Source organism: Pteropus medius, unplaced genomic scaffold (assembly GCF_902729225.1).
Source record: "Pteropus medius unplaced genomic scaffold, Ma_sr-lr_union100, whole genome shotgun sequence".
NCBI lineage: Eukaryota > Metazoa > Chordata > Mammalia > Chiroptera > Pteropodidae > Pteropus > Pteropus medius.
Genome location: NW_024352784.1, coordinates 2099260 through 2171348, shown reverse-complemented (window position 1 = coordinate 2171348; position 72089 = coordinate 2099260). Strand labels below are relative to the sequence as shown.

At 38.9% G+C, this 72089-nt stretch overlaps 4 protein-coding genes across 4 annotated transcripts in view; 3 read left to right on the top strand and 1 right to left on the bottom strand.

The window, feature by feature from the left end:
- LOC120590177 (olfactory receptor 52K1) overlaps positions 1-698 on the top strand; it is a 945-nt gene extending 247 nt beyond the window's left edge. Inside the window, exon 1 of the mRNA XM_039847807.1 lies at positions 1-698. This exon is cut by the window's left edge and continues 247 nt beyond it. Coding sequence (XP_039703741.1) covers positions 1-698 — 698 coding nt within the window.
- Positions 699-10969: 10271 nt separating this feature from the next.
- Positions 10970-11977, top strand: LOC120590176 (olfactory receptor 52K1). The gene has a single exon (XM_039847806.1). The coding sequence runs from the start codon at positions 10987-10989 to the stop codon at positions 11929-11931; it is 945 nt and encodes a 314-aa protein (XP_039703740.1). The 5' UTR covers positions 10970-10986; the 3' UTR covers positions 11932-11977.
- Positions 11978-26009: 14032 nt separating this feature from the next.
- LOC120590203 (olfactory receptor 52M1-like) lies at positions 26010-26963 on the bottom strand. Its single transcript, XM_039847829.1, has one exon. It carries the CDS (start codon positions 26961-26963, stop codon positions 26010-26012), a length of 954 nt encoding a protein of 317 aa, XP_039703763.1.
- An 18894-nt stretch (positions 26964-45857) lies between these two features.
- OR52M1 (olfactory receptor family 52 subfamily M member 1) lies at positions 45858-46811 on the top strand. The gene has a single exon (XM_039847817.1). It carries the CDS (start codon positions 45858-45860, stop codon positions 46809-46811), a length of 954 nt encoding a protein of 317 aa, XP_039703751.1.
- Positions 46812-72089: the final 25278 nt, after the last annotated feature.

Sequence of the window (72089 nt, the reverse complement as noted above, 5' to 3'; positions counted from 1 at the left end):
TGCTGGCTATTTTTTGGTTCAGAGATCAGGAGATCAACTTCTCTGCCTGTCTGGTCCAGATGTTCTTTCTTCACTCCTTCTCTATCATGGAGTCAGCAGTGCTGCTAGCCATGGCCTTTGACCGCTATGTGGCCATTTGCAAGCCACTGCACTACACCACGGTCCTTACCAGGCCCCTTATCACCAAGATTGGCATGGCTGCTGTGACTCGGGCTGTGGCATTAGTGACTCCACTCCCCTTTCTGCTCAGACGCTTCCACTACTGCCGAGGCCCCATCATTGTCCACTGCTACTGTGAGCACATGGCTGTGGTAAGGCTGGCCTGTGGGGACACTCGCTTCAACAATATCTATGGCATTGCCGTGGCTGTGTTTATTGTGGTGTTGGACCTGCTCTTTGTTATCCTGTCTTATATCTTCATCCTTCGGGCAGTTCTACAGCTTGCCTCTCAGGAGGCCCGCTACAAAGCCTTTGGAACATGTGTGTCTCACATAGGTGCCATCTTGTCCACCTACACACCTGTGGTCGTCTCCTCAGTCATGCACCGTGTGGCTAGCCGGGCTGCCCCACATGTGCACATTCTCCTTGCCAATTTTTATATGCTCTTCCCACCCATGGTCAATCCTATCATCTATGGGGTCAAGACCAAGCAGATTCGTGAGCGAGTCTTAGGACTATTCCTGAGAAAGGATGTGTAAATGGAGAATGAGGGGCAGATGGAAAAAGAGTGGTCCAGGTTGAATGTTGGAGTGGGGGTGTGTGGATATGATAGGACCTAAGAGCTGCCAGAATCTCTCTGTTTAGTTCTTTCCTGGTGTAATGAAAAATGTTATAAATGATATCCTGAAACTCATCAGTCTGATCAGGACTCAAGGGTTTCAGTCCTCTGGACTCAGACTGCTGACTTTACTGTCTCCTCAGAGTCCTCACTCCTATCATGAGCTTGACAAAGACTTTAACCCACTTTCCTTTTGGTGATATTACCTAAAAACACAAAGGCGCTTGCAAGTTCATTAAGAGAAGACAGAGTATTTGTTTTTATTCTGCATCACTGAGAATTTGGTTAATTGTTTACTCAGGACCTCAGTGAGTACCAACATTTCATCTGATGCAGGCAGGAATTGTTCTTTAGTCACTCTGACACATGTTGTCCAGCCACTGACTAAACACCTTCAGTTTTGGGGGTCTCATGACCTTCCAGGGCTATAGGTTCTAAGTCTAACAGGTACTGCCGTAACAAATATCTAAAAATGTAGAAATACATTTGGAACTGAAAAATGCATAGAGACTAGGAAATTTTTGAAATCCATGCTAGAAAAAGCCTAGACTGCCTGAAAGCAATTTTTGGTAAAAAAGTGACATTAAAGGCAATTCTTGTTTGTGATCTGAAGGAAAAGAGGAGAAGTATAGAGAAAGGTTCTATCATTTTGGAGAATACATACATCACCATGAACAGAATGTCGGTAGAATATGAACAATAAAGATCCTTCTGGTGAGCTCTTGAACAGAAAGGAGGAACATATATCAGAAACTGGAGGGAAGGTAATCCTTGTTATAAAGCAGCAAATGACCAATTTGAGTTCTAAAGTTTTGTGGAAAGTAGAACTTATAAGTGATAAACTATATATTTAGCTGAAGAGATTTCCAAAAGAAGTCTAAGAAGTGGCCTGATTTTACCTTGCCATGTATATAGTAAAATGAGAGAGGAGAAGATACATTGAAAAGAATTTGTTAAGCTAAAAAGAACTAGAACTTAAGATGTGCAAAAATTTTAAAAGCATATTTAGGAGAGAATATCTAAGGGTATAGCTGGACAACCATTTCCTAAAAAAGATCAGGTTTGCGACATTGATTCAAACAGCCATTTTAGCAGAAGCCAGGAATAGAGAGTTACACCTGAAAGACCTGTGAAAGGTCCTCATGTTTGATAGTGTGGACTCCCATAAGTTACATAGTAGGACAACAAAGTTTTTGAGAATTATATAGTAGAAGAAATGCTGCCAGCTTGGACAGAAGAGGATGGAGATGAGATGAAATGAATGAAGGCTGTAGGACTTCTGGAATTCTACATAATTGGCCAGTGGAGCTATTTGGCTGTGAACATGCTTCACTATTCAAGAAAAGCGAAGAATGTCAGTGAGATGGTTCTGAAATTTGCAGGATGCCACTGCTACCATGGGCTGAAAGTACACAGGCCCAGGGGATGGGGCTGTGTCTGCCTCAGTTTCATAGGGCAGTGGCACATCCTTGGTTTCAGGTCAGCCTCATCTAGCCAGGACCAGGGTTTGGAATTACCACCCATGGCTGAGTGGTCAGGGCCACTGACATGATTGAGGGGTCAGAGCCACCACACTGGTAGGCCTGGAGAACAGAGCATTGAACCAAAGATTATTCTGGAGCCTAAAACTCTAAAGTAATTGGCTCTGCTAGTTTTCAGATTTGCTTGTGACTCATGACACCTTTTTTACATTCATTCTGATTTCTTCCTTGTGGAATGGGTCCTGCCACCAGTGTACTCTGGAAGCAGAAAACTCATCTGGTTTCATAGGTTCACAGCTGAAGAGAATTTTGCCTCAGGATGGATCATACCTTGCGAGTCTCACTCATAAATGATAAAATGAGATTTAAGTGAAATTTTGGGTTCAGGGTTGAGGATAGAATAAGTTAAGGCTTTTGGGGCTGTTAGAAGAGGGTTAATATACGTGTGTGGGGGAAGGGCATGCATTTTAAGGAGAGGGCAGATTTTTATGTTGCTAAAAGAGCAGATCTGTTCTCCTGTATTTATATGTTCATAATACCCAGTACCTCAGAAGGTGACTATATTTAGAGGTAGCATCTTTAAAGAGGTAATTAAGTTAAAATAATGTTATTAGTGTGGTTAAGTCCTTACAAGAAGAGAAAATTTAGACACAGACACACACAGAGGGAAGACTCTGTGAGTAGAAGAATACCAAATACAAGCTAAGGAGAGACACCTCAGAAGAAACCAACCCTGCCGGCACCTTAACTTGGATTTTAGCCTGCAGCACTGGGGAAAAAATAAATGTCTCTTATTTAAGCCACCTGGTATGTTACTTTTTTATGACAGTCTAGCAAACTAGTACACCCTTATACATCATATGACAAAATTTCATTCCTGTACTTTTATCTTGCGACTCCTTTGTTTCTTCAGAGACTACTATTTAGGAATTATATATGTCTATCTCTATATCTATCTTAATCTCTCTCTCTATTTTTTAACCTTGAAAAAGAATCTCCAAGCCCATGTCAGATGAGGTGTGGAAGGTAGAAGTCATTGAAGAGGGATGGGTGTAGCGAGAACCTAGGGGCCTTCTTGTGCTTGATTCCCATCTCTGCTTCCATAATTCCCTCTGACACCAACCAACCAACCAACAAACAAAAAACAAAAAATCAAAACAAAAACAAAGCAAAAACCACCCTAGGGAAATGAAATGATGTTCTACCTTTAGATCCCATGTAATCAAAACCTCCTGCTTGTTTCTTCTGAGCATAGTTGGGACAGGGGGAAAGCTTAAAAATAATACTAACACATAAATGAATAGGTGATAGCATGCTTTAAAAGAAGCTGTCTCCTAAAATAGAGGTCCGCTTACCCTCTTGAGGACTTACACAAGGAATGTCAGCAGTCTTTGGGTCATATCCATCCCAAATGAAGAAGGAATGGCCTTGCTTCCAGTACAGGTCCAATATTATAAAGGATTCCACAACCAGGTAATATATTTAACATCAGAACAACCAGGAATAGTCACAAACAGTAAAAGGAAAGTTACCTTCTGTATTTGCTCATTTGAGTTTGGCACAGAAACAAAAACGAATAAGAAATATGAGCAACCTCACACAAGGAATATAAGATTAGAAAAAAGAAATTTGGTGCAATAGTCTGGGCTTATTTACAGTACTTCCAGTCTAATAACTAGGACTTCTCACATTCCAAATGAGGGTACATAGCTGCATACCATCCATGAAATAGCAAGAACAGTGCTTAAGTATAGGATCCTGTTCTGCTCAGTGATCCCACAGCCTGCCTGCCTTCTGCTCAGCCAAAGTCTTGGTGTTATCTTTGAATCTCTTTTCTCTCATGCCCTATGTTTACTCTTTTAAGAAATCCCAGTGGCACTTTTTTTTTTCACATATATACACAATCTACTTCTTACCACATACACTGCTTGGTTATGACACAGCATCTTCTCTGTGTTACTGCAGTACTTTTTAAATTATCTCTCTGCTCCTACTCTCACCCCCTTCTGCTGTTATCATCATAGAAGCAATCTTTAAAAAATATCAAATCATGTAAATTCTTAAAGAAAAATCATGTAAATTCTTAAAGAAAAAAATCATGTAAATTTTTAAAGAAGCAATCTTTAAAAAATATCAAATCATGTAAATTCTCTGCTTGGACTCTGGTTTTTATTCTGAGAAAAATTAAGAATCTTTGCAAAGTCTTTTTATGACCTATAGGTCCTATGTGATTGCAAAACTCAGCTAACAACAAAAAGCACCTGTGGGTATGGAAAGCATGTTAATTTATTAAATTCATGGGAAAAATAACACTGACAGTTTGCTTCAACAATAACAAGGGAAAGCAGAATACAATTGAGTAATAGCTTTAAATGGGAGAAAGAAGAGAATGGCCTTTAGAATTCTATTCCCGGTGAAAAGTATCTTTCATAATCGAAGAGAGTTTTATAAACAATATTGATAGAGTGTGACACTATTAGGTCTGCATTAAAAGCAAAACTAGAAGTAGTTCCTTTAGGCAGAAGGAAAATGATCCAAATAGAAACATGGACATGTAGGAGGGAAAGAAGAACACCAGAGAAGTTAAATATGTGGATATAAAGGAATATTGATGCACAAAAGACAGAAAGACGCCAATGGCGTTGAGCTGAGGTGTTCTCATATTCTAGCAGTATCTACAACAGTTATCTGAGATGGTCATACTCCACTACATGTGTTTTTTATCCCTGCTGCTGCGACATCAGGCTTTATTCTCTCAGAATGGAGTCAAACCTGCCTCCTTTATCTGGCTGTTGTCTCGATGCTATGATTTCAAGCAATTTGCTCAATTAAGCCTATTCCAGCTCAGCCTCCTTGGCCATGGCCTAGAGCCCTGTTTCCTATAAGCATGCGATTTTTAACTTAGTGTGTTCCATCATGACCTTTCTCTCAACCCTAAGCTGATTTGTCACTGTCTTGCTTGCTTTTGCCTATGACACCAATTTTGCCTCAAAGGTTTTGGTGAGGTGCTCTTTACATAGCCTGTATCTTCTTGGACTACCTCTGCTTTGTTAATTTAGGCTCCAATTTTAAAGGTATTATGTAGTAATTCGACTTTATCTTAACATCTCAGGAGATCATATATATCATTGGGGTGGAAGGAGGGGGTGGGGTAAATTTGTGTATGTTGGGGGGTGAGGGGGAAGTGTTGCTGAACCAACTACCCCTGAAGGCTAATAATAAGGGAAGATTAAGATTAGGTCCAGGATACTTTTGTGAAAAGGGAGTGAGTGTGACTGAGGTACATGGTTTTGAAATTACTTTATAAAGAATTATAGGGATTTAGGTCATGTAAAGTCCTTGTGGGACCCCGGCAAAATTAGGGCTTTGCAAAATAACAGACCTTAAAGTGAATAGTAGGTAGAAAGATGAACCTTTATTATTTATAAATGATTAGTAATTATTGATATAAGTAATTATATCAATTATATCAATTGTATATAATTTTCAGTTATATGTTTAGATCCTCTCTTCACCCTGTGAATTAGAAAAAATTGAGATCATCTCCACTTTCGATATAAGAAACAGAGCAGTATCAGTGAAGTGCCATTGCAAAGTTACAAGCAGGAAATCAATGCTTAGCTTAGGCCAATATGTAACATGTATGCAAAATAAATACCCAATAGATGATCTTGGCATGGTTAGGCTAGAACTCCTGCCCTTCCAGGTCATATCAGACAGGAGTTGGTTGCAGTTAATATGTTCTAATGAGGCTCTTTCTTGGGAGACATTGCAGGAAGGGGTAAGGATAAGGAGAGGCACATCGAAGACCAAGCAAGTTACAAGCAGGCTCTACCTGAAGTGCTCACAGTTTCTGGAGAATAAGGCAAGACTCTTGGGAGGCATGACTTAATGCAACTAAATATGGAGAGGATATGAACTTACAGGAACCCCAGGAGTAAAGCCCTGGGTCACGGGAGTCCCTTTTGTGTTAACTTCCAGAGAAGAGGCCAGAGCCTCTGAGGACCCTCTCAAGTGCAACAGTTTCTGCTTCCACATCCTTTTTGGGAGAAGAGCAGAAGTTTATGAAGATAAAGCCAGATGCTCCCTTCCCAGCTCCCTCCTTCCCAAGCTTCTCTCACTGGAAGAAGAAGGCTGCACTGGACTGTGGATGGAGCTGGACTAGGGGAAACAGGAACAAGGTGACATAGGTGTGGTGAGTGGGAGAGGATGGGGACACTCTCAATTACCACCCACAGCCAGTTCTGGTCTTAGGCATTGGCTCCCTGCCCGCTCTCTATTCCTTTATTGCCTCTATTTTGACTCTTCTTTGAGGCAGCGTAAGTCTTGACAGTCCAACCCAAATGCTTTATTTACAAACTCCAGAAACTTCCTCCACTACAGAGGATGCCTGCCTCTTTTCTATGTCAAACACTGTGGTTCACTTCCAAGAAGACTTAGCTGATTATTCCAGGTTGGGTCCTGTCACTTCTCACCTCCTGTCATTTATCCTCCCACCCCCACTAGTACCCTTGTCCAAATTAGAAGGCTTCTGCATTAGTCAGGAGAGAGGAAATTAGGCCTGAACTAGGTAGATGCAGGGAGAGGTAATAAATACATTTGTTATAGGTTCTTCTTTCACATTCTTGAGGGACCTTAGGTGACTATCTTCTTGTCTCTGGGTCTTAATTGTTCAAATTATCTTTCTGATATCTTTTTAAAATACAGGCGCAGATGCCAGTATTAACTGAGTACTTCTGAGAAAAAAAAACAAACAAAAAAAAAGAAGATAAATTGGGGTGTGGACATTTTGGTCTCGAAACAGTACAGGCAGGATAAAACATTCACTACAAAGGTTCCTGGGTTCCATTCACTCTCTGACTCTAAGATCATGATTCTGGGAGGGATATATTTATGAAGTTTAACAAAAATCAGGGTCATGTAGTGTAAGACACTTCTTGGGGGAAGAAATTAAGTAGAACAGATAACTTTTTCTTTGTATGAGGAAGGGTAGACAGGTCATAGGATGGTCAGTTATGTTCAGAAGATGAACAGATTAAGCCAGGGAGATGTAAAGATTCAGAGGTAGAGTGACATATGCTTGGTTTTATGGAAGATGCATATTTTCTGCAGATGAAGGTGCAACAGGTATGTGGGATCATTAACAGTCTGTTATGTACCTGGCACTGTTCTTGCCACTGAAGATATAACAGTGAAAATAAAAGATTCCTGCTGTCACGAGTTTGTTTCCTACAAAGCCAAAGTGCTTATTCCTGACAAAGATGTGCAAATATTAGTAAGACATGAAAAAATACTTTCCAATGAGAAGAGGATTTTATTCTGATGCATATAACCAAGACTGGTCAGGGTTTCTTAGAACTTCTGTCTTGATTGAATGTTAAATTGGAAGATAACCAACCCTTCTGGGCTTGGATCATATAGGGAGAGCTTCTGAACATAGTAAGAAGACATTTTCCAGCCTGGTTGTTTATGCTTTTATTTGGTGAAATATTCAATACTTAATGTGTATGCTAGACGCTGCACTTATAGAAGTGAATAAGGCACAGTTCCTTCACTCCAAGCCTCTTCACTTCACAGTATGGTGAGTATTTGCGGAAAGATAGATATTATAGCGCAAAGGAAGAAATCTGCACATTTTTGGAGTCTTTTGTCTTAGTAGTAAATAAGAAATGATGTCTCATATATGTTGTGGTGATTGAAATGGAGCTGGCAATTTTGAGATTTACTGTGGAAGGTCGACCCAACTGAACCTGCTGGTGAACTGAATATGGTGCAGGAAGTAAAAGGTGGAACCAAGGATGACTAGATTCTAGATTGAGCAACTGTTTGGAGAGGATGTTACATACTCAGATATGGAATGCACAAAGACGGAACAAGTCCGGATTTCTGCCTTCAGCATGATAGGTTGAGATATCTGTGAGACTACTAAAAAGAGTGAGCCTAGTTAAATGACTTCAATTTTTTTTTCTCATTTAACTCAGTTAAATCAGGCTTTGTCTCCCTCTATTCCAGGAAAAAAATTTTTTTTAACAAGGTAGCCAACCTACTGTATTTCTAAACACAAGGCCAATTCTGGTTGGGAATTATTTGTCTCATCAATAGCATTTATCACAGTAATAGTTTCTTCCTCCTTAATCTACTATATTCAACAGCCTATCAAGAAAGCACAGTATCATGGGAACTTTTCAAGTAAGTCGTCTCTTTTGCTGACTCTTCCTTCTTTCAATCCAAGCCTTTTTCCACCCCAGTTCTTAATGTTGGAATTTGGTTCTTGGTTCTGTTTTCTTTATGAACATTCACTATCTCGGTGATTTCAATCGGTTTCAAAGATATTATCTATGTCCAATGATCTATCACAAGTTTATATCAGCAACCAAAATGCTCTCTCAAACTACATGTTCATTTTTGATCGACATCTCAAATGCAACATATTCAAAATTAAAATCTTGATCCCCCCTCTAAACCTTCCACCATCCTAAGTTGAGAGCAACTTTTTTTTTTTTGTTACTTAAGCTGAAACTTCTGGTGTTATCTTTGACTGCCTTTTCTCTTATGATCTACATTTAATGTCAAAAAATCCCATAGAACTTCTCCAATATATCCAAAGTGTAATTGCTTCTGACCACATACATTGCTCCCTGATTCTTAACCAACATTCTCCCTTTCCTGATTACTGTAATAACCTCCATAATTTTTCTGCTTTTACTTTTACCCTTTCATGCTATTCTCATCATAGAAGCCAGAGAAACCTTTAAAACAAATTTGTCGAATGTCATTGTTTCCTCAAAAAGTGTTTGTGAGAGAAATAATGAGACTTTGCAAAGTTCCTACAAGGGCCAACAAAGCCCTATATGATCTAGCCCCATCTTTGTGACCTCTATAAATCTCTCATTCATTCATATCATCTAGCTACATTGGTCTCATAGCTGGTCTTTGGACATTAGTCATATTTGTTTTAGGGCATTTGTTTTGACTGTTCCCTTTGCTTAGAGTGTCTCACACAGGGGTAATTTCCTATATGTTCCATCTTTTATGCTCTTCTTATTTCTTCTCATTCACCTTTTGTTCTAGCCACTTGAGTGCAGATATAGCCTGATTGCGCCTAACTCAGACATGGAGGGGCTTGGACATAAGTGATTTGTGCAATGTCATGCAGCTAGTATAAGTGGCAGCTGTGATTTGATCCAAGACCTTCAGGTTCTAAAATTTTTCCATACTGCATGGAAAGTAATTCATTTGTTTTTGATTAGGATATGTGGAATGTGTGTTGATTCGCTATGGCTAAGGCATGGAAACAACCAAAGTGTCCTTCAACAGAGGATTGGATAAAGAGGTTGTGGTACATATATATACATACACACACACAATGGAATATTTCTCAGCCATAGGATGAAATACTGCTATTTGTGACAACATAGATGGCTCTCGAGATGATCATGCTAAGCAAAATAAGTCAGGTAGAAAAAGTTGAGAACTATATAAATTTCATTTGCATGTGAAATGTAAATCTGAAACCAACAAAGAAACAAGATAAACAAACAGACTTGTAGACCTGAACAAGAGTTTAGTGATTATCAGAGGGAAGGGAGGAAGGGAGAGATAGATAAGGGTAAAGGGTCAAAATACAGTGAGGGAAGGAAATTTAACGTTGGGTGGTAAACACACAATGTGATATACAAATACATTATAGAATTGTACATTTGAAACCTATATTTATTAACCAATGTCACTCCAATAAATTTAATTTAAAAATAAGGCATTTAGATGGAGCAATAAAGTCTAGTTATTTAGGACACTGGAATTGAAGAAAGGTAGGACTCAAACTCAGTTGCTTAGCACTATAAACTATATCTTAGATATTAGATTTCCAAAAACTTTCTTATGTTGAAGAGACCAAGTTTCTTTAGTACTTACTTTGTTCAGTGATATGGTACATGTTTTCAATACATTATCCTTTTTAATGCTCGGCGGAACCATGGGTCGCGTCTTCGTCGGATGGGATGCGCTGTTCATCGAACAGTCAGATGGGTCGGTCGGCGGGGATCTCGTCGAGCAAATATCACGGCACAAAATGATGGAAATATTCTGTATCTTAATGGTCCATATGGTAGCACTAGTTACATATGGCTATTGGGCACTTACGAAATGTTTTGTGTAACTGAGGTATTGAATTTTTTATTTTAATAAAAATTTAAATTGCCCCATGTGTCTAGTGGCAACAGTATCAGACAGTGTAAGGCTAGAGGAGCATTAGATTGTGTGTTTAATAGGAACATTAGAAATTACAGGTTTTATTCAACTTCTACAGGCACCAAAGCCAAAGATTTAAGGACAGAAACTTGGCTTTTGTGACTATGAGCTTAGTTTGATTATCATGTAGAATTGTACCAATATATGTTCTAAAGTAATGAATTGGTTTAAACATATTTTCACTTCTTTTAACAGGGTATTCCTGGCATCACCATGAACACAGAAAACACTATCTTCTCACTCTTCCTTTATGAAAATTGTCCTGTGATGTCAGTTTTAATAATTTTTAATATTCCAACTACTCGATGAGATTCAAAGTTCTTGAGGGAAAACATGGATTATGCTTCCCAATGTCTATGAGACCTACTAACTAGTTTTAAGGTCTAGTAATCAGAACAAGAGCTGATCTTCCCAAGAAAGCCTATATAGAAGGTGAAGGGGCCCCATAAAAACTGACAAAGAGAATATCCCGAAGCCATGTCAGCCTCCAATATCACCTCAACCCATCCAGCAGTCTTCTTGTTGATAGGAATTCCAGGTTTGGAACACTTACATGTCTGGATATCCATTCCCTTCTGCTTTGCCTATACTTTGGCCCTACTAGGCAACTGCACCCTCCTCTTCATCATCCAGGCTGATGCAGCCCTCCACGAGCCCATGTACCTCTTTCTGGCCATGTTGGCAACTACTGATCTGGTTCTCTCTTCTACCACACTTCCCAAAATGCTGGCTATTTTTTGGTTCAGAGATCAGGAGATCAACTTCTCTGCCTGTCTGGTCCAGATGTTCTTTCTTCACTCCTTCTCTATCATGGAGTCAGCAGTGCTGCTAGCCATGGCCTTTGACCGCTATGTGGCCATTTGCAAGCCACTGCACTACACCACGGTCCTTACCAGGCCCCTTATCACCAAGATTGGCATGGCTGCTGTGACTCGGGCTGTGGCATTAGTGACTCCACTCCCCTTTCTGCTCAGACGCTTCCACTACTGCCGAGGCCCCATCATTGCCCACTGCTACTGTGAGCACATGGCTGTGGTAAGGCTGGCCTGTGGGGACACTCGCTTCAACAATATCTATGGCATTGCCGTGGCCATGTTTATTGTGGTGTTGGACCTGCTCTTTGTTATCCTGTCTTATATCTTCATCCTTCGGGCAGTTCTACAGCTTGCCTCTCAGGAGGCCCGCTACAAAGCCTTTGGAACATGTGTGTCTCACATAGGTGCCATCTTGTCCACCTACACACCTGTGGTCATCTCCTCAGTCATGCACCGTGTGGCTCGCCGAGCTGCCCCTCATGTCCATATACTTCTTGCTATCTTCTATCTTCTTTTCCCACCCATGGTCAATCCTATCATCTATGGGGTCAAGACCAAGCAGATTCGTGATCATGTGCTCAGTCTATTCGGGAGAAAGGATGTGTAAATGGATACTTTTTTTCCTTAACTACCAGTTCAGTACTGAGTGGATGCTGGATAAAGGCAGAGAGGAAAGATCTCAAGTAGAAAAATTGCAGAGTTTCCATGTTTGGCAATTCTCTAGTATGACAAGGAAAATGAGGTCCCATTATCACAGATCCACCAATCAGCTCAAACCAGATGTGTCCCCATAGTCTGATAGTGTGGGTTTGACCTTCCTATTCTCATTGACTTACTACTACATGATTCAGGAAAACAAAACCTTTCAAAATGCTATTGTCATCTAGATGAAAGACAATGGACTAGTGGCTGAGATTGGCACAGGGGGCCGAGCTTTTGATGAACTTTTCATCCCGGTGATGAGTGAGGAATGGGACCACAAATTTTGTGACCCAAAGGCTAATACCACATCTAATACTATAATTGCCCTTATATCTCTTTTGTTAGGTGACCCCCAGTCTCTGCCACTCTTTACCCCCCTACCACCCAGTTATTGGCTTTAGAGTTGGATAGCTACTCCTTTAAGGAGACTTATTCCTTCAAGTTAGTTCCTTTCTGTCTAATAAATAAATGGCCAATTTATTTATTGAACAATTAGCAAAAGAGCCTGTTGACATCCTTTATAAGAATTTATATTGTGTAACTAATTTTTCACATGCATATGTTTTTTGTCTCCCCAAACAGTAATATTTATTGAATAAATGAATAGAAGAGCTGAGTACCACCTTTGTGCTATGAACTAAGGAAATACCTTTCCCTCTTAAAGTTGAGACTTCTGAAGCTAAAGAAAATAGTTATAATATGTAGTTGTAATAGACTATATTACTCAGTTATTTACTATCCTGTTTCTTTCCCATGGGAGGGGAATTTCCTCACTCTGGAAATGTTAAATCTTTCTATGTGACTTTTTTTTGGCCAATGGAATTTGAGTGGCATTGAAATGTGTCACAATAATTGGAAACTTTAAATCAGAAACTTTAAAATATGCTTATGTAGCTTAGCTCAGTCTCTTTTGCTTTTCACCTTTGCTACAAAAACGAGCATGTTGCCAATTGGAGTTTTTCCTTCAACCTAGACCCATGATGGAGAAGATAAATGGAAATGTGAATCTGACTCTCAGCCTGGATCATAGCCATAGCTGACCCACAATGTTCATACAATGTGAGCAAGGATGATTTTGTTGTTTTTGCAGTAAACCACTGAGATTTGGGAGGTATATCATAGCATAACCAAGAGAAAGCTGATTGTTCGAATTGTGAGCTTTTTCTTTCACTTCAACTCACAACAGATCAAGCCTCTGAGTATTTAAAGAAAAATAAAGAAAATCCACTATTTCTTCTTCTAGCATATCTTATCAATGAATTTACTGAATTTCACTTATCTTTCTGCTTACTTTGTCTCCTTACGTGAACTCTTGTAATTGAACACTCCTTCAGTTAGTTTTTAAAGACGCTCTCATACAGTTTTTCTCGAAGGCCTTTTTGTACAATGATGTTATTGTCTTTTTTATTATGTGACTTTTCTTTCCTTAGTAATAATTAATAGGAGTTTCTCCAATTCTAAGAACAAGAAAATCCAATAGGCTCTGAGAAAGCATCTCCAGGCCCTCCAGGACCATGTCACAGCTTGTCTCATTAGGTGCACCTGAAGGATATGGTTTCAAGAGGTCTCTGGACAATTCCCAAGTGTCCCAGTCCTCCAGACATTAAGGTGGGGCAAAGAAGAAAGTGGTATAAACCAAGAGCTTCTGACTCTGTTCCCTGAGCTATTTGTTCTTCCTCAGTAGAGATGGGGAATTCTGTGTGATAGATCTGTTAAAAAATGTTAACTCTTTGATGAAATACTGACATCTGCAACATCACGGATAGACTGCGAGATAATCATGCTAAGCGAGATAAGCCAGACAGAAAACATTGAAAATCACATGATATCACTTATATGTGGGATATAAACCTAAAAGCAACAAATGAATAGGACAAACAAACAGACTCGTGGACATGGACAATAGACTAGTGGTTACCAGAGGGTAAGGGGTGAAGGGGGAGGTAGACGGGGTCAAATATGTGGTAACAGAAAAGAAATCTAACTATGAGAGGTGAACACACAGTGTAAATATATATATGCCTTACTGTTAAAATGTACAGCTGAAACTTATTGGATTTCGTTAACCAATGTCACCATAAAAAAATAAATTAATTAAAAAAAATAAAGTTTACAGCTGAAACTTATTGGATTTTGTTAACCAATGTCACCATAAAAAAAAAATGTTCACTCTTCCAGAGTATACATCTCCACATATTGACTATGGGGTTGGCCATCTGCACAACTTTGGTCATTGGGGTATTAGCAGATGTGGTGCAAACAGAAGCTTGAAATTTGCTTGTGTAGTGGGACTTGTCTTCTGACTCTGCTGTGCCATGAGACTGTGTCCTGGTTAACTCACTGGTCTAAGAAGGATGTGAGAAAGTGGAGCCGAGCTGCCTCATCTTGGATCAACACGTGCCCAGCTGACCTGCAGGTGGACAAGCAATTCAACTGAGATCAGCAAAGGCGTCTCAGGCAATTTTCAGATATATGAGATACATTTCATTATTGTGTGCTGTAGATACTTTGTGGTGTTTTCCATAGTGCTTTCTTGGGATGAATTGTTTATTTGTCATTTTTAATTAATAAATTGAATATAGTATAATGGATTAAAAGTATTTCCAGGCTGCAAGATTTGTTTTTTCCCTATGTTTGGTATAGGAATGACCTTGACTTTCAGCTGAAAACTCATACCCTCTAGAGAGTGATTTCATCTCACATAGAAGTCAACAGTATATGAATTCAAGTACCATGTAAAACACTATGACTGTTAGCTTTATTTACAAATAGTCAAAGGAATTATTTCCTATATCTACACACTGTGCTTAGATGAAACGCAACATTCATGAGATAATATCTACATGCTATTTTTAGACTTGAAGTTTTGCCATTATATAACAAAGCAAAACAGTACCAAAATTGTATTTGCACAAATCCAAATTTAATTGCAACACTTGAACTATTCTCGCATCCTAGTTCTGGATTTTCAAGAGTCTGAGTAATTGTCAGTTAAGTTCCCCAAACAATGCCTCTGCACGAATCCTTGACTGACTCAGACATCAATTTTAGCCAGGACAGCCCTAGCCCATTGATGGCTTTGAAATGGCCAAATGCCTGAGTTAGAATACATATTAACAAAAGAAGGAAGGCAAGCTTCGGTCTACATTTTAGCAACCACATTAGAAATAACCAAAACTCCTTGCATGTCATTTCATGTGGTATTGTACGTAGGATGTATCTGTATCACCATTATGCCTGTTATTTCCCTCTATTGGATTTTTTATTTCAGATACCGTGATTTTTCATCCCTGAAAGTTTGATTTGGATACTTTTTATATTTTCTGATGCCTCTATTTAACATGCTCAATCTTTTCTTTATCCTCTTGAACATATAGTATATATAATAATTGCTTAATATCTTTATATGCTAATTTTATCTGTACATTTTTATTGGTTTTGATTTTTTAAATTATGTCTATTTTCCTGGCAATTTTTGATTGAATGCTCGATTTAAAAAAAAGTTTTATTTTATTAGTTTCAAGTATATAGTACATTGGTTAGATATTTATACAGTTAAAATAATCCCCTTAATTGCTCTTTCTTTCTTCCGGCTCTACACCTCACTATTACATTAATGTCACCTGCATTCCCTATGCCATGCTCCCTATCCTTGTGACCATCTATCAACTATTAATTTGTACTTCTTTAATCCTTCACACCATTCTCCCAGTCGATATGTTGAATTTTACTTTAGGGTAGTGGATACTTCTGTATCTTTATATGTTCTTGAGCTTTGTCCTAGGATATGATTAAGTTGCTAGAACAGTTTAATCCTTTTGGAGTTTGCTTTTAGGCTTTATTAGTCAGGACTAGAGCAGCTTTTAGTTTAGGCTTGATTTGTTACCACTACCAACTAAAAATATTTCTGATAAAAATCTATCTGATGACTCATGAGTTATGAAGCTTTCCAGTCTAGCTTGTGGGAATATAGACTATCCCCAGCTTTGTGTGAGTACTAGAGATTATTTTCTCTAAGCTTCTTTGGTGGTCTTGCCCTAGTTTCAGGTAATTTCCTCCCATGTAAGCACTGAACAATATTCAGATGGAAGACTGCAGATCTCCATTATAGTTTATGTCTCTCTGTGGCTCTATCTCCTGGTACTCTTCCCTATGAACTCTAGCTCCCTTGGACATTTGTTTGATATATTTTTTAGGAGGTGCTTCTTGCATGACATTGGAAGTAAGATTTTTCAAAAGTATATGTAATCACCTAAGCGGATAGTGTAGAACAAATCAAAGATCATGGCCTGATTCTGGAATTTATACCTCCATGGAATAAAACAACATTAAATTATTAGTCAGTAAGATTACTTTGTAAACTACATAAATGTCTAACTACTATGCTGTGTACCTGAAACTAGTATAAAATATTGAATGTTGTCTGTAATTAAAAAATCAAAAAGGGGGAAAAAGGTAAAGAGGAATAGAGGTTAAAACTTCCAGGTATAAAATGAGTCATGGGGATGTGGTGTACAGCATCAGGCATATAGTCAATAATATTGTGATAGCATTGCACAGTGTCAGACTTATCATGGTGATCACTTCTTTTAGTATATAAATGTTGAATAACTATGGTGTACACCTGAAACTTATAGAATATTGTGTATTAGCTATATTTTAATAAAACTCTTTTAAAAAAAAGAACACCAAAGCAGAAATGGCCAGCTGAACCTGAGGAAATGTGGAGTTGGATGAAGGGCTGAAGAAGTCATGAAATGATGGATAGACTGTCTATAAACTGTAGAAGCAGAAATCTGAATTCAAACTATTGAAGATATCAAAATTGTACATATATCATCTCATAGATTTCAGAGTACTCAATTATCTAAAAAGATTGGTCTGCAAAATAAGAGCACAAAATAGTCTACTCAGGTAGAGAAAGAATCTTAGAATTTCCATTTGTTGCCATTTTCCTTGATTTTTGCATATTTATATTATTGTATGTTTTATAATATAAAATATTAATAGTATGCGATAAGTATATAATTATTGCTTGATTATAAGTATATAAAGATATGTATATAAAGATAAGTATATAAAGATATGTATATATCTTTGTCTATTACGTAGAAATACAATAATCAATGTGTGTATACATCTATATGTACTATATATGTGTATATATATGTTATATGTACATACACACACACACGAATGATCAAATTTATAGTCAACTGACTTGGATTTCTTAGGTCTACTCCAGCCACTCTTACCTCCTTCTTGGGAAAGGATTTTCTGGTTTCTGCTCTAATCCCAGGGTTAAGTCTCCCATTCTTCTCAGGAATGGCATTTGGAATATGTTTCAAGTGGTTGTGACACCAAGTAGTGTTGAATCCTAAATATTTCTACAGCTACTCTTTGAAGAGGAGTTCCTTGCTTACCTGTTCTTGGGAAGCTTAGTGAATTAAGAAGAGAGATCAGCCTGAGTAGAACTAGATTGAAGAATGGTCTTCGCTGCTACCCTCAAGCACAGCATCACTTGAGAAAACTACGACTAGAGCCCTGGAGTCTGAGAGAAGCTCTTTCCTAGTGTGATCCCAGTTTGGGAGATGTCTAGTTTCATTTTCGGTAGGTGAGTTTCTGTAGTGCTGAGACCTGTCTATGAGAATGTGGTTTGTCCCGGCTTTGTGTCCCTTCCTTAGTTCTGAAGCTTTTCTTTTGTGATACTGGGGCTGTAAAACCACTTTTCCCCCTCCCAAGACAAATGCTACAATTTTAAAGAGAAAAAGGGGTGATATAAAATTTATGTTAAAGTAGAGCTTGTTCTTATTTAAAACAGATAATGGTGGATATAAAAGTATTTTCACAACATTGAATACATTTAAAATTTTAATGTAGCTGTTTTATTTTAAAATGCCAGTATTTAATATAATCCAGGAATTATATATTTGGAATTACTTAACTTGATAATTCTAGATGTAAACTTGATTTGGTAAAATTGCATCTCTCTCATGCATTTAAGGAGTTCACTTGCAAAAACTGGAGAATCTCTTCAGATTAGACCATGATATTTGATCTGAAACTTCCAGAAAGGGTAGGATTTGGATGGACCTATTTTCAGTCTGGAAATGCAGACTAAATATCCTAACTTTGTTTCTGGAACTTTAAAGTCATTTCACCTGAGTCCCTCATGAGATTAAACATTAACTGAGAAACTAATATTATATGCATGGCACAGTGTCAGCTTATAGGCAACTTTACCAAAAGTATTGTGGTCCACTGATTCTTATAGAAACTTCAATTTTTTTTTTAAAGATGAGATAAAAGACAACTATGTGAGGTAATTAATATGTTAATTAGCCTCATTATGGTGATTATTTCATAACATGTCTATCGAAACATCAAATCATATACCTTAAATACATAATTTCCATTCATCAATTATACTTCAGTAAAGATAGGGGGAAAACCTTAAGTTATTACCACGGAAGACTCTATGGAGTTTAGCCCTCCTGATATTTTTCTGTACCCACTTTTGGCTATGTCTACGTATGTCTATAATTTTGGATATTTTTTTAGTTGTCATTAAAAAAAAGATGAGAATTGCCTTTGTTTTGGGGTCCTTGACCTCTTGTCTTTCCAATTCTTCTGGCTATGAAAGAACAGCAACCATGGAAATATTTATCTCTCATTCCTGGAACAATACTCTTTAATTATTTGCCTTGTCCAGGGAACTTAGCAGCTGTTTCTACTTCTTGCTTCTTGCTTTAGTCCAAGGTAAGTGCATTTAAATAAAGAGCAGATGTGACTCTAATTTGGCTGACAACACTACTTAAATTCATAAAAGTAGAAAACATTCCAGTGCCTGTATAGAGAATGCTTGGGTGACAAATAGAAGCAGCAGCTTCAGTCCACAACATCTGCCACTCAATTACATTTCAATGAGAAAGCAGGCTGTTGTGCCTGCACACATCTGACAAGTAGAGGTGGGTCAAATTAGGGATGAGAATGCATAAGTGCAGTAGAGGTTCCAGTCTAAAAAGCTGAAATCTGCTCTGTAATGGAGCTATCTAAAAATGATTTATTCTTAGGTGAGAGGTCAATAATGAAAAAATTTCCTCTGGTCCTTCAGTCCGGCAAGGAACCAATACAAAATGTCCCCAACTGATCCCATTTCCACCAACTCTGAATCTAAGAGGTGAAAGAAGCCTTTAGAAGTAAGCTATTCTAGCCCTATGGATAGATGCAATTATTGTCAAAAGGATTGGGCAAAAAGACAAAACGAGTCATTAAAATAAAAGGTAAAAGTCAGATCTTGTCTCCACTAAAAAGGTACACAGAATAGCACTGAGAATGAATTTTCCTTTCTGTCTTTGACTGGATGAATGTGGATAGGGAAAGAAACTTGATATATCAATTATAGTTTGATGAGAGAGACGGAACCACTATGAATGATGTGAAATAAGGGATTTATAATAGAGATTGGACCTTAAGTAATTGAAGGAGCTGATGGAGTACATGAAAGACAAAGTATCTTTGTGTCTGGAAGTGGCCTGAAATGGTCCTGTAGTTCAGTGGGGCCAACATTAAGAAGATCTAGATGTGGATAACAAGAATGAGAAGTAAGAATAAACAGCAACTCTTAAGGATGAACTGAAACCTGCAAAGGAAGCCTAGAACTACATTCATCCCTCATTGCCTCCAACCTCTACAATGTAGGTGGACTGGCAGAAGGAACTGCCTTTCACCATGGAGCTGATCACACACCTGGCCCAGGATCTGGATAAATGAAACAGCTATGGTAGGAGATGAAGAAATCACAGGCTCAGCTGTACTCCATGCCAACAAGGTGAGACCACAGATCAGTGACAATAAAAAAAGCATGATCAGTGACAAAAAAATCAGAACCTGGCACTCTACCAATCTTTAGAAAATAATAGTTGCTATTTCGCTTCTGCTTTCTACTCTCACAGAAATGTGTCTCCTGTTCAGTTTTGACCAGGAAACACCCAGGGGAAAGAATTCTGGGAAACATAGTTCCAGTTTGCCCAAGGTGACACAGAACAATGCCCTCACCACATTAGATGTATCCGAGAAATCTTGGACAATCTAAGCTAAGACTAACATTTGCTCCTGAGTGAAAATACACCCATCTGTTTGTTTACTTATCTCTACTATATTTCTGTCTATTTAATATGCCTATAGCACATAGTGAGATGCTTGTATCCCTTAAACGATTATGTCTCACTCAATCACTTGCATACCCATACAACTTTAAGAAGTCAGAATTAGACCACAAAATATTCCTTGAAAAGGAATCCTTGCCAAGATTCTCATCCAGCTCGTAATTGTGGTTAATGTAATAAACTTATACTTGGCTGATATTTGTTCCACTTGAATCAAGTGAGTTGATTTCCTTCATTGCTGAAGACAAAAGTAAGCAATCAGCCATATTATTCCCTAAAAAGGAAATTTGTATTGTTCAGGCAACATTTCCGGAAGTATAGGTTCCTCAGATTTTAGACTTTTATTTCTAGATCTGCAGAAATGATTTCTCAACTCAATTCTAGAATTCTTAATTTTAGAATCCAGTCAGAGAAGGATATTAGAGCAGTCAGGTCCTCCTACTCTGACTCTCTAGCAAGACACAACATTCTTGGCTTTTAAGTTCAGGAGCTTTGATCCAGAAAGAAAACAAAGTTTATAAGGGTATCTGATCTGGCAGAACAGATTTATCCTTCTGGTTTCAGAGTAGGTTAGGCACAAAGACATTCTGTGCTTGGCAGGCAGGAGGACATTCGTTGGGACTGTGCCTTTCACTTCTTAAGCTGAGGCTCTCAAGGCTCAGGTGGTGTAGAAGTGGATCCTAAGTACTCTGGCAGCATGAGTGAGAAAGAGGTTGGCTGAGAGAGTAATAGTGATCACTCTGGCTAGTTAGCATGGGTCCTGCAGCTGGGATGAAAAGATGAACACCAGAAAGTTTCATGGTGGACAGTCCCTGCCAGGATCATGGGGGATATGATTGTAATCTTAGTGGATCCACAGTACCAGAGCATCTAGTATAAGGAGGTCATTTCCCACAGGTTTCAATGAGAAGAAGCATCATAATTACAGTACAAGATGTATCTGAGATCAGAGACAAGCCAAAGAACATGGGAGCAGGAGACAGTCCTCTCCTATGTGACTGCCATGGTGACAATCTTATAAGAATCCACCCATCCACTACTGCAGTTTTAAGCCTAACACAGGGAAGAGGATGATAGAAAACTCCTGGGGGAGTTTTTAAAGTTGTATCAGACTAAATTATAAATTGAAACGGACTAAGAAATTGTTAAAGTGAAAATGAAACTGGACTACTCTCATACCATATACAAAAATAAACCCCAAATGGGTTAAAGATTTAAATGTAAGGCCCGAAACCACAAAACTCCTAGAAGAAGACATAGGAAGTAAACTATCTGACATCAGTCTAAGTAATATCTTTTGGACACATCCCCTTGAGCAAGGGAAACAATAGCAAAAATAAACACATGGGGCTACATCGAACTGTACAGAGAAGGAAACCTTCAATAAAACAAAAAGGCAGCCCACTGAATGGGAGAATATATTTGCAAATGATATATCTGATAAGGAATTGATATCCAAAATACTTAAGAAACTCACACAACTGAATAACGAAAAAATAAACAATTCAATTGAAAAACAGACAGAGGACATGAAAAGACATTTCTCCAAAGACAACATATAGATGGTCAACAGACATAAGAAAGGAAGCTCAACATCACTAATCAGGAAAATGTGAATCAAAACCATAATGAGGTACCACCTCACACCAGTCAGAATGGCTATTATCAAAAAGTCAAAAAACAACATGTGTTGGTGAGAATGTGGAGGAAAGGGAACGCTTGTGCACTGTTGATGGGACTGCAAACTGGTGCAGCCCCTGTGAAAAACATGGAGATTCCTCAAGAAAACTAAAAATGGATATATTGTATAACCCAGAAATTCCACATCTGGGTATTTATCCAAAGAAAATGAAAACTCTAACTTGAAAAGATATGTATACTCCTATGTTTATTGCAACATTTACAACAGCCAAGATATGGAAGCAACCTAGGTGTCCATTGATAAGTGAATGGATAAAGATGTGGTGCATATATACACAACAGACTATGCAGCAATAAAAAATAAAATATTTGCCAACAACATGGATGGATTTAGAGGGTATTATGCTAAATAAAATAAGTCAGGCAGAGAAAGAAAAATACTGTGTGGTTTCACTTATCTGTGGAAACTAAGAACAAAACAAAACAAAACCAGACTCATAAATACAGAGACCAAAGGAATGATTACCAGAAGGAAGACGGCTGGGGGATGGGTGAAATGATATGGGGAATATAGTAAACAATATTGTGATAAGTTTGCACAGTGACAGATTATTGGAATTAGTGGGGTGATCATATCGTAAGGTATACAAATGTCAAATCACTATATTGTATACCTGAAAGATAACCAATATAAGATTGTATACCAACTAATACACTTAAAAATGTCTATTAAAAAAAAGAAATTATTAAAGTGGATTGAATTTGGTTTGAAGTGCTATGTTCTATAACTCAATTTGATTTTTTTTTACTCTAAACCCCATTGTGGACAATACAGAAAAAAACCTGAAGTAAACGACATTCTTGTACAATTAAGTCTGTGCTATAAAGTTTTTACTTCTTTTATAAGGAAAAGTTTAGAGGTATTTACCTTTTTACTATCAAAAGACTAATTAGGAGAGTGTCACTAGCTAAAAAGCCTCAGATGTACAAGAGTGAGTGCTGAGCAGCCATGGAGAACAGAGGAAAGTTGAATCTGCTGATGTGACTTTCTGCAGAGAAGAAAAGAACAGAATTTTCTAGAGCTGAGGTGAATACATTCACGAGTGAGGCACAATTGCAGAATTTGCTGTCCCCCCAACCAGGAACTTATTTCGGTTACTCTTGCTGTCTTATCACCCTCTCCAGTGCACAATAAAATACTGTTACTAAGAGATAATTTTTATGTGTAAGGCATTATGTAGGCATTTTAGATTCACATCCATCACATCCTTATAACAAACCCTTGAGGAACTATCATTACTTTCATTTTCAAGAAGAGGAAACAGGCTTAGGTTGTACAACATATCTAAAGTTTGACAGGAATTGGTTCAGATCCATCTGTGCCCTTTATTGTAATTCCAGAGCCCAAGTTTTTAATACGTGTGCCACATGACCCTTTACAAATAACCATAAACATGCCTCTTCCTCAACTGTTCCCCAATCTGCACTTTTTCATAAAGACTTGAAGACTCAAAAGAGGCTGATGACAATGTCTTTTACTCTACTCTGGGGGTGGGTGATAAAAAGAACAGAGACATTTAGGTGGAGAAGAATCAAGATATTGGCTTTGAATGAGAGAGATTCAGTTATCGGACCTATGTTATACCCCCATACAGCATTTGCCACTGTATATTCCCTTCCATCTTGTCCTGAGATAATCCCTTCACCATAAGATAGCCCAGCTATGACTGCAGTTGACAATGGAATTAAATGCTGTAAGTTCATACACTAAGTCTGACAGGCCTGAGTATTGTCATGGGTGGTTTTCCCTGGATGAAGCAGGAACACACATACAGGAGGTGTTTTTCTTCTTTATCCCAAGTCATTAAATGCCTTATAAAGAAGCCAAAGATGTTTGGTATTTAGGCTTGATCTGTGGTAGACCCAGCAGATCATCTAGAGCAGGGGTTCCCAATCCTCAGGCAGCAGACTGGTATGGTCTGTGGCCTGTTAGGATCTGGGCCGAACAGCAGGAGGTGAGTGGTAGGTGAGCAATCAGAGGTTCATTTGTATTTGGAGACTCTCCCCAGAGCTGGCATCACCACCTCAGCTCTGCCTCAGATCAGCAGGCATTAGATTCTCATAGGAGCACCAGTCTCTGGTGCCAAAAAGGTTGGGGACTGCTGACCTAGAGAAACACCTTACTGTGGGATTATTGAGGTTATTTGGCTAGAAAGTTCTTAGTGCTAATCCTACTGACTGCAATTTAGTCCAGATTGAAAGCCCTGGACCTCCATATACACTTTGCTTACACAGTATAAATGGACTTCATGTATTATGCCAAAGAGCTATCCCATGACAAAGGTTCCTTGCCCTTTCCCTAGCATCAGTGCCACTGATAGATTTGAACATCATTGTTCTTCATTTTATTCAAAGCCCAGGGTCATGGTCAGGAGATAACTGGAAAATAAGCATCTAGCTCTGAGGCTTCCAGAGTATCTTTTCATCAACTCCTAATAAAAATCAGCAGGTAGATTACATTTGGCACTAAAATTGTGTTAATAGAACATTCCCCTAATTAATGGACTTAGGTTTGGCACTAGACTCGAGGGTCCCTGGTAAGAAGACATAGGAATGAACACCCGTCCCCCTGAAACAATGCAGAAAAATAAATATGATCCAGCCAACCTTAGGGTTAGGCATATGATTCTAAACAAACAGAAATTTGAAACTTAATTTTGGGTGGTGAACACACAATGCAATATACATATGATGTGTTATTGAATTGTGTGCTTGACATGTATATAACTTTGTTAACCAATGTCATGCCAATAAATTTAATGAAAAGACCTTTCTACCACCAAAATAGAAATTTGAAACTAGCTAGAGGTTTAAGCTAAACTTTAGAAAAGTTTGTGATATACTGTTTTTTGTCATTGTTGTTGGGGTGATATCAGGCTTGAGTTTTAGCTCTGGCTTAATCATTGGCTTCTTTAGATTATATTTTCAAAATACTAAGATGATTTATTTTAAACTTAAGGTAAGTCACCTTAGCTCTCAGATTTTGTAATAGTTTGCAAACTGAGGAGGTTAAATGTGCAATTTAAAGTCTGAAAAATTTTCGAACTAAAATGGACATACTATAATTCTGAAAACACAATTGAGAGTGACTGCTTTTTTCCATTTTTCATGCATTAGCACAACATTTCTGTAGGTTTACAGCCTGAAATAGTAACTTCATAATGAAACTTCTAATGATCAATATAAAAAGGGTCAAATCATAACAAAGTAAGTATGAAGCAAGAATTCCCCAAAGAGATCTGAAGTTATTTCAAGTTTGTATCTACCACTGGGTCTCTATTTATTCTTATCACCTTTACTCCATTCTCTACCCAAACTCTTTCATAATAATCCCACTGTTACCTCTTCCCTCTGTCATTTTATTATTTCAGTGTTGCTGCTGCTCTTCATGTATGCCATTTCAGGGCCACCAAAACAAAATCTCCTAATGTCCTTCTCTCTCTTTGTCTCTTCCTCCTGCTCTCAGTTAACTCTTATTTAGAGAAGATGTGGTATATTACATTTTCATGTATTTAAATGGGGAATAATCTGGCTTGATGACTTTAATTCTTGTGAGCAGTAAGTTCCCATTAGATTAAGATGTCTTACATTTATATTGCCTCTATCCTCAACAAAAGGCTTTTCCTGGGAAAGCCAAAAGTTCTGGAAACACTTGCCAACACAGTTAAATTTTTCCAAACCTTTACCAACAGAATTTGTAAACTGCCTCTAAGAGGTGTTAGAGTATAATTTTACCTTCTGGAAATGTGAAAAACACTCTCCAAAGAAACTAGAAATTCTTTACCAAAAAAAAGACAGAAATGATCCTGTTTCTGTGGTCTGTATACCTATGTCTGTTATACTTAATTATATGAAGTCAAATGGGAAAAAGGATATTGTAATATAAAAACTCATGCCCCAATTTCTCCTTTCTATTTTCAGATATTTCTGATATTTCCATCTCTACTTTCAGAAAATGTGTGGTCAAAAAAAATATATTCTAATATTCCTCAGACCATCATCTCCACATATTAGGCAAGGTCCAGTTGCATAAATCTTATTGCATTGGCTTCCTGAGTCAGAGTCTTTCTCCTGCCATCGCTAAGTATCTCTATGTCCCATAGATGCAGAATAGTCACTTGAGTTGAGCCCCAGCCTTAAGAATGTGGAGAAGTCGCCCTCGAATCTGTTTGGTGCGGACAGCATAGACAACTGGGTTGAGAATGGGTGGGATAAGGAGGTAAAAGTTGGCTAAAATGATATGGATATGGGGAGGCACATGATGACCAAAGCGGTGAGTGAGAGAGGAAACAGCAATGGGGATATAGAACACCAGGATAGCACAAATGTGAGAACTGCATGTCCCTAGAGTTTTCAACCTAGCTTCAGGTGTGGCTAGCCCCATTACAGCCCTGAAAATCATCACATAGGAAGCAGTGATAGCTAATGAATCCAAGATCAATACTAGGAAGCCAATTCCCATTCCATATAAGTTGTTGACTGTTGTGTCACCACATGCCAAGGTGACCACAGCCATATGCTCACAGTAGGAGTGGGCAATGATTTGGGTTTGGTAAAAGGACAGTCTCAGGCGTATCATCAAGGGCAGGGGTCCAATGTAGAGTACCCCACGGAGGAGGGCAGCCAGGCCCAAACGGCTCACTACTGTGTGGGTGAGCACTGAGGTATGGCGTAGTGGGTCACAGATGGCCACATAGCGATCAAAAGCCATGGCAAGGAAGATGCCTGACTCAACAGTAGCGAAGCAGTGGATGAAGAACATCTGGGCCAAGCAGGCATCTAGGTCAATGTTGTGGGCACCAAACCAGAAGATGGACAGCAGTTTGGGCATGGTAGAGGTTGACAGGACCAAGTCAATGACAGCCAACATGCACAAGAAGAAGTACATGGGCTGGTGTAGACTGTGCTCCATCTTCACCACAGCCAGGATGGTGACATTCCCAACCACAGCCACCAGGTACATAGAGCTGAAGGGGATGGAAAACCAGATGTGCAGGGGCTCCAGTCCTGGGATGCCGGTAAGCCAGAAAGAAGTAGGTACAAAGCAGGCATTATTAGACATGAACATATTTCAGGATGTGGAGTATCCAGCTCTTAGTTTTAGATTTTTGCTCCTATGAGAGATATTGCTTCAGAAAATGTAGACTACTAGTTCTTATTTCCATCCCGGATGACTGGTGGAACCTATAATAAAAAAGAATTCTGAATGCCTACTTGAAAATTAACATAATACATATTTTATAAAAGAAACTATGCATGAGAACACCTGCTGGTAAATGTAGAAACAGGCATGCTCCTGATTTCTACTGATATATTGCCCTACTCCACTGTAGAAATTCCCAAAATTGTTCATCTCCTTTGCATTCAGTAATTTTGCTTTGGGAAATATTTTCTAAAGGAAATAAAAAATACAGAAAAATTCCATGTGCAATGATTAAATGAAAGTTCAGGTAACGTGTTTAGCCCAGAGCCTGCCTATACTTCTCTTATCACTTTATAAATAGTAACATTAATACCATCAATAAATACTGATTAGCTATTTGCAACTACTGATTTTATAATAAATATGAAAGAAATATGTATTCAAAAATAAAGCATTGTTTAAAATCTAGTAATCCATTCAATAAATTAGAATTTTTATAACATTTTTAGAGTTATGCATTTACCTGGTATAAAGTTTACCTTTTATTTTCAGTGAGGGGTTGGCAGGAGGCAGTTTAAACTGACATAATTTCATTAAAATATGTGTGTGTCATATAGAAAAACACTTCAAATGTAAAAACACACACTTTTAATTTTCTTCCTTTTGTATATGTCTGTATGCTGTCTTTTAAAAATGGCCAAGAGCTTTAAAAATTGTATATTATCAAAACCCAATCAAAAACATGTAAGAGGAAAATTTATTAGGGAAAATATATTAGTGAGGTACAACTCCCTTTTCTTTAATGGTTTAATACAGTTTGGTCAGACTGTCAAATCTAATTGATTTCTTCAAAGATATTTGGCACAGGACCTAATTTCTCAAAGAAACAGTTCCCTCATTTAAGGTTGCCCAGATTTTGTGGTTAAAAAGATGTGCAGGTAAAGTTCCTTAAGAAAAGTTTTCTCTAAGGATGAACCCTATTACACTTTCTGAAATTCTGCACATTATATATAATTTAAGATAGAAAAATGAGGAGCATCATTTTAAGAGCAAATCTCGCTGCATATTTTGTCCACTATCTATCTGATAGAGATGAGAAAGAATGGACTGACAGAGACAAAGAAGGACGTGATCTGTAAAAGGGCCCTGTTGATTGTTTTCTGTTCTTTGAAGAGACAAAGAAGATCAGCACTAAAGCACTGGCCATTACTGGTAAAAGCCTAGTCCACTTCTTGCTCTTTTGCCTCTCGCTAAGAATCTAGCAGTGGTTCCTATTGCTTCGCGTCCTCAGGGTTCAGGACCTGAGAGTGCAGGGTCAAATTTGGGTCCTGCCCTGTCTTTGGCTTGCCATTCTCATGTTTCCCAAATTCTCAGCAGACTCCCCACACTTGCCATGTGACTCTTCTCACACAACCATGTTTCGCCGAGAGGTTTCACCACCTCCTTGGTTTTTACCCAGGCAAATTTCCTCCATTCTTCAAGGCCCATCCCAGATCATCCCTTCCCTACAAAGCCTTTTTCAGTATCTATATTCTATACCAGAGTGTATGACTAAGTTGTCACTGAATTCTCTCCAGTTGTCTAAAATAACTCATGCACACTTCAAATATTCTTGTCTAAAATATAAATAATAATTACATTTTCATATCAAATAAGCATAAGAAATGTCCCTATGTAACATCAAGGATTTCTAATTCATGCTCCAACACAGTTAATTTTAAGTTTGTGAGTTTTCTTACTACCGAGTCATGCTTGGCTGGGTGTTAAAAAGAAAAATGAAAGTTTTGTGAACTTTAAAATGGTTCACGAGTGTTCTTTTACATTAATTCACTGACTTCAGCAATTCTGTGAATTGGGTACTTCACCCTGCCAATAAAGGATAACATATGTGAAGTCACTTCCTCAGAGATCAAATGGAAAGGGAAAAGTTTGGGAGGCAGCACCACAGTACCAGCTCAGGGCACCAGCTTTGCCATCTACCAAACAAGTTTCCCCACTCTAGATCTTCATTGTATTGTGTTTGGGCAAATTGCCTAACCTCTTAAAGTCTCAGTCCTTTTCACATAAAAAATAGGGAGAATATCAGCTGCAAAGGATAAATATAAAGAATAAAATAAGTGTGAGGTTCTTGGCATGTGGCAACAGCTTCTTTTCTCCAAATTCTATCGTTCACTATTGTGAGTAGACGACGAATTTCCATTCTGCATATTGGAATAGTTTCCTGTGTTTCTGTTTCATGGAACATCTTTGAAGATGCCTCAAAAGTCCAGAAATTGTAGAGATGGGACACAGATTTAAGAGGAACACTAGTTAATATACAATTTTATCTCATAAAAGGGAGAATGTCTGAAGTGTTCAGCCCTATTGTGATTAATCACCATCCTAAAGCAGAAAGGGTCCTAGTTACTCAATGTCAGGGTAGGTCAAGGTAGTGGCTACTCATCACAAATGCATCAATGTTCATAGGATAGACTTAAACCCAGATTTTAACTTTGATTTATGCCAGACACAGTTTAATTAATGAAATTGTTTTATGCTGGGACAAAGAGAATGTAAACACACATATAAAAATAGATCTACCAAGTTGATAATTGGCCTTTTGAATGGTGGTTTGAACTAGGTTGTGGCACCTACATTGTGTTACTTTACCTAGAACATTTCAGAGAAATATGTTCTGTGTCATCCCACAAAATGGCATTCTTACCTGGACACTAGTGACATACCTGCAAGTCCTGGAAGAGATATTCTGATGATGGGTCTGACTCTTGAGCGAGATGTTTTGTTATGGTGAAGTAAACATGGAACCTAAGCAAGACTCGCTTAGGTTCTAATACTAACTTCACTGTTTCTGGCTGTGTGGCCTAGAAGGTGTAATCTCTCTGCCTCTGTTTTCTATTCTGTTTCCTGGTCTGTGAAATAAAGGGAGTGACAGCTATGTTAGAGATGCTTCAGGTATTAAGTGAACCATTTATAAATGTATGTGTGTATGCACTCAGAAGGTCGAATGTTGGGATGCCTGGCCTCTGGAATAGGCATTTTATCCCCTTCCTACTGACTCTTCACCTGTTCTTTGCCCCCTCCCTCAGAACACACAGTGATGTTTCCACATGACCTTGATGATTCCATATCCTTCTTTCCCAGCTGCATGAATAGCTTTTTAAACATGGATATAATCAATTGAAGAGACCTGCTGATGGTATAAGGATTGGCTCAGGAGAGAAGGTTGCCTGGCTGGAGCAGAAGACAGGAGGCCCAATCGAACTGGAATAGTCCAGGCTTTTCTCCTGCATTATGGAGAGCACTGGGCAACAAACACGGGGGAAAGTCTTGGGGTTTCTCCTCTTCCTTGATTTATAACCCAGGCCAAACTATGCTCAACGTATTTCTTCTGCTTTTGACTAGACCTGTGAAGATAAGCTCTGGATGGACCTAAAAAACGAAGGTAGTGTTTTGGCAATTGGAGTCTATTTCCAATGACTTTGTCCTACCTCTGGAATATACTTACCAATTGGGGTTCTATCCACAGAGCTTTAAGCTTTCTGACAGTGGTCACCTCTTGTCTGTTCGGATGAATTTAGTTTGAAGTCAAGGGGAGACTATGGCCCCGATCTCTTCACTATTTTCTCCTGTGTGCCCCTTCTTTATCTGGGTGCCAAAAATAGCCAGTTATTTCCCACAGGTTGCATAGAGAAACCTGCGCCCTTCCCTCTGGATCTGTAGTTACTCCCTCCCCACTCCACCCTTGGGAGTAGTATTCATGCTTTATCCAACTCCATCTCCCAGGACTACAGACTTATTTCTACTCTCTTGCTGGGGCTTTTGGCTGGCCCCCAGGTCTCTGGCTTTCCTCTCCCCAGGGCTCAGGTTTTCAGACTCTAAGAGGGACATTGGAGGAGTTCACAAGAGAAGGGAAAAAACATCAGATACTGGTATAACCAATATGAAAGCTTATTTTTGTTAGTTGTTTATATTTAAAAGATCTATTAATATAAAATATTAAAAAACCTGTTAATACAAAGAAGAAAATTACTTAAATGCAAACTTCATCAACATCGTAATTTTTCATTCTGCTTCAATTTATGTTTGCTGAAAAATATTTATAATCATAACTTACATTAGTTTGTGTTTGTGTCTGGTTACTTTAACCTACACTTCCCAGAATAGTGGAAAGGCTAGTTTCAGTTTTCCTACTATATCAAGTGGCACAGACATATTTGTCAATATTCTTTTTCTGCTCAACCTTAGGATAGAAACTCAGGGAAAATTATCAACTATTGTGCAGGCCTCATGAATTCTATTGTCATTGCTTTCCAAAAGTATTTTTCCAGCTAGTGCTTAGCCAGCATTGAGTTCATTTGCTAAATTGCACTGTAGTAATTTTTAAAATATCCATTATACAGATGAGAAAAAATGTTGTTTTCATTTCTTTGATCTCTACAGTGAACATGTCGATATTTGAACAATTAATGGCCATTGTATTTATTTTGAACAATTTCTCTCTCTCTTTTTTTTTTTTTTACCATATACTTAATATTCTTGAAGTAAGGAGAATGATTTCAGGAAATATGGCAAAAACTTAATGTTTTATGTGGAAAGTTCTGACATGTACAAGGAAGGACTTTTGTGATCACTATTAGTAAATTATAATATTCTACCTTGATTATGGGAACCCTCAATGAAATTTCTTAATTATTTACACAAGGTTTTCTCTCTTCTACATCTTTGCTGTATCCTTATTGTCAGGCTCTGAACTTTTTTTTTTTTTTTGATTTATTTCAAGTATATAGTACATTAGTTAGACATTTATATAGTTTTATAAACCAATCTCTTCTCTCCTCTGGTTTTCCACCTAGCCAATATATTAATGTTAAATGTATTTCCTATGCCATGCTGCCTATCCCTGTGGTCATCTATCAACTATTAATTTGTACTTTTTTAACCCTTCATTCCATTTTCCCAGCGCCCCCATTCCTCTCCGTCCATCACCAAATTGTCCTCTATATTTGCGAGTCTGTTTCTGATTAGTTTGTTCTTTTTGTTGCTTAGATTCCGCATATAAGTGTAATCATATGGTATTTATCTTTCTCTGTCTTATTTCACTCAGCATAATAACCTCTCGGTCCATCCATGTTGCTGAAAATGGTAGAATTTCATTTTTTTAATGGCTGAGTAATATTCCATTGTATATATGAATCATTACTTCTTTATCCAATCGTCTGTTGATGGGCATTTATGTTGCTTCCATACCTTGGCTACTGTAAATTGTGCTGCCATGAACATTGGAGTGAATAGATCTTTACGAATTATTGTTTTGGTTTTCTTTGGATAAATACCCAGAAGTGCAATTGCTGGGTCAAAAAGTATATCAATTTTTAATTTTTTGAGAAACCTCCAGACTATTTTCCATAACAGCTGTACCAATTTGCAATTCCATCAACAATGTATGAGGGTTCCCTTTTCTCCGCATCCTTGCCAGCACTTGTTCTTTGATTTATTGATGATAGCCATTCTGATAGGTGTCAAGTGATATCTCATTGTGGTTTTAATTTGCATTTCTCTGATGATTAATGACCTTAAACGTCTTTTCATATGTATTGGCCATCTGTATTTCCACTTTAGAGAAGTATCTGTTCAGGTCTTCTGCCCATTTTTTAATTGGATTGTTCATATTTTGTTTTTGAGTTGTATGAGTTCTATATATTTTGGATATTAACCTCTTATCAGAAGTATCATTAGCGAATATCTTTTCCCAATCAGTGGGTTGTCTTTTTGTTTTGTTGATGGTTTCCTTTGCTGTTAAAGAAATTTTTTAGTTTGATATAGTCCCATTTATTTATTTTTTCTTTTGTTTCCCTTACCCAAGGAGATATATCCAAAAAGGAATTACTGTTAGTAATATCAGAGAGTTTACTGCCTATGTTTTCTTCTAGAAGTTTTATGGTTTCAGGTCTTACATTTAAGTGTTTAATCCATTTTGAGTCTATTCTTGTATTTGATGTGAAAAGGTGGTCCAGTTTCTTTTTTTGCATGTATCTGTCCAATTTTCCCAATATCATTTATTGATGAGACTGTTTTTACCCTATTGTATATTCTTACCTCCTTTGTCTTATATTAAGTGAGTGTATAGGCATGGATTTATTTCTGGGTTCTTTATTCTGTTCCATTGATCAATGTATCTGTTTTTATGCCAGTACCATGCTGTTTTGATTACTGTGGCCTTGTAGTATAGATTGATATCAGGTAGTGTGATACCTCTAGCTTTGTTCTTATTTCTCAAGATTTCCATGGCTATTCACAGTCTTTTATGGTTCTATATAAATTTTAAGATCATTTGTTCTAGCTCTCTGAAAAATGACAATGGTATTTTGATAGGGATTGTATTGAATCTATAGATTGCTTTGGGTAGTATGGTCATTTTAATGATGTTGATTCTTCCAGCTCTTGAGCATGGTATATGCTTCCATTTACTTGTATCTTCTTCAATTTCTTTTTTCAATGACATAATTTTCTGAGAACAGGTATTTTACCTCTTTGGTTGATTCCCAGGTATTTTATTGGTTTTGATACAATTGTAAAAGGGGTTATTTTCTTAATTTCTCTTTCTGAAAGCTCATCATTGGTGTACAAAAATGCCACTGACTTCTGAATATTTATTTTGTAAACTGCTATTTTACTGAATTCATTTATCAGTGGATTGGGAGACCTGGGGGGAGGGGCAGGGTGGTGTTGGTTTACTGTCAATGGGCCACCTGGGGCAATTTGTGGGTTGGGTGGGGCAGGGTCTCAGGGAGACAAAAGCTGTCATATCAATACAGTCTTGCTGCAACTTCAGTAACTGTTCACACCTTCCTGTAGAAGTCCCAGATCACAGCAAGACCAGCTGCTGTCTGAGACTGGCCCACAGATCCCCAATATCCGTACAAATTCATGTTGACCGTAGTGATCTGCCTGAAATTATCTTGGAAATGCTTCACAGCTCTGGCTGCTAGCAGCGAATGCTTGGCCCTGAATTGGTGTAGGGTGTGGCAGCCATCCAGCAACAAAAGCCCGGGGCAATCTTTAGGTTGGGTGGAGCAGGCTGATATCTTCAGGCTAGTGCTTCCTAATGGCCCTGTGAAAGGGGTCTGCACTGTCAAACTGGCAAGGTCTGTAGATTGTTAGGTAGTGGCGTCAAACTAAGGTACGAGGGTGGCTGCCCTTCCAACCCTTGTTCTGGCTCTAGGTAAGGCAGACTTTCTCAGTATGAATCCTACGTGAGCCTCTGACCCATCGCCAGTGTCCTGGGTGAGTGTCCGCAGGTCAGAAAGCCTGAGCATGGGTCCTTCAAAGGGGAGTCTAGGGTTTCAGTCTCCTTCTGTTTCACCCAGACGGCAGGAATCGAATTCCTTCTGTTTTTTACAGTCAGAGTTATTAGAATCTCCTCTCCCCTGGGCTGGGACCCAGGACTGGAGAGCCTGCAAATGAGGCCAGGACCGCTTCTCCTTCAGGGGAGCCTCTTCAGCCTAACTCTCCCTCCTGGTAATCCTCCACCACCCACGGTTGCGGGTCCAGTCCAGTTCGCAACTTTGCCTCTCTTACCAGCTTCCATGTGATTCCTTCTTTATATTATCAGACCTATGCGTTATGATCAGCTAGACTTCAGGAGATTCCTTATGTTGATTATTTTATAATTTGGTTGTACTTTCAATGCGGACCTGGGAGCAGGCGAACCCTGCTTTTACCTAGCCTGCCATCTTCCACCAAGATCAGGCCCTTAACTCTCATTTCAACCTCTTCAGTAGTCTTATTGGCCCCTATCTGTCTTTCCTATCACTCTCCTCTCTACTATTCAAGTGTCATTTTGAAAGTGAAAAATTGATTGTTCACTATCTAAATAACAAAATACCTTTTGTGAGTGCTCTTTTCATCTAGCTCTAAATTTAGTTTTCCAACCATTTCTGGGAAATCTCTTTCAATGCACATTATGATCTCCAAATAATTCTAGGAAATTATTATTCTCTCCATAGTGCAGACTAAAGTTAAAGAAATTGTTAAATCTTAGGCAAAATTTGAACAATGCAGAGATTTATATTTAGGATAGAAGAGTTAAGTCTGATTTTAAAGCTCCTTCCTACCCCCCCATCCCCGTTTATTGAGATATAATCAGCATATATTATGTACATTTAAGGTATACAGTGTGATGATTTGATACACATATGTATCATCAAGTGATTACTACAATAAGGTTAGTTAATACATCGAGGACCTTACATGATTACTATTTTCTTCTGGTAAGAACATTTACGATCTACTCTCAGCAGTTTTCAAGTATATGATAGAGTACTGTTAACTATAGTCACCATGCTGTACATTAGATTCCCAGAACTTAGTCATCTTATACCTGAAAGTTTGTGCCCTTTGACAAATATCTCATTTCCTCCAATCCCCAGCCCCTGGCAACCACCATTCGCCTATGGTGTTTCTATGAGTTTGACTTCTTAGATTCCACGTATAAGTGAGATCACATAGTATTTGTCTTTCCCTGACTTATTTCACTTAGCATAAAGCTCCCAAAGTATCTATGTTATCACAAATGGAAGAATGTTTTTATGACTGAATATTCCATTGTGTATATATACTACATTTTCTTTATCAGTTGAAGGGCACTTAGGTAACTTCTATGTCTTCTTGGTTGTTGTGAATAATGATTGAATAAATGTGAGAGTGCAGATCTCTTCATATAATGATTACATTTCCTTTATATAATCAGAAGTACAATTGCTGGTTCATATGGTATTTTTTTTTAATTTTTAAGAAACCTCCATACTGTTTTCCATAGTATTGTTTCAATATTGCACAAGGATTCTCTTTTCTCCACATCCTTGCCAACATTTATCTCCTTTCTTTTTTGATAATAGTCATCCTAACAGGTGTATGGTTTTAATTTGCATTTCCCCAATAGTGATGTTGAGCATCTTTTCATATACTCATTGGCCATTTGTATGTCTTCTTGGGAAAAATGTGTTCAGTTCATCTGCACATTTTAAATCAGAATTTTTTTTTCCTCCAGTGGAGTACAATCGTGTATAACTGAGGTGCACAAAAAATTGAGTCAGTCGGGGGAATCTGCATGCAAAATGTCCCCAGTAGCTCATGCAGTCTACAATGCATTTAGCACAATCTGCATTTTTTTTGATGTTCTCAGAGAGTCCCAGCTGCTCTTCTCCCAGCCACTCCCTGCCTTTCAGTTGTTCAGCACTTCTCAGAATTAACGATGGGATGAGAAAGAAGCGGTTTTCTTTGGCAGCCTCCCACACAGCTGGGGTAGCCAGGCACTCACATGCTCTCATTTTCTGTTGTGGGAGAGAGCATGTGCTTAGGTCTTTCTTGGCACTGAGCTGTATTGCTGTGGGGGAGGGGCGCATGAGTAAGGGGAAATCATTTCTCTTACCCTCTTCAATTCATTGTGTGCTACTACTTCTCTATTGGATGATGTCAGAGAAACACTAAAAAGGCAGGGCCCTGAAGGGTTTCATAAAGATGGAAATGATTTATATAGGAGCATGCTACTGGGGGGACTCAAGGAGGTGCCCACCATATTCATAAACAGGTCACTTCATTTCCTCTAGGATTGACTTTGGAACCACCTGAGGAACTGCCAGAACCAATTGCCATGTGGACAGTGCCCTATGAACAACTTTTGAGTGAACAACAAAAAGCTGCTTGGTTTACGGATGGCAGTTCCAAGATGAATGGACATTTCATTTGGAAAACTGCCACATCAAGACCAGCAGGTAGAAAGACTGAAGAAGGTAAAATAAATGGACTCACTAGGCTGAATTGTGTACTGTTTTCCTAGCAGTGATGGAGGATTTGAGCATTGGTAAAAGCCCCTATGTTTGGGTTTTTGCCAACTCATGGGCTGTAGCCAGGGGTCCAGCTGTATGATCCAGCAGATGGCCAGTGGAAAACTAGAATGTTAAAGAAATGCCTGTAATGGGCATGGCCCTATGGAAATCATTGGGAATTTAAGGGGTGCATTACAGTAGGATATATTGATGCCCAACATGCCACAGTGTGCTATGGAGAAACACAAACCACCTTTGTTTTTGTGGATGAAAGCCTATTAAACAAAATAGAGACAAACAATGGGCATCACATGGTGGATCCAAGTTCCCTTTGGGAACAGCCCACCCTGAGATGAGAAAGGCTGTGGGATGCCTAATGTCATACTCAGAATAGATTACATCTAGGTATAATTACCATTCATCTAACCCTAGTATGGGGAACTCAACATTTTTTGGATACAAAACATGTATATTAATTGTACTCAGGCCATTAGTATATAACATATATCACCATATATGGTAAACACTGGCACACAAGACAGAAAAGGGGAGGTGATGTAGGTTCTTTGGGAGGGCTGACAAATGACAGATTGCTTTTTGTTCAACACTCAATTCTCAGGTGAGAAACTCATAAGCTGTGCTTCCTTCTTGTCACTTCTCCCCGGGTCTGTGTCTGCATCAGAGTAATCTTCAGGATTCTAATGTATTCTAATTTTCCTATGCAGGATGTATACCAAGATACTAAATCAATATGAACTAGGAAAGAAATGTCAGAAGCCAGAGGCCTTAGATAGCTCAGGAAACCTCTCCAGTCTCAGAACTTGGATAGCAACAGGTCAGCCGTGTCTGGTCAGGATCAAAAATAGGTATCTTTAGTCAGCCCTTATGCCAGCCCTGAATACCTTTAAGGATGTGAGACCTCAAGCATGTTGACATTCTTGGGTTTCAATATTTTGTCATTAAAAAAGTGTTTGGAGTAGATTAGAGATGTAAGATCTAATTATCTGTTGTTCATATAATGGTATATCTTTCACTATCCCTTTACTAATACTAGTCAAAAGAAATCTGATGTAGTTATACTAACTGCAGACAAAGCAGAATTTAGAGCAAGGAAAATTATGAGGGATAAAGAGGGAAATTAAATAATGATAATGATCAACTCCTCAAGAAGGCAATCCTTAATGTATATACACTTTACAACAGCATTGAAATATATAAGGTTAGAAATGCAAGGAGAAATAGATGGATCTACAATTATAGTTGGAGATTTCAATATGCCTCTATTGGTAAGTGATAGATCCAGCAGGCAGAAAATAAGTGAGATCGTTGTTAATCAACTGGAACTGACATCTAAAGATTACATCATCTAATAGAATACATTTTTCAGGCTCACATATATGCTGGGCTCACATAAAACATACCTTACCAGGTTTAAAATAAATCATGCAGAATATGTTCTTGGGCTAAAATGGAATTAAATGGAAATAAATCAAGACAATACTTAGGAGATCAAACAATACACTTCTAGACACCACATCAGTCAAAGACACAGGTTGAATATTTTGAACTAAATGAAAATGAAAATATGTCAAAATTTGTGGGATGCTACGAAAGAAGTACTTAGAAGAAAATTGTAGAAAAAAGACCTAAAAAATAACCTAAGCTTCTACTTTGGAAAACTAGACGAAGAAAAGTGATGTAAGCCTAAAGCAAGGAGAAAAGAGCAGAAATCAATAAAATTGAAACAGAAGTCAATAGAGAAAGTCAATAAGATTAAATGCTAATTCTTTTAAAACAATGAAATATTGAACCTCTAGCCAGGTTAAAAAAGAAAAGATACAAATTAATAATATGAGAAATGAAAGAGGAACCATTACTACTGATTCCACAGATATTAGGATAATAGAGTATTTTGAATAACTATGTTCATACATTTGATAACTTAGATAAAATGGGCCAATTCCTTGAGAGAGAATCTACCAAACTCAAACAAGGAGAAATAAATGAATATACTTATCTATTAATGAGTTAATAATTAATAACCTTCCAAAACAAGTCACCTGGCCCAGAGGAGGTTTACTCATAAACAGATGAAAAAATCTTCGGCAAAATATTAGCAAACCAAATTCAACAGTGCATAAGAACATGCACTGCAACAAAGAGAGATTTATTCTAAGTATGCGCAGCTGACTCAACATTTGAAAAAGACTGCTGTAGTTTATCACATCAACAGGCTAAAGTCATGATATCAATAGATGTAGAGAAAGCATCCAACATGTATTCATAATACTCTTAGCAAACTAGAAATGAAAAATGTAGAATTCAAACCTAGAGTATATGAACCTTAAACTTTTGCTTTTTACCATTTCTTATGTAAATCTCGGGAAATTAGTTAGCCTTTCTGTGCCTTAGATTTTTGTTCAGAGGAGTGAGATTGTAAGAGTTCATTTCTCATAGGGTTGTTTTGGTAAAAAGGAAGGAGAAAGGGGGTTTGGGAGATGATAGCCAGAGAAATGAAAGAATAGCAGTGCAAGGCAGTGAGAGGATGAGAAGAGAGGAGCACTTCGTGATGTTAGAATAGCGATTTAGTCAATGATTAAGAATTAGAAGGATTAACATTTTTAAATTTATTAGGATTATAACCCAACACTGGTCAAATCATTCTGACATCTGGATTAACTGAGATATCCAAGTGGAATCTAGTCAAATCTCAGTGTCTATGAGGGTGCATATCTGAAGGAGATTCTCTAATTTAGTTATACACCCAGTTGCTTCAGGCTCTAACAAATCTTTCATGTGCTATAAAACACAGAAAAGAGTGGACTATCAATGGCCCTGTGTAAGGCAGATATAGGGAGGCTTTGGATTGTGTGGTTTGAGGCTCAGAAAGTATATTGTTGGGATGAGGGATATACAAGGAGTTCGGGATAGAATAAAGGATGTAGGAGAAAGCTCACAGAAGGAGTGAAACTCAGCATGGGTATCAAGGATAAAATGAGGATAAGGAAAAATCAGGTTTAGGAATAAGTTGGTAAAGGACATGTGTCTAGTAAGTGACAGTATTGACAGATGTGGGCTCATGTCTATGCTCTTATCCCTAGTAGTATACCACTTTCCTCAGAAATAAGCAGGAGCTGAAGCTTGGTCCCAGACTCCCAATCCTGGCTTTTCCACTTATAAGCTGAGAATATTTTTGTAAAATGCTTTACCTATATTGAGCATCAGTATTCCCATTCATGGATGAGAAAGTTAATTATCTTCAGACTTCAGAGATGACGTATTCATATCACTCAAATGGTATTTATTTCCACTGCTCAGCAATTGAGCACCTGACCTAACAAGCTTAGAGTTCTGTTTTTTTTCTAGAATTGCACATGAACAATGGCTTAATTCAAAGCAAGACTAACCCAACTCACTGATAAGGTTATAAAACCAGAAATTCAATATTCAATTTATAAACAGATACTGAATTGCTTTGGGTTCCTGGTATCATATTGACCCGAGCAGTATGTTCTTTTCACCTTGGTTGACCTACATGGGAAGCCAAATTGTAAGATAGGTATTGACTGGATGAAGATATAGAGGTGAGTAGGCACATTCAAATGAAGGATTAAAATATTTAATAAGCTTGAGGTTTTCCTTTGTGTTGTGGAGCTTGATCTGTCACTGGTATCTCACCCTCGGGCCAGGACGCCCCCTCCTGGACAGTGTTAGGATGAGGACGGACCATGTTTGCTTCTGATTCATCTCTGCTTCCAAGGCTGAATGGGTATCCGATATTAAATTAATATCGATTTAAAATATCCTATGGGGAAGTTAATGCTTTAATGTTCCTCTGCACATATCATATGAATACCTCATCCTCAGTTGAAAAAAGTTGTCTTGACTGTGGTCCGCTAAAGTCAAATTATTAAAGTGAGAGGCTTTACTACATGAACCTTTAACAATATAATTCAATTAAAATGCATTGATCTATTGAATATTTATAATTTCTCAATATCATGAAAGACATCCAGGTACAGAAAACCTAAATCACCAATTAAATTCTAAGTTTAAAGGCAGCATTCAATTGGAAAAGGTGATTACTGAACCAAGTTTCAAAAGCTAGATAAGAAATTTGTATGGGATGGCATTCCTACTTTACTTAGCTGAGGGTATAACATATGTACAGGCACAGAACTAACCCTGTGTATTGCAGCAACTATGAGCAGTTTTACATAAGATGTAAACTTTAAGGTTGGAGTGTAGGTAGAAAGCCTCTAGAACTTTCCAGCTTCTCCTGAGGTGCAAGAGAAATAGGATCCTCTGAAAGGGGAGTAGGGGTGAAAATGAGATCCTTTCTATACTGATTCTATTTTATTAGCCTCTGTCCCAACCATATTGGCTTGTCTGAAGGAGACAATTAGGACGTGTCTCCCAGGCTTATGAGAGCCAACCCCTCCCAATGACACAAAAACAGCAGCAGTCATGGTGATAACAATGCTGTTTACTAAGTACCTAGCATGTTTTTCTTCTTACTGGTCCCTTTACATACAGTATCTCAATTATAAAATCTACCCAGAAATAGGTATTATTCCTACTTTATGCTTGAAGAAATGAAGATGAGCTTGTTCAAGGTCACACAGTGGGTATATAACTGGCTTGCAAACTCAAGCCTTTGGAGCTTCAAAGGCCATGTTGTGCCGTGAACCAACATAATGAACATCCTGTTAGAATATACCAAGAGAAACTGCTCTCTCAGTTTGGCTTCTTTCTGCAGAATGAAATGTTAGGTTGGGAGTGCAAGGTTCTGAAAGATATAAAGGAGATATGCTGCTCCACTCACAAGTCCATGAGGTCCTTCCCTCACAATGTAAACCTGAGTTGGGAAAAGTCTGCAGTATCTAGATTTTAGGAAATAGCCATTGGTTTGTCTTAATGTTAGTTCAGGACTCGACCATCACCTTCAAGTGCTGTAAGGATATTAAACTTCGTTAGAGATTTACAGCCAGGCTGAGCTCTAATTCCAAAGAGAGTCTTTGTCCCTCCTCTAGAATGGGCTTTCTGATTCCTACTGGTGTCCTCAGAATAGCTGCAGACTCTGGGGAGACCAGATGACAAGTAAGAGCAAGATTTGAACCCAAGGGATCATGACTCAATTAAGTCTGTCCTCCTGAGTTCTCTCTGGAACAACCCTGACATACTGGGATAGCTATGCTTAAATTTAGATTCTGTGTCCATTCTTCTGGGACAAAACCTGCTATTTTCCTTCTCCACTGAGGAAAATGAGTAGGTTGTTAGTCCAGGTAGAATTCCCACGACCCCTGAAGAGAATGCTTATAAGTGCCAGGACTCAGAGGCGTTTGCAGAGCCCCAGGCTCTTGCTCTTGGACACTATCCAGCCCAGGTAAGAGCATCTTATAAAGAAGAATCTATGGAAAAAAACACACAAAAAAACAGGTCATCAGGAAGAGTTCTCAGCCTATAAGGACGAACAGACTTGGGACCCTTGGGCATCCCACTTTAGATCATGCTCCTGTATAAGTCTGAGATAGGACTCAGAGGGAAAGAATTCTCTTGGAAGGGAACTTAGAAAAGGTGGAGTCCACACAGAGCCACACACAAGGACGTTGAAGAGGTCCTTAGTTCTCTAATGCCAATATAAGACCATCCAAAACATCTCCAAATGCCTTAAAGAGGCACAATATTTTATTCTCATTCAACATAGACAGGCACTATGCTAGTACAGAGATTACACTAGAGAACAAGATAGGCATGCTCTCTAGTCCTATGGAACTTAACATTGTTTGGGGAAACATGCATATAAGCAAGCAATTCGGAGTACGATGTGTGCAGTCCAAAGACAGGCACTGAACACAGACTAAGGGCTGGAGCAGGCTTTTTAAAAGTGAAATCTAAGCTGTGGTAAGATGCATATGTAAAAATTGCTTGGAGAAGAAAGATGAGATTATGCCATTCTGACACCAGCAAAGAACATGAAGCTGGTTCTTGTTGAAAGGTAGTGAGCAGGGTGAGGAATGGCAAAAGCTGTGTTAGATACTGGTAAATGTATATGAGTAGAGCTCTGGTGGGAGGTTGGCCTGCTGTGATTCCTTATACTCTCACGGCACCCCTGAAGAGGTGCAGTAACCTCCTTCTGTGACTCAGTAGTGACGGGACTCAAATGGCATCAGGATGGAAGATAGACTGCTGAAACAGTTTAAGGTATGAGGGCTTCTGACTAGGGAGGCATAAGTTAAGGAGTGTTAGACTCTTAAGGAAAGAATGGTGGTGGGGGGCGGTGGTCACCAATTCTTAGCCTACCCCCATCTAGCAGCTGAAGTTTATCTCAGTAGTAGGTACCCTTTTCAGTTTCTTGAAGATGGCTAGAAATAGGAAGAGATGAAATGGAGATGAAACATGTTAAGCATGGGGAAAAGAGTGAGCAAGAAGGAATAAAAATCAAATCCATTTTCTCTAGGGTTAGAGGCCAGTTCAGAGGACTGAGGATATTTGGTTTGGATCTAATAAGGTCTGTGATGTAATAGAGGCTGAGGCTTGCTTACTTTCAAGAAAAGTCAGTTCTCCTCATGCCATAATTCACTAAGTATACATTTTAGCCTCATATGTAATTTGGGCTGTGAGATCCTCTTATGACATGACTTCTCTGCCCAAATGTAGAAGGAAACCACTGCCCCGGGGTATAACTCAGTAGTGATAGGACTCAAATGGCATCAGAAGGGAAGACAGATTGTTAAAATATCTTCCTCATTAACACAGGAGGAGAATATCTTCTATAAGGGGGACAAGCATGGGAACAAAAGACACTCACTTGGAAGGCCTGCTGATTTTCCCATTCAAGGACTCTTTCCTGGAGTAAAACATTCTCCACATGATTACACCTTTGCTTAATATAACATCAAGTTACAAAGCCAGTTGATTAGATGTAGGGGTGAAGTAGGCAAATCTCCTTTTGTTGTAAGTCTAGAAATTGGGATAAAGGTTGCTTAGCCCTGACCACCATGAGATTATAACTCTTCTGCTTTTAAAACTAGTTGCGAAGGTTTGTGTCCTGCTGAGGAAGCAGACTACTTTTCAAGAGACAATACGGGGTGAAGATTGTATACCATGGGTTCTGGTTTGATGCAATCAACGAACAAGTGGCATGGTCAAGGGAGCAATTGGAGAGACTTTCTGCAGAGGTCTGGGTAGGGTGAAGAAAACAGGCAAGGGATGCTGGAGCACAGTGAGCAGCATCACCTAACTCAGCCTGACCAGATAAGGGAAAATGCAGTTGCCAGAACACAGGATGAGGTTACTTTTCAGGAGCTATAGCTTTGGCAGAAAACCACAGCATTGCCAAATGTGCCTGGCAGGAAGGGAACTGGGGGATAAATTCCTGATCTCTTCTGTTGGTGCCTCACATTGACTGAGCCCACATAGAAACCAGAGAAGGAAATCTAGGTAATGCAGCCCATCACCTTCTAGCGACACAGGACAGGGATCTGGAGGGACAGATGGAGAGTAGCCAGCAGACAGGTTAAGGAAACCAAGACAGGTTCCTCTCAGCTAAGCCCCTCACCTGGTCACTTCAATCACAGGCTAGCTCCTGTGTACTCCTTTCCATCCGAGCCCCACTCACTCAGTCTTTTTGTCTTCCCTTTTTACTGCTACTGCTAACATTATCTCTATTTCCATTTGTAGTGAGTGATCTATGAGAACCTTGAGATGGAGAGAAAAACCAGCTCATGAAGAATTCTGTGAGACAAAGTAACTACAACAGGCTTATACAGGTTGTTATCCACCCCACGCCATGGCTCCTTGCAGAGAGATATTCCAGAATTCTCAGAAGTTTATTGAATGTATTTTTGATTTTACACATTATTCTCAACAACTGACTAAAAAGAGCTAATGCTTAGAGTTACTGTTAGATGCTGCATTCTCTAATCCTCATGACTTTAGGTTTAGATGTGTTGTGAAATGGGGTCAGGTGTATTTAACTAATGGGATAAAGTAACCTGCCTAAGCTCCATTTGCCAAGATATGAAGCCCAATCCAGAAAATTCTAAAGCCCAAACTGACAACTCCATCATATTAAACCCAACTAGGCTCTTCTCTTCCTTGGCATTCTGCTGTGATCCCTCAGACCCTGAAAAAAAAACAAAACAATTTCCATGTGTTTTCTCTAAATACACATCTTTCTTTCAGACAGTTGCTCTGGACTCTAAGGGCATTTCTTCTTTGGCCAAGTTTTTGTCATCTAAGCTTCACGCCTCTTGGCATTGAACCTCCTTCCTGGGGATAACCCTCTCTGCTTTTGGGATCTTATCGTCATATTCAGCCTCCATGCTGGGAGAAGGCCTCGCAAAGATCTGCCTTTGGACAGACACACAAACTGAGCTCCAGTAAGCAGCTTTCACCTTTTAGGAATCACTGTTTCCAGCCTCTGGAAGTTCTTCACCAGCTCACATCTCTGCCTTGTGATTTTGACAGGCGGACTAAACATCTCAGCTTAACTAATAGCTAATGCTGGCCCCAAGCATAAGCTTTGACTTACCATAGGGTCTAGATAGTCCCAGGAGTCTGTCATTGTCTCTCTGAATATCAATATGTCTCTTCTTTCAAGGGGTCCTCACTTTGAAATCTAATGATTCTGGGAGATAACTCATAGTCTACTTGAAGAGTTAAAAGATTAACTAGGTACTTGTCTGCCTTAGGTCATTTCATTTAATGATACAAGAATATTATTCTTTGAGAGCCATATTGCAAAAAATATTCATACATTCACTTATTCAGATATATATATTTCTGCTTGTGCTTGGTAATTTTTCATGGGTATTATAACAGTAATAACATGACACATACTATGACATTTTACAGTTTTTTCTACAAAAGAAGGTTATAGAATCTTATCAATGATCCTATTCTTTATTATAGGATCTAAGAATAAGATATTGTCTTATTTCTAGAAGAATTTTGGGGAACAAGTTAGAAGATTCATTTATAAATAGCCATGCTCACTTTTCATAATGTTTGTTTGGTGCCCAGCTCTTTCCAGCTTACCGGCATCCCAGGGCTTGAGTCCCTGCATATCTGGCTCTCTATCCCCTTTGGCTCCATGTACCTGGTGGCCGTGGTGGGGAATATCACTATTCTGGCTGTGGTAAGGGTGGAACGTAGCCTGCACCAGCCCATGTACTTCTTTCTGTGCATGTTGGCTATCATTGACTTGGTTCTGTCTACTTCCACTATGCCCAAACTTCTGGGAATTTTCTGGTTTGGTGCTGGTGACATTGGCCTGGATGCCTGCTTGGCCCAAATGTTTCTCATCCACTGCTTTGCCACGGTTGAGTCAGGCATTTTCCTTGCCATGGCTTTTGACCGCTATGTAGCCATCTGTGACCCATTATACCATACCACTGTGCTCACTCATACTATGGTAGGAAGTTTGGGGCTGGCTGCCCTCCTCCGGGGTATACTCTACATTGGACCTCTGCCTCTGATGATTCGCTTGCGGCTTCCTTTTTACAAAGCCCGTGTCATCTCACACTCCTACTGTGAGCATATGGCTGTGGTCACTTTGGCATGTGGTGATAGCAGGATCAATAATGTCTATGGGCTGAGCATTGGCTTTCTGGTGCTGATCCTGGACTCGATGGCCATTGCTGCTTCTTATGTGATGATTTTCAGGGCTGTGATGGGCCTGGCAACCCCTGAGGCTAGGCTTAAAACCCTGGGGACATGTGGTTCTCACATCTGTGCAATTTTGATCTTTTATGTTCCCATTGCTGTTTCTTCTCTCATTCACCGATTTGGCCACCAAGTGCCTCCTCCAATCCACACTCTGTTGGCCAATTTCTACCTTCTCATTCCTCCAATCCTCAATCCTATCGTCTATGCTGTTCGTACCAAGCAGATCCGAGAGCGGTTTCTCCAAGTCCTGAAGATAGAAACTAAAATTAGATGACTCCTACTTTCTTCTCTCTCAAGCACATGGAGAATATGTTTAAATGTGGCAGACAACTTCCCAAATGGGAACTTCAAGAAGTCTGAGATGTTAGGCCCTGTGGTCTCCAACTTTAGAAATTCCAAAGGAATGCTACAACTCTAAATTCTAAGGGTAGAATGGCTACAGGATATTTGAGCCGTGGAAGGGAAAACAATGACAATATCAGTAACAGAAATAGCAGTTAATGTTTATTCAGCAATTATATGTCATGTAATTCTTACAAATATCTTGACATTTTATGAGGTAGGTGGTATTCAGATTTTACACATGAGGAAATCAAACAGAATACACCTGCGTACAAAGTTTTTTAAACTGCCAAAATCAAATGTTTTGAAGTTTATGTATTGTACTATGTAATACTTTCTACTCAGTTTTTTTGTGTATGCTTTAAGTAAATCCTAAAAAATTGGTATCATTTCATGAAAGTGGCCATAACTACAAGGAAAACATTTTCTGACATAGACCTTTAACAATTGATACTGCTAAAACTGCTTGTATTAATAAAGCGTGGAGTGTACTAGAAAAAGACTGATGTGTATGCCTGGCTGGTGTGGGGCATACCACTCGTGAAAGAGAACATGGCCTGGAAAAGATATCAGCTCCATGTAGGGAAATGAGGCAAAATGACCACATCTCAACACTGCTCTTGTTGTATTTTCCCCTGTAGACCTGCTCCCATCAAGTAGCCTGAAACATGTGACGGCTCCATTGAAAGAAAGACCTTATCTTTCCCTCAGAAGCTCTCCTTAACCCCTGGGTCCATCTGTAGGATCCTTAATCATAATGTGCTCTTTCTTGAATCACAATAAGGTAAAGTTATTACTTCTAACATTTATAGGAACATTGACTTTACCTTCCAGGTAAAAAATAGATAACATATGTAAGGCACTTAGCTAGTTACCTGCTGTTGACTGAAAATTACTAACGTGAGTCTCACAACCACAATGTAAGGGCAGAAATTACTATCCCTCCATTGCAAATGAGTAAATTCATGTTCCCAGAAATGGTAAAAAAAAAAAAATCACCCAAGATCAGTTTACTAGAAGTAAACATTGAGAAGTAAGCATTTTTTGAGTCTTTCTGATCCTCATTTTCCTGAACTGTGAGGAGCTGAAAGTCTTCTTTCCCCAAGACCTGAATGGTTGTGCATTTAACATTTCCAGCACAGCAGACATTAGCTGTAGTGTTTATTCCCAGAATGGGGAGCACACAGATCAAAGCAGTGTTCCCTTCCCAGAGGAATGACAAAGGTTAGAGCTGGAGTCAATAAAAGTCTAATGACAAACTCTATAACCTCATAAACTAAACAGGCAAGAATACGTTGAGTCTACTGGGCTTCAGGTATACCACAAACCACCACTAGGCATGCTCTAAAGGGAAGTAAAGTACAAAGGAAAGACCACTACATAACCAGGAAGAGTGACTTTTGGTTCTGCTTTGGCTAGTCCAATTAATTGCCCCACTACTGGGTAATCTAGAATGAGTAATTATTTAGGCTTCCAATTATATTCATATTTCTTCCAATTCCTCTAACTTCTATCTCATCACTCCATGGTGTTCAGCTTTCCTGAACCTTTGAGTTTGTAGGAGTCAAATATTCTTATGAATGGGAAAGCAATCATAAGCAAAGTCTTGTTTTACCCATGTACACCATGGCTGGGGACTTGGTAAAGATGTTCATAGTTAGCTCTAAAAGATGTTCACCGGCTCTCAACTACCTTTGTGGAACATGACAGAAAGGGAGAGGGCCAAGGACCCAGAACTACCCCTGATGTTAATATATCATACAACTACCCCCTTAAAAATATTAGAGAAGTTAGAAACCTTATTCTCCTTCAGTGAAGAACATTTAGATTTTCTAAGAATACTCAAGGGAGTTAAACTCGGACCCAGTTTATGGCATTCTTCCTTTGGAACTCAGCCTAGCACATTAATTTGACTTTATTTTCTGAAGAATGCAGTCTTTCAGATTGGCTGTGGGATACCATAGTCTCTCAATTTTAATATCTTATGTATTTTAATATAACTATTGTGAAATCTGGATGCAGCCAAGAGGCATTAAATTGGCTACCTAACCAGAAAAGGCTGAGTTTACAGAACATACAAGAAATCATGGAAGTTGTTGTGTCAACCTTAAATGTGCCTCTCAGATCTCCCATGATAGGGTGTGTGATTGACTGAGCTTCACCTGCTGATCTAAAATCACTATGTCCTGCTGAAGCCACACTTTTCACAGACTGCTGCTGGCCAATGACTGGGTATTTTAGGGATATAGGGTAGGCCCATTCCTGTGAAACAGAACACTTCTGACAGGCAACTATGGCTCCAGGACTCATTAGCCTTACTGAAGCCTAAAGTCTGAGATCTCCCTTCTTTACCCTTCCTCAAGCCTTTATAGAGGTCTGACTGGCATTGCGATCCAATGGTTTGTCCAGCATCTGGCTCCCTCCACATGTCCCTCATAGGCATAATCTACAATAAATTTCACATATCTAATCTCATCTTCTTGTCTGCTTTTTGAAGAACCAAGAGTGGTCAGAGCAAGCAGAAGGTAAGATGAGGATTTGGGAGTGGCTCACTAACTGCCTAGTGGATGAAGATAATGCTATCCTACTTAATAGGTAGAGCATAGGTAGTTCCTCACACAAGGTGGTGGCTCAATTGCTAAAAAATTCACTGATGGTGAACTAAGAAAATGTCCCAGCAGAAGAAAATGCTGTTGCAGGTGTGATGCCTCAAGCATGTGAAAAACATGGGAGGAAAACCTACAAGGACAGTGGAATTTTTTTCTAAGTTGTAGTGATGCCCTGCAGAAGGATCATAAGATTTGAGGGCTATTGACAAGTGGTGAATGGTTAGATGTGAGAACCAGAGCATCTGTCAGGTAACTTACTAAAAATGCCCTTATTTCCTGCAATGATATACCACCGAGTAACAGGCTAAAATTAGAGACATAGAGCACCTGAGATGTGTGGATATTCAGCCAAAAAATGTCTGTTTTTCTAAGGTCAGGACTCTTGTTTGGAAACCCCATGATACTAAACCATAGCATGAGAATATCTAGCTGGTTGCCCTTGAGGATGTTGGCACTGCAGATGCCCCAAAGGCTTTGGGTTATCAGAGGTGACTCACTTTTCCCTAGTAAGAGTTAGCATTGGTGAGGTAAGAGGTAGATATATCTCAAGAGCTGCTCTCACCTCCTCTCCGGGATGCTAGGCTGATAACTAGGGTTAAAAGACAGCATACTCTCTTGCTGGGAATAGGCAAGAACTGATAGGGGAGGAAACTATATACCTAGAGTTTTCGGGATTAGCTAGCACATACTGACAGGAGATAAGAAGTACCCCTGGGATTGGATTCTGGGATAACTTGATTAGGGGAAATATATTAGAATGTTAAGACTAGATGGAAAAGTTTCTACTTGGGGGCATTTTCTTGAGATGTGGGATTACCTATGCAAAGACTGTAGGAGATAGCATAAACTCACTGCTAGGTTGGCGATTTTTTTTTTAGTTAAGTTTATTGGGGTAACACTGGTTAATACAATTATATAATTTTCAGGTGTACATTACAATTTGACATTTGTATATTCTGTGTGTTTAGCACTCAAAATCCATTTTCCTTCAGCTGTCATATATTTGATCCCCTTTACCTACTTCACCCTCTACCTACCCCCCTATATTTGACCCTCTTTACCCTGTCTACCTCCTTCCTCCTCCCACACCCTCTACCCTCTGGTATCCACTAGTCCATTGTCCATGTCCATGAGTCTGTTTGCCCTGTTCACTTGTTGCTTTTAGATTTATATCCTACATATAAGTGATATCATGTGATTTTCAACTTTTTCTGTCTGGCTTATTTCACTTAGCATGATTATCTCAAGGTCCATCCACGTTGTCACAAATGGCAGTATTTCATCTCTTCTTATCGCTGAGTAATATTCCATTGTATATATGTGCCACAGCTTCTTTAGCCAAACATCTATTGTAGGACACTTTGGTTGCGTCCATGTCTTGGCCACTGTGAATGATGCTACTGTGAACATCGGTGTGCAAATATCTTTTCGGATATGGGTTTTCAAGTCTTTGGGGTAAATACCCAGTAGAGGAATTGCTAGATCATATGGTAGATCAATTCTTAGTTTTTTGAGGAACCTCTATACTGTTTTCCATAGTGGCTGTACCAATTTACAGTCCCACCAGCAGTGTACGAGGGTTCCTTTTTCTCCGCATCTTCTCCAATATTTATTACTTGTCCTGTTGATTACAGCCATTCTAACAGGTGTGAGGTGGTATCTCATTGTGGTTTTGATTTGCATTTCTCTAATAGCTAGTGACGTTGAGCATCTTTAAAAATATTGGTTGGCCATTTGTATGTCCTCTAGGGAGAAGCGTCTGTTCAGGTCCTCTGCCCATTTTTGATTGCATCATTTGCTTTTCTGTTCATTATTGAGTTGTATGAGTTCTTTGTATGTTTTGGATATTAGGCCCTTATCAGAGCTGTTGCTTGCAAACATATTTTCCCATTCAGATGGTTGTCTCTTTACTTGTTGACGATTTCTTTTCCCGAGCAGCAACTTTTTAGTTTGCTGTAGTCCCATTCATTCATTTTAGCTTTGACTTCCCTTGCTTTTGAGGTCAAATTCATAAAATTCTCTTTAAGTCTACGAATCGAGTTTAGTTCCGATATTTTCTCTATGCATTTTATTGTTTCAGGTCTTGTATTTAGGTCCTTAATCCATTTTGAGTTAATTTTGGTGTGTGGTGATAGACAACAGTCTAGTTTCATTCTTTTGCAGGTGGCTTTCCAGTTTTCCCAGCACCATTTATTGAAGAGGCTTTCCTTTTGCCACTGTATGTTTTTGGCTTTTTGGTCAAAAATTCTTTGCCCATGTAAATATGGGTTTACTTCTGGACTCTCGATTCTGTTCCACTGGTCCGTGTGTCTGTTTTGCTGCCAATAACATGCTATTTTGATTGCTGTCGTTTTGTAGTATAATTTGAAGTCGGGCAGAGTGATGCCTCCAGCCTCGTTCTTTTTTCTCAAGATGGCCTTGGCAATTTGGAGTCTTGTGTTTCTATATAAATCTAATGATTTTTTTTCTATTTCTTAAAAAAAAGCTGATGGGATTTTGATAAGGATTGCATTAAATCTGTATAATGCTTTAGGTAATATGGTCAATTTAACTATGTCAATTCTTCCAATCCAAGAACATGAAATAACTTTCCATTTCTTTGTATCTTCTTCGATTTCTTTTAATACGGTCTGGTAGTTTTCATTATATCGGTCCTTCACATGTTTTGTTAGATTTATTCGTAGGTATTTTATTCTTTTTGTTGCAATTGTGAAAGGAATTATTTTTACCCCTTTTTCTGACACTTTATTATTGGAGTATAGGAACGTTATACGTTTTTGAACGTTGATTTTATATCCAGAAACTTTACTGTATTTGCTTATTGTTTCTAGTAGTGTTCTTGTGGAGTCTTTAGGGTTTTCTATATAAAGAATCATGTAATCTGCAAATAGTGACAGTTTGACTTCTTCGTTTCCTATTCAGATGCCTTTTATAGCTTTCTCTTGCCTGATCGCTAGGATCTCCAATGTCATATTGAATAACAGTGGCGATAGTGGACAGCCTTGCCTTGTTCCTGATCTTAGAGGGAAGGTTTTGAGTTTTTTCACCATTCAGTATAATGTTGGCTAAGGGTTTGTCATAGATGGCCTTTATTATGTTATGGTACTTTCCTTCTATACTGGTTTTATTAAGTGTTTTGATCATAAATGGATGCTATATCTTGTCAAAGGCTTTTTCTGCATCTATTGATGTAATTATATGATTTTTAATTAGTTTTTGTGGTGTATCACATTAATTGATTTGCATATATTGAACCATCTTATGCCTTTGGGATGAAGCCCACTTGATTGTGGTGTATAATCTTTTTAATATGTTGCTGTATTCTGTTTGCTAGTATCTTAATTAGGACTTTTGCATCTGTGTTCATGAGAGATATTGGTCTGTAGGTTTCTTTGTGTTATCTTTACTAGGTTTTGGTATCAGGGTAATATTGGCCTTATAAAATATGTTGGGATGTATTGCCTCCTCTTCTATTTTTTGTGAGAGTTTGAGGAGAATAGGTATTAAATCTTTTTTGAATGTTTGGTAGAACTCCTGATGAAGCCATCTGGTCCTGGGCTTTTACTTTTTGGTAGGTTTTTGATGATTGTTTTGATTTCCATACTGCTGATCAGTCTATTTAGATATTCTAGTTCTTCTTGATCTAGTCTAGGAAGACTGAATTTTTCTAAGTGCTGGTGCATTTCTTATAAGTTATTAAATTTGATGTTATATACTTTCTTAGTATTCTTGCATGATCCTTTGTATTTCTGTGATGTCAGTCGTAATTTCCCCTCTTTCATCCCTGATTTTGTTTATGTCTTTTCTTTTTTCTTCAGTGAGTCTAGCCAGGGGTTTGTTAATTTTATTAAACCTTCTCAAAGAACCAGCTATTTGTTGCATTTCTTTTTTTATTTGTTTTGTTTTCAATTTCATTTATTTCTGCTCTAATTTTGTTTCTTTCCTTCTGCTGACTTGAGGCTTCGGTTGTTCTTCTTTTTCTAGTTTTATAAGATGAAGCATTAGGTTGTTTATTTGGGCTCATTCTTGTTTTTGGAGATAGGCCTGTAATGATATGAATTTTCCTCTTATGACTGCTTTTGCTGCGTCCCAAAAGTTTTGATTTGTTGTACCATCACTATCATTCGTTTCTATGTGTCTCTTCATCTCTTTTTATTTCTTCTCTGGCCCAGTTATTCTTCAGTAGCATGTTGTTTAATCTCCATGTATTTGTGGTTCTTCCTGATTTATTTTTGCAATTGATCTCCAGTTTCAGACCATTATGATCAGAGAATATGGTTGGTATGATTTCAACCCTCTTATATTTGTTGAGGCTATCTCTGTGTCCCAGTATATGGTTGATTCTTGAGAATGTTCCATGTGTACTAGAGAAGAATGTATAAGCAGCTGTTTTGAGATGGTAGGCTCTGTAAATGTCAATTATGTCCGGTTGGTCTAATGTGTCATTAAAGGATATTATTTTCTTATTGATTTTCTGTCTGGATGATCTGTCCATTTCCGATAGTGGAGTCTTTAGGTCCCCTACTACGATACTGTTTTGGTCTGTTTCTCCCTTTAGTTATGTTAGCAATTGCTTTACATATTTCGGGGCTCCCTGATTGGGAGCATAGATATTAAGGAGTGTTATGTCTTCTTGGTGCATGACTCCCTTTATCATTATGAAGTGTCCCTCAGTGTCAATCTTTACCTTTTTCATTTCGAAGTCTGTTTTGTGTGATATTAGTATCACTACTCCTGCTTTTCCCTGAATGGCATTTGCTTGAAGACTCATTTTTCTACCCTTTTTCTTTGTCTTTGGAGCTGAGATGTGTCTACTGGAGACAGCATATGGTTGGGTTTTGTTTTTTGATCCATTCTGCAACTCTGTGCCTTTTTATTGATGAGTTCAGTTCATTTACATTTACAGTGATTATGGAAATATGAGGTCTTCTTATAGCCACCATTTTATCTTTTGCATTCTGGTAGCTCTGTGTTTCCATTGCTTCCTTGTCCTTGTGTTTCTGTTTTCTTTACTTTGGTTGGCTTTTGTGGGTTTTCCCTCTGGTTCTTCTTGCTTTATGTTATATACTTCAGTTCTGAATCTTCTGTGTGTGATTATCATTATGAATATGTAAAGGATAGTTATATATATATAGAGTCCCCATTTTCTTCTGTGTGTGCCTTATCTCCATTCCACTTTGCGAAACTGGATGTTTTAATCCTTCCCTCTTCAGTCATTGTTGTCACAATTTGTGCCTATCTATGCCCAACGTTCATTACTATCTTACTATAGTAAATCTATTAGTTAAGCTTATAATGCCCTATTCTTAGTAGGGGTTGCACTCCTCTGCTTCTATTTGCCTGATAGTCACTTTACTCCTAATTATGTTTTCTTTTTGTTTTTTTTTTTGTCATTTTGTTTTAGGTGAGCTGAACCTTTCAGTATTTTCTGTAGTGCAGTCCTTGTAGTGGAGAATTCCCTCAATTTTTATATGTCTGGAAAGGTCTTAATTTTTCTTTTATATCTAAAGGAGAGCTTAGCTGGATACATTATTCTAGGATGGTAGTTCCTTTCACTTAATAGTTTAAATGTTTGATTCCATTCCTTTCTGGCTTGTAAGCTTTGCGCTGAGAAGTCTGAGGGGAATCTAATGAGTTTACCTTCATAAATTACCATTTTCTTCTCCCTGGCTGTCCTGAGAATTGTCTTTGTCATTGATTTTTGACAACTTTAATACAATGTGTCTTGGGGAAGGCCTTTTTGGGTTGAGATAATTGGGTGTTCTATTGACTTCTTGAATTCCAAGCTCCAGCTCATTCCTTAGATTTGGGAAATTCTCATCTACTATTTGTCTGAAAAAGCTTTCTAGTCCCTGCTCCTTTTCCTCGCCTTTGATAACGCTTATTATTCTTATGTTTCCTCTTCTGATAGTATCAGTTCTTGAATTTCTCTTTCATTATTTTTCATTCTCTGGGTTCTCTCTTCTTCTTTCTGATTTATTTCTAGATTTCTGTCTTCAATATCACTGATCCTTTCCTCTCCATTTGGTCGACCATTTCCCCAAGCTTGCTATTTCATTTTTCAAGTCTTGCAGTGTGTTCTTCATCTCCGGAAGTTCTATTTGATTCTTTTTGAGGGTTTCGATCTCCTCATCTAGTTGTTTTTTCAGTTCCTGAAATTGTTGATTTGAGTTGTTTTGGATCTCATTGAGTTTTTTCAGAGGTACCATCCTGAATTCTCTGTCATTTAAGTTGCATGTTTCTATGTCTGTAAGCTTATTTTCTGGAGATTTTTCATTCTGAGATGCCTTGTCACCTTGGTTGTTCGTGGTGTTTAATGGACTATTTCTCAGCCTAGGTATTAATTTAAATATATTCTGCTCCTCCCCCCATAGAAAGATTTATTATTTAAAGGTCTCTCTTTAGCCTGCTGCAAAGAAGGTGCTTTTCTTTTGGTTTCCAGTAAGTTGCATCTAAGCCTCTTGGATCTATGCTTTATATAAAGCCTTAAAAATGCCTATTTTCTGATAGATATTTAATCAGATTTGCTACTCAGTTTCTGTCCCTGTCAGTGTTAGTGACAGTTTTGGTAGCATTTGCTCAGATTCCCCTGGGGCTCCACAGTGTTTAGTCTTGGAGGGTATGCGGTGAGGGGCCCTATAGGTTGGGGGTTGGGGGATACAGCTCAGTCTTGGTTTTGCAACCGTGGCTGGTAAAATTCAACTGTTATTTCTCTGCCCTCAGCATCTTTGCTTTCTTCCTTGATGACTGGGCCCTGCCATCAGAGGCATGGAGCTCACAGCTCTCCCTGGCAGGGCTGTTCAGGGAAGTCACCACACCTTCTTCCCTCCCTCTCTTCCTACAGGGAGCTCTGGTGGCTGCGAGAGGCAGCTTCTTTATTACTCCCAGTCCACTGCTGGATACTGGGGGTTCTGACCTGTGGTAGCTATTATATGCAGATCTCATGCTCAGACGTGCTGGTGTGCAGTTTGTGTTTTTTGTTGAGTTTTAGATGTTCAACTTATTGTTGTTTCTGTAGGTTGGCTCTTTTAAGCTTGAAAACAATCATGGCTAATTCTCAGCAAAGTGAAAATGCTTAGGTTGTCCTGGAAGAAGGTAGAATAAAGAGAGAAGTGGTCATATCATAATAGGCATTATCTAAGGACAGAAGACTCATCGAAAATAATGTTCAATTGGAAGATGCAGGACAACATTCACCAAAGACACTATAAATAACCTGGCATAGACACTAGCATCACTAAGAAGTTCCATGGGTGGCTGTCCTCTGCATACCAGATCTGAAAGTGGCAAAAGAAGTTACAAATGTAGGCTCATTAATACTCTGAAGATAATGGGGCAATAGAGTCCAGATAGAAGCATTTAACCACAAATCAGAAGGCTGAAATTACTCTAAGAACTGGCAAAGTTCAAAGAGTCTTGGCCCACTGGACACATGCTCTATTAACCATCTCCATAAAAGACAAAATAGATGGGTAGGTAGTAAGGCTCTGCTATAAGAACAAGGCAAGAATGGAGGATCAGAAGGCTGAAGTTATTACAAAAGAGTCAATCTGTTACTTAGTTCTTAGACCTGTACCAATTTTCAGATCTAGAACTTATTAACTAGAGAGGTACCTGGATCCTTAAGTGTAAGAACTCTAAAACAGCATGTTTATTATACACTACGATGATTCCCTGAGACCTACTCTAAAGTAACTATGGCCACTTAAGCAGTTTTATTCTAGGAAGAGGGGAATACCCAGACACTGAGGATTATTGAACATGGCTTATATTGAGATTGATACCCAGAAATTGAAGGCACCACCATGGTCTCTGTTAGAATTGGGGCTCTACTCTAGGTAGTAGAGTCCAGCTAGTAAATAGAGTCCTAGAGAAAGTTCAGTTCTCAATGTTTCCTGGTTCCACAAACCCATCCAGTGGTCACTTCTCTATAGTTACTTAGTGCATACTTAGCTACTATACTTGTTAATTGGTGTACCTACCTTATGGTGATCCAGGCCTATGAGCTAAGAGCTAAGAGCTAAGAGCTAGCATAGTGAGGAAGACCAAATGAAAACCTCTAAAACATCTCTCTACCAAAACTGTAAAAAAATATTCTCTCAAGGCATGGTAGAAAATTTTGCAAATGTTTTGTTTTACATTTCAGTTATGAAATCAGAAGCAGTTTCCATGTACATGGACAGGCAATTGTACTCATATACAGTTTTCCTCAAGGCCATGTTAACCATTCTTTCCTGTGCCATACTATAGTCCTAAGAAATGACTGGACACTCCATAGGGCATCAGTGACAAATCAATGGCATGCAAATTGGGAAAAATAAGGTATTTTGTACTGTGGAAGACTTAGTAAGATACATATGCTCCAGAGGGTAGGACAAATCCTAATATTCAGGAACCTAGCACTTCAGTGAGTTTTTAGGAGTCCAATGGTAAAGAAAAAAGATTATCTTGCATCTCTATCACAAAAAAAGCACAATGCATGGTAGGCCATATTAGAGTCTGGAGATAATACATTCCTCACTTAGGAATCCTGCTTTGGCTCACATATTAAGAAACATGGACGGCAACCAGTTTTGAGTGAACCCAGATCAAGAAAGGACTCTGTTGCAGGTCCAAGCTATGGTGCAAGTATCACTGCCACTTAAGGCCTTAGGAAGTGGCAGACTCAGGTGTTTAAGTGTCAATGATAGGAAGAGAAGCAGCATGGAGATTATGGAATTATCACTACACAGGCCAATAGTATTTGAATTAGGCTGTCTCATCTACAGCAGAAAATTACAACTTTTGAGAAATAGCTCCTGGTATTTACTGGACTCTGGTAGAAATAGAACATTTGGCCATGGGACAATAAGTGATAGTGCATTCAGAACTGCCTATTATGAATTGGGTCTCTCAGACCAAAACAAAATCAGACAGGTCCACAGCAGCATGAGATGGAAATGGTTCGTCCAAGAACATACATAATAAGACCAGAGGGCATAAGTTACATGAGCAGAGATCTCAGACTGTCACCCACAACATTTGTATCCGTCTTACTCCCCAGATCACATTGATCACCACTATGAAGGGTCTCTTACAACCAATAAAAGGAAGACAACGCCAGAGGTTGGTTTATATATGGTTTGGAAAGGTGTGGCCTAAAATGGATGGTGGATGCATTATAGTAACTTACATGGGCAGCCTTGAATCAACAGAGAATCAAAGTGCTACCAGTTGGTGGAACTCCAAGAGGTGCACCTGGTCACTTTCCGTGAAAAGAAAAGTGGAGAATTTTTATCTCTGGGTAGGGGCCTAGAAAGAAAAAGAAAGAATGGAAGAAAAGAGGTGTGGAATAGAGGTATAAAGATGAGCATATAGGAGTCAAGCCCAAATTGTGAAGATTTTTGCATCTATATAAAGCATCTACCAGAAGAGGCACCGAACAACTAAGTAGTTGAAGTAATTCTGCTGGCTGACATTCATCAGTGGTCACCTCAGAACTGATCTGATGGGTTATTAGAGAGGCAGCAATATCAGCAAAGGAGACCGTGTGGGCCCAACCATGTACACTTTCACTGACCGAGGTTGACTAGCTATTGCTGCCTCTGAATGTCTGTCAGCAATAGAGGTCAATGCTGAAATCCAGATTCCTCAAGGAGATCACTTGTGTCAACTACTCCAGAAGGGCCAGTAGTTTGTACAACCATTGATAGAATCTGGGTGTGGATTTACCTTTCTTGTCTGCAGAGCATTGGCCAGTACTATTTGAGGACTTCCTGAATGCCCAATTTATAGGCAGGAAATCTCATATGGCATAATATTTAAATAGTAGACATTCTTGACAGAAGCATATGCAAGATAGGGCTCATGACCATGGGATTCACTGGGAGTGTCACATTATCTGACCAGCCAGAAGCCATTGGCCTCAGAATACTGGAGCAGTTTTCTAAAAAGTCAGCTAAAAAAAATCAGCTCAAAGGCAACATCTCACAAAAGTAGAATACTATCTTATAGAATGTAGTATATGTATTAAATCAGATCTCTAGATGGTGCTGGGTCCCCAATAGGAAGGATAGAGGAGTGCAGGAACAAAGCGGGTAAAGTCAGGAATATTCTACTTATTCTCAATTATTCATTAAGATTGCTTTCTATCCCTGCAAATCTTGGTCCTGCAGGATTAGAAGCCCTGGTCTTCAAATGGCTCTCTTTCCAAGGGACATAGGAAGGGTCCTAATATTCAGGTTATAGCTGCCATCAGGTTACTTTAGACTCCTATGCCCAGAGACCAACAGGTGAGAAGGGTTACCATGTTGGCAGAATTGACTCTGAATTTTGAAAAGATAGGGCTGCTTTTATACAACAAGTGCAGGGAAGAATTTGAAAATAGGCACAGAAGCCAGATGATCAGCCTTAGGCATTTTCTTGTACTCCCTATGCCCCATTGTAATGAGTGTACCTGTGCAAAAATCCCCAAATAAAAGTATGATTACCAAAGGTTTAGACTTCTCAGGAATTAAGTTTTGGGTCACTCCATCAGGTAAGCCATCAAGATTTGCAGTGATAGCTGAGGGTGAAGGAAAATAGTGGAAGAAGCGGACGAGTAACAATTGTGGCTCTGGTGTGGCTCAAACACTGAGGCTGTAGTTCTCCCACTGACCTTCCTCTAATTTACCGTTAGAGCAAGAGATTCCACAAGAACTATGGAGAAGCCACTCCCAAATTCTATTTGAAGAAAATCTGTACAGTGCAAGAATGGATTGTGGTGGCCATGAAAATATGCTTCTCGGATCTAACCATAGGGAGCATATTTGACTGACAGCTTCAGTTGCTGTGCTCTGAAATCCATGGCACTGCCTAGCCTCTACTTCCTTGGGCTGCTTCCAATCAGTTAATGAGCACAGTGCTAATAAGGTTGGCCTTTTCTTGTGAGATACTGGACTCCCCTCATGGGTTCCTTAAGCTTAAGGACTCCCTGTAGCCTTGCCAAAATTTTCTTAGAAAAGCACTGAAGTCTCAGACCTTCCTTTTTTTCCTGTCTTCCTGAAGTCAGAATTGTGTTGTAATCTCATGGCTCTTCCAGTCTCAGGATCCCTCTTTATCTTCCTTCATGGGCATTTCATCTCAATAAACCTGACACATCTAATTTCATCTTGGCATCTGCTCTTCAGAGGACCCATTCTAATGCAATTATGGAGAGTGTCACTGAAAATTCAATTAATGTTCACAAGTCAGTCCTGTGGGAAGAGCTAATACCTCTTATGAATATGAAGCCCCTTATGAAGTCCCTTTTCAAAGTGCTCTCAGACATTTAAGAGAATGAAATTCATGTAATTGTCACAGCCCTCAATATACAGTTCAGCAATGCTTTCCCTTCCTTATCCTAGAATGAAACACACGGGGAAGTTCTAGTACCTATAAAAATCTAGATAATCCCTTGAAGTTACTGTAGGCACTCTTCACAATTAGGGATGCCTTGAGGGAAGAGAGACACAGCTTCAAGAAGCCAGAGACTGCTCTAGAGTAGCAGACTGACACTGTTACAACCCAGTTTCCTTAGTTTTCCTCTGTAGCAGCTTGTTTTTATGTTAAGTCTGGTTAGAGATGGTTACCAACAACTTTTTTTTAGTTTTTATTCTAAATTTTCTCCATCTCAACTCTTGGACTCAGAATGGTCTATCAGATGGGCCTGTTAGAATTACATAGGCAAATATACAGATGAAAAGAATATTAAGGGATACATTACCAATGTTTGGCCCTTTTAAGGACAAAACTTTTAAACAGCTCAAGGCTCTTAGAGTACACTAAAATACTCCTGGAGGAACTTCAGCACCTCAGCCACTCAGTAGAATTTTATTGGTTGTGTGGACTATCAATCTGAGTTGTTAGGCTCTCCTTTTTATGTGGTGGCCCCATTATCCATCTGTTCTTAAGAATGCTTACCTTCATCTCTCCTGAGCCCACTCTTGGAAAGTGTCTACTTATTTTATATTGCCTAAAGGAAAGCCTTGGCCCCAAACTACAGCTTCAGTATAGCTAATGGTCTTTGCCCATCCTTGGTGACAAAGTTGAACTTACTATTTGTAAAACAAATAGCTTCCTAGTCAGACTACATCTTTATCCCTGGAGTGCTATTAAGTGACTTATGTAGATGTAGACAGCTCACAAGTGAAAATATTTTTCAAAGTTCTTCTATAATACAGTATTAATTACACAAATACCTCCAAAATGAAGTCTTAGCTGGGCCTATTAGAATTACATGTGTAATTTCCATTTGTAGAAATTAAAGACTGAGCCCTGAGCATCTTTAAAGATCTCCCTTCTCACGCTGAGTTTAAGATAAAAAGTGAACTAGTAGAACTGTTGGCTCCCTTTCCCAAGATCAGTCTCAGAGTTACCACATATGAGAAACTCTAAAACAGAAATGGAAACTTTCATGATCATACTGTTTCACAGAATTAAGCAAACATTCCTTGCCAAGAGCTATGGCTGTTAACAGTTCATAGAATATTCTGTGTATTGCATCAGAATTCATGATTTAAATCTAATTGCTATTTGATTTCTAGTTCCTAGTTCCTATATTCAGATTCAGGATGATCAGTAGGCCCATGTTTCATTAGCACTCATGGTAAAATACCACCTTTACTGGTTTGAGTTTCCTGGTTTTTTAAAAACCTAACTTTCACCCTAATTTTGTAGTCTAGATGTCTGAAGATGCTACAGACAATGGCAAATTGAAACGTAACCTGAGGTGTGACAATCTTCCAAAGATATGTACTGCTAGTTGCCTCAAGGTCACCTAGAGATTGTAGAAGTGTGAACAAAGTGCTTCCCCATGAGGACTCTATACTCATTTTAAGTACATTATCTGTGCTTGTAAGTAGCACAGTATCTTCACATACTGGAGAGAACACTGTATAATTTCACTTATATGTGGAATCTAACAAATGAGCAAAAAAAAAAAAAAAACCCCTCCAGACTCAGAACAAATAGATGGTTGCCAGAGAGGAGGAGAGTATTGAAGATGGACAAAAAAAGGTGAAGGGGAATGAGGTACAAACTTCCAGTTATAAGTCATGGGGATGTAGTGTATGACATAAGGAATATGTCAATAGTATCATAATGACTATATAGTAACAGATAGTTACTAGATTTATCATGGTGATCATTTTGTAAGGTAGATAAGTATTGAATAACTGTTATATACTTGAAACTCATGTAATATTGTATGTCAGCTATACTTAAAATGTAGTGAAGAATTGACCTTTCCCTAAATGAAGGCTGACCTTTTCTCTGGGCTCTTGAAAAGTGACCTTTAAACCCTTGGAATGTCATGACTGGTATGTGTCTTACCTGAGATCTTTTGGCTACCCCAGAAAGTTTAACAGTGAGGTTTACTGTGGGGGCTTTGGGTCACACAGTATCAACTTGATCTCTGAAGGAGCTGAAGACTGAAGTTAGCCATGTGGGCAGCCAGCCAGGTCCAAGTCCCAGTAAAATCCCTGGACAGAAGGTTCAGGTGAACTTCCGCGAATGGAAAATACTCCATAAATGGTCACACGTTGCCAGGAAAGTTAGTGCTGTGACTCCTTTGGGAGAGAACTGGAAGCTCTGTGCATAGTGCTTTCCTGGATTCTGCCCATGCTAACTTTTATCTGTATCCTTTCACTGTAATAAATTGTGGCCATCAGTTTAACAGCTTTCAGAGTCCAGTGAGTCCTTCTAATGAATTACTAAATCTGAGGGTGGTCTCAGAGGTTTACTTTCCATTAAAGAATCTGATCAAATTGGCTTAGGGTACCTGGATAATAGGAAAATCACCATTGGTAATCATGCATCAGCTTGCAGGATTTTCAGGTAAAGCTAAATACCAATAGAATGACATTGAAGCAGATCCTTAAAGAATGCCAGTAGAATGAGGAGTCTAGGACAGGGACTGAATTTCTGCTTCAAAAATATCATGTGTGGTTATTGTTACCAAGTGGACACAAAATTAGGCCTTGTATCAGAGATTGAATAAAAGGAGCACTAGAACAAGGGTGGGGTGAGTGATGCCTGGTTTCTGAAAAGTACCCAGAGACCTAGACTAGTGCCAATTCCTCTCACTTAGCCCCTATTCATGGCTCTTCTACCCCTAACCCTCCTGAAACACCATCTGCTTGTGGCCTTTCCCTTTTATTTCTTCAGCTGAGCTGAGATGGGACAGAAGGGGCAGGAGAGGGTAGGGCAGGAAGGGGCTAGTTTACGGATAAGGAAGTAAGAACCTTCCACAGGCCAAGCAGTCCATTCAGGAGAATTGAATCTGGTGAAGTCCTTAATTAGGCCTTTTTAAGGAACTATATGGGGCTCCATACCAAGAAATCAGAGGCCTAGCCACTGGCTTGATTAAAAATCACTTTCTGTGGCCTACAAAGGATTTCATGGAGGATTTTGTATCTCTTTCCAATCATATGTGATTTACTTGAGTTAAAATTGATTCTCAAAATGAGAGCTTCAAATATTTCATGAAATGACATGTTTAGAATTCTGATTTGGTTGGTCTTAAAGAGCCTAAGGCTTGAAGTTTAGGGCCTAAATAGGAGATTAGCAGATATCTCTTCATCAAGGTATACAAGGGGGTGGATGTGCCACCCAGACTTTCCTTTAGTGAAGTTTAGTGACTTGTTGCCCCAGCTGTTACCAAGCAGCCTTTAGTTATTGGCCTCCTCGGATTGTCTCAGACTCAGAAACTTCGAGGCCACTCATCTTCTAGGGTAGTCCAATGACTGACCAATGAGGGGGTAAAATCTTGTGGTTAACATGGCCCAACTCAGGACAAAGATGAAAAGCCAGTCTAGAGAGTGCTCCTGGAGGAGTTGGCCAAGGCTACCATTGGAATTTAATCATAGCCTGATTTTTCTCTGCCCGCTTTTCATAGGGTACTCAAACATTCTGCACTAACATTTGGTACTGGGAGAGATCTAAGAAAATAGACACTGAGGTCAGATATTACTAACACCTGCTGCTCTGGTAATGAAGATTCCACTCCTGGAGGTAGGCGAAGCACAGATAACCCCTGATAGCAATCTTATTAAAACTTAATAGTGTGTTGGGATGACAGACGTATTGGCAAAAAGGAGTGTATTAGTTGGCATGACATCACAGGCACTTATGAAATGTATTCTATTAATAGAAGTGTTCCATATCCTAGGAGAAAGACAACTAAGAGAACTACATCTGTACAAAAACCAGATGATCAGGAGGCTAAGGGCAGTTTCCTCAGTAAAAATTTCTAACCCTTTTCCCTATATTTAGACTTGGAACACATTAACTGAATGTGTCTTCCTTCTTGGGAGGAAGAACTCAGCAAAAACTTGAGAATAATTCCTTGTAACGATTCCCCTACTCTTCTCTCCAAGAGGAACCTACAGTCATTTATTCAGGTAATTGAACACTGGGAAAAGGAAGTTAACCAACCATTTGGAGAATGTTAGAAGTCCTAGCTAACACTGATACCAGGGAGATTTATTATGGCTCTCTTGTTAGAGTGGAGGCATAGGAGGGCCAGGTAATAAGTGGATTCCTGGCCAATATCCAGCTCATAGTGTGTCTTCTGGTTCTGGGATATACCTTGTGATCATTCATTTTGCCTAAATGCAGTCAAGATAGATATACATGCCTATCTAGGGTCTTGGCCTATGAAGGGGTTTAAGTGGAGAGAGTGCCAAGGTGAAGCCTTTGGAACTTCCCCAGTCTCTGGATAAGATAGTAAATAAAAAAGTAGTGTGCTCGAAGGGATGGAGGTAGTGACACTTTTATAAAATGACTTAAAGGATGCAGGGTGGCACCTGAAAAAGGTAGATCCTAGAGAATGAGACTACCTCAACTTTAAATATTAGCCCCAATTAAACTGCTTTCCCAGATATTTTCTCTGCTTGAGCAGGTAACAGTTTCAGGTACATGGTATATAGCCATCAATTTGGTGAATGCTTTCCTACTACATCAGGAAAGGGGCTCAGAAATAGTTTACCATTCACATGAATACTACATGCATTTATAATTTTCCCCAGGGATAGTTAACTTTCACTTTGTCACAATATCATTTAAAATGTCCTGGAGCAGTGCTCTAACAGAATGTTCTGTGAAGGCAATGTCCTATGATCTGTGCAGTCCAATGGGGGAGCCCCTAGCCACACACAACTATTGCGCACTTGAAATGTAACATGTTAGAGGCCTTGTTAAGTCACATGCACTCCAGAGCATGGGAAAAACACTGAAGAAAATGGCCGAGTTTAATTCACAGATGGATCTACTAGGGAGTGTAGGTCAAGGAGGGATGGCTGCTGCATAATAATCCTACTCAAGGGTATCCTTGAATGACAATGGAGGAGAGAAGTAAGTCTTCCCAGTGGGCATCGCTTCAGCTAGTGTATCTGGTTATCCATTTTGTGTTAAAAAAATCTTCATTTTAAGGTTTAAATATAGTCACAGGTTGCTTAACGACAGGGATGTTCTGAGAAATGCATCATTAGGTGATTTAATCACTGTGTGAACAAAGTGCAAGGCACAAACCTGGATGGTAGAACCAGCCTATTGCCCTTAGGCTGGCTACACAAGCATGTACCTGTACTGAGTATTGTAGGCAATGGTAACACAATGGTAAATATTTGTGTATCTAAGCATATCTAAATGTAGAAAAGGTACAGTAAAAAATATAGAATAAAAGATGGTATATCTGTATAGGGTGCTTACATGAATGAAGCTTGCAGGACTGGAAGTTGCTCTTGCTGAGTAAGTGAATGTGAAGGCTTAGGATATTAGGGTATACTACTATAGAGTTTATAAACACTGCACTTAGGCTACACTAGAATTATAAAAATTTTTCAAGTTAACCTTAGCTTACTGTAACTTACTTTATAAACTTTTTAAAATATTGTAATAACATTGCTTAACAAAACATTGTATAGCTGGTACAGTATTTTCCTTTATATCCTTTATTACGTAAGTTTCTATTTAAGAACTTTTATTTTTTTAAGCTTTATTAAAAACTAAAACACATTAGCCTTGGCCTACACATGATCAGGATCATCAATATCACTGTCTTCTACCTCTATATCTTGTCCCACTGGAAAGTCTTCAGGGCAATAACACACATGGACCTGCCATCTCCTATAATAGCGCTTTCCTTCTGGAATACCTCAAGGATCTACCTGAGGTGCTTCTTGAGAAATATTTTTCAAAAATATGTCCATGGTGGTTTGGTTTCCTCTGCATCAGAGGTTTGTTTGTGAGCAGATAATACACCATAAACATTCATCTCTATTAAAGGGAGCCTTCCTGTGTTGGGGTCTGTGTTTTCAAACTTGAGTTTGTTGAGATCTGCAAAAGCTAGTTAAATCCTTCAGAGTTTTCTTGAGGGTTTTTTCCCCTCCTACAGTTTCCTTTTCTTGCCTCCTCTTCAGCCACGCATTCCTGTTCCAGTTCCAACTCTTTAGTCTTCCTCAGGGAACCACCTCTAAAAGCTCCTCAACATCACCCTCATCTATATCCAAGTTAAAGTGGCTTGCCATGTCAATTTCAGCCCTGTTGATTTTTGTAATCTTTGTGCTACAATGTTATTACAGCTACAACATCTCAAGGGGATAGGAATTTTTTGGCTCCATTAGCATCTCATGGGACTAACGTTATATATGATATTCATAGTTGACTGAAACGTCATTATATGGCACATGACTACATATACACTAATTGGCAATGACAAATGGCCTAACTTCTGGTCAGAGGCCTGGAAGGAAAAAACTAGGGACAAGTATATGGAGTAGAAGAATGTGGATGGGCATATGGGAGTAGACAAATTATCTCTATGGGGCTAACACCCAGCAGAGAGCTTCTATCAGAAAAGAGCACTAAATGATCAAGTAGATATTACATGCAGATTCTGAAGTATTTAGCAGTTTGGAAACTGGCACCTTATTTCACAGTTACAGGTTAAAAGAATATGGACAGAAGGGTTGGGACGGCAAACAGCTACCAAGTTAGACTTAAGGCCATATTAAAGTCCAAGACATTGCTGCTGTATCTATAAAGTTTGGGGCACTGAGAAGTCTATAGAAGACCCAGCTAGAAACCAAAGACAAATATATGTGAAAAATAAGCAAAGTACAATACACAGTTGTTTTGCAAACAAACATGCTATGTTAGAGCATGACTAAATCTGCTGAGTCACATAGAAGCTGGTGTTACATTGCTCCCCACAGGTGAAAGGCCCGAGATTCAGGAAAAGTAGGTCCCACTGGAAACAAGTTCAGAATTGCAAGACCTTTAAAGTGTTAGAAAAGCCACGATTAAGTGTAATGGCAATGGTAGAACTCCAGGAAAAGGCATCAGAGAAGGAAGATGTCATACAGAAATTAATTTACCAACATCTTGGCTTGATTTCTGCTCATCCTGGTAGCTTTGTTGAAGTTCTTAGGACACTTAATCTTGAGACACAGGTCCAAATGCACTAACAGTAGAGGTACAACACGTATTTGCTGGAGTCTGTCCCAATTTTCAACTCAAGTTCTGAGGACAACCAGATTGACATGTTAGGTTCTACTTTGCCATATAGAATAACACTTTCCCACTGTTGGGAAGATGGATAAGTTAAAGGGCACTTAAAGCCCTTGACCTTAGTGCCTAACTTCTCAAACACAGAATATCTCATGTATTCCGTGAAGTGCTATTGTCTTAGTTCTATTATCCCAAAGTCTTTAGACTCAGGTAGAGTGTACACTAAGGTTTTTACATTGGAGTGACAGTGAGCATTGTTCTGTAAATTCAAGGTAGTATGTTAAAGTATAGATAGTGTCACTTTCATTTTGAATTTTCTACACTTAGTGATATATAGCCTCAATTCCTTTTCTCACCAGCCTTTATTCTAGGCCTTCTCACCTGAGCAGACAAGGAGACCAGCCCCTCATCTCCCAGCTCTAACCCTATGCCAGTTTTCTCTATATTCCAACTGCAGTGCCTAGTCCATCTTCTGTCCATCACTTGGGTCTTTGGGGCCCTTATCTTCATCTTGAGTTGCCTGATTTCATGTCCTCATTCATCATGTGATGATTAATTTTATATCAACTTGACTGGGCCATGGGGGGCCTGAAAGTTAGTCAAACAGTCTGGGTGTGTCCATGAGGGTGTTTCTGGGTAGGAGAAAATTTTTAAAGTTTTTCAATGATAGTTTACAATATTACTTTCAGATATACCACAATGATAGACATTTATATACCTTACAAAGTGATCACCTTGATTAAGTCTAGTACCCATCTGACACCATACGTAATTACAATATTGACTACGGTCTCTATGCTGCACTTTATATCCCCATGACTTTAACATTTGTATCAGACTGAGTAAAGCAGATGGCCTGCTAATGCAGGTGGGGCTCATCCAATCCACTGGAGACCTGAATAGAACAAGAAGTCTGAGTAAGAGGAAACTCTTTCTGCCCGACTATCTTGAGCTGGACATTGGACTTTTCCTGCCTCTGGACTCCAACTGAATCATCAGTTTTTCTTGGGTCTCAAGCCTGCTGGCTTTCAGAATAGAACTTACATCATAGCCTCCCTGGTATTCAGGTTTTTGGACTTGAACTGGAACTACAGTGACTCTCCTGGGTCTCTACCTTGAGAACTGCAGCCGTTTGGAATTCTCAGTCTCCGGCCCCCATAACTGCATAAGCTAATTCCTTATGATAATTTTTATATATACATTCCATTGATTCTGCATCTGGAAAACCGAGTAACACATATCATGTGTATTACTTCAGTGCGTGTGCCCACACAGAGCCCCTTTCCATTCTCCATGCCTGTTCTTTGGACTTAACTCAGTAGAGATATTAAATCCCTAGAACCCAGGATCCTCTATTCTGGTCTCTTAGGCTCAGCAACTTTGGTTCCCTTTTGTTCTCTCCAGCAAGGACCAGGGTTAGCAGGGAGGGAGGAGGGTGTACTCATTTTCTGAGATGTACGTTTAGCTATTTGTTTTCTGAACAAGAATAGGCAGTTTTCAAATTTATGCCTTATATCCAGTACATTATTTAAATACTGGGTTTCTTCTTTAGTTTCTGGTCCTCCATGTTCCTTTGACTTTGAAAATTCAGAATAATGGGAAGAACTCATCAGCTGAGTTCTAGCATCTATAATAAGATAGAGTGACTACTATCCCTGCCAAGAGGCTTCATCTAGAAGAAGCTTCTGCCACAGGGTCACATTGCCCCTGAAGCGGTTCAGCCTAAGCCCAACAAGATTTAGCTGGCACCTCAGAGTTATCTACACAGTTGAAAAAGATTAGTGTTCCCACAGCATCTTTGTCACAGGTAGAAGTGTGGGAAGTGATGAGTTTGGAATTGAATGACAAACACTGCCTAGAGACAGATGGCCTAGGTACTGGTACAGGCAAGTGGAGTCTTTTGGGAGATTGTGGGCTTTAAAAACCATAGAGGTTGGGACATATCCTAAGGATGGACATGTGATTTTCAGATTCCAGGTTAGAGGATGACACTGATCCATTATTAGTTAGGAAATAGGGCATCCTGGGTTTGTCCCTATAAATCAAACAAAATGTGATGATTCAGTATGTACACAAGTATTATGGACAATTTGAGGGACTGAAGCCAAAGTATAAGCGAGGGGCGACATTACCTGTACCTTGCTGGATAAGTGAGAGTCAGGAGCGTAAGTGTTCTTCCTGGGGCCAGAAGCCCTTCTTTAGACTGAGACTTGAATGGGAAGCCATACTTTTCCAGGGCTTTGAGTCTCACATGGAAGACTAGTAGCCCAGAGACTTCAATACAGGCTTTAAAAAGATCAGTGGAAGGAATAATTAAACATTTATTCTGAATAGGATGTATGTTTTTAGACAGTACAGAAAGCGAAAATAAAAAGTAAAGTGAAAGTAGAATAGTTTTCCCCCTCTTTAACAGCAGTATTACTCCTGGAAGTAACCACTATTAACTTATGTATCCCCTTCTGGAATATTTTAAATGTAGTTGACGTACATTTAGTTTCAGATGCATGACAATGATTCTACCTTTATATATCTTACGATGTGACTTATTGTAGTGATCAGCTGTCACACTAAGTTATCATGTATCATTGATTATAATCCCTGTGCTGTATGTTACATCCCCTTATTTAATAACTAGAAGTTTGTACCTCTTATTCCCTTTTGACTTTTTACCCATTCACCGTCATTGTTATAGTTCAACATTATTTACCAAGGGAAAAGGATTCTTGGGCACATAGGCTTTCTCTAAGCCTCCACTGTGGCATCAAGACACTTCAGACTGCATAATATGACCCCGATTCCAAGGGACAGGGTGCCTAAAATCTCAGACCTTCTGGAACCTGAATTCTAGCTTGAACTCAGTGCTGCCCAAGCTACCACCTCAAACATGGTTAGTTTCAGCCTTGACATGGACCCACTCTATCTGGGTAATCGCTCATCTCTGGTCTCTCAATGTGTGTCTAGTACTGAGTGTCCTACACTGATTTTCAATTAACATGTTGATAGATGTTAATTGAACATGTCTCCTCCTGCTAGAGCATTGTTTTTTTCTGTTCTAGTGTCTATTTTTTATTATCGGAGTAACATTTGTTAATATAGAATGTTTAAGATATTGGTCATACTAGGGTGAACATGTTCTCAGTATAACAGTCCAGCAGGAGAAAAGGTTCCATGAAAAGCATGTATGGTTTAAGCAAGTTTCCTCTAAGACAGATATTTAGACTGATAGTTAAATGATGAGGACTTAACTATACCTAGAAAGAGAAAGAAACGTTCCAAACTGAAGAAACTGGACACTTGAAAATACTGAGGCAAGGAAGTGTTTGGTGTTTCCCAGGAAATACAATAAAGGTGTGAGTGACCCATAGGAGTTAAGTACTGGAGTTCCCAAGTGCCAGTTATGTTCCTCACTGCTGTAGGTACTCAGTCAATGCCTGGGAGCCAAGTAATTATTTTTGTGCCTGGCAATTACATTTGTTAGCTTCTTTCGTTTTCATAAGCACCTTATAGCATGAACGTTATCCTGATTTTATAGGCAAGGAAACACGGAGGAGCAGAGGTTAAGTAGATTCAGAGGACATGCAGGTAATAAGTGGTAGCACATGAATCAAGCCAAGGAGCCTGACATTGGAATCATGTTTAACAGGTGTACCATGTTGCCTCGCCACTGGAATTAAAATGTTCCAAGGCTGGGCTGATTAAACTGGATTCGAGTATGGGTCCAAGACCTAAAGCCATTACTACCTGCCCACTTTTCTCAATCTAAGGCAATATTTCAGTGGGCTGAGAAGACGACAGCCAGCGTCATAAAGAAACGTCGCCTGTTTTTCATCCACAGGCTAACAAGCAGCCTCAGGATTAAGGAGCTAGTCAGAAAAATATGGGCACGTGTTGAGGCTTTTGAGTCTCCATTAAGCAGATGGGTCAATATACACCCCTTGTGAAGGGGCCAGAAAGATATGGAGAGAGGACTAAGCATTTCTTCCAACACTGCCCCTCTTCAGAGGAATAGATGCATCCCTTCATGAAAACAGGGAGCTCATTAAGCTGTCCTCACACTGATCAAGCAGCAGAAGCAAGCAGGAACAGGATTCTCA

Coding starts and splice junctions, on each gene's coding strand:
- OR52M1 (XM_039847817.1), top strand. CDS start 45,858: ATGCTCACTTTTCATAATGTTTGTTTGGTGCCCAGCTCTTTCCAGCTT.
- LOC120590203 (XM_039847829.1), bottom strand. CDS start 26,963: ATGTTCATGTCTAATAATGCCTGCTTTGTACCTACTTCTTTCTGGCTT.
- LOC120590176 (XM_039847806.1), top strand. CDS start 10,987: ATGTCAGCCTCCAATATCACCTCAACCCATCCAGCAGTCTTCTTGTTG.